This window comes from Nicotiana tabacum, chromosome 19, assembly GCF_000715075.1.
Source record: "Nicotiana tabacum cultivar K326 chromosome 19, ASM71507v2, whole genome shotgun sequence".
In the NCBI taxonomy this organism is placed as follows: domain Eukaryota; kingdom Viridiplantae; phylum Streptophyta; class Magnoliopsida; order Solanales; family Solanaceae; genus Nicotiana; species Nicotiana tabacum.
This window is the reverse complement of record NC_134098.1, coordinates 81854448-81923303: the sequence shown is the minus strand read 5'-3', so window position 1 is coordinate 81923303 and position 68856 is coordinate 81854448. Positions and strand designations below refer to the sequence as shown.

Sequence of the window (68856 nt, the reverse complement as noted above, 5' to 3'; positions counted from 1 at the left end):
GGGAACTGGAGCAAGTCGTACTGATTGAACACTTGCCCGATCGAAAGGTATACCTGGGCACGAGGTTGAATCCCGAGCTCAGGAAGAAACTCATTCTATTTCTTATAGCTAATGAAGATTGTTTTGTTTGGTCCCACCTTGATATGACAGGGATCCCATCGAAAATAACCACTCACAGGCTAATCTTGGACCCAAAGTTCCACCCATTCAAGCAAAAGAAGAAACCCCATTCCGAGGTCAAACACGCTTTCATCAAGGACGAGGTATCTAAACTCCTTAAAATAAGGTCCATCCGAGAGGTAAAATACCCGGAATGGTTAGCAAACGTAGTAGTAGTCCCCAAAAAGAGGAACAAATTAAGAATGTGTGTGGATTATAAAGATTTGAATAAAGTGTGTCCTAAGGATTCTTTCCCTTTGCCTAACATCGATCGCATGATCGATGCGACGTCCGGCCACGAGATCCTCAATTTTCTCGACGCTTATTCCGGGTACAATCAAATTCGGATGGACCCGGGTGATCAGGAAAAAAAATTCCTTCATCACCAAGTACGACACCTACTGCTATAACGTGATGTTGTTCGGACTAAAAAATGTCGGCGCCACTGAGCAACGCCTAGTAAATCGGATGTTCGAAGAACAAATAGGAAAATCAATGGAGGTTTACATTGACGATATATTGGTTAAGTCCCTGCGAGCAGAGGACCATTTGAAATATTTGTAGGAAACCTTTAGCATATTGAGGAAATACAATATAAAGCTGAACCCGGAGAAATGTGCATTTGGAGTCGGGTCCGATAAATTCCTCGGATTCGTGGTATCCAACCGAGGGATCGAGATCAACCCCGATAAAGGCCATTGAAGATATCACTGTTGTGGACAATGTGAAGGCCGTACAAAGGTTAACCGGACACATAACAGCCTTAGGTCGATTTATTTCGAGGTCATCCGACAAGAGTCACCATTTCTTCTCATTGTTGAAGAAATCGAATAACTTCCCGTGGACCCCGGAGTGCCAACGGGCCTTGGAGGAGCTCAAGCGATATCTATCGATCCCACCGTTGCTTCACACGCCGAAGGAAGACGAACAACTATACTTATACTTGGCAGTATCGAAAATAGAGGTAAGTGGAGTCCTGGTCCGAGAAGAGAAAGGTACGCAATTTCTAATTTACTATGTTAGCAGGACTCTTGGCGAGGCCGAAACTAGGTACCCTCACCTAGAAAAGCTGGCGGTCACCTAGCTGAGCGCCTCTAGGAAGCTAAAACCGTACTTCCAGTGTCACCCCATATGTGTCGTAACCACTTACCCATTAAGGAATATAATGCATAAACCCGAGCTCTCGGAATGGTTGGCCAAATAGGCCATAGAGATTAGTGGGTACGATATCGAATATCGACCTCAGACCGCCATTAAGTCTCAAATTTTGGCAGACTTTGTGGCCGACTTTACACCGGCCCTAATACCCGAGGCACAAAGAAAGTTGTAATTGAACTCGGGACCTCTTCAGGAATCTGGACGCTCTTTACGGACAACGTTTCGAACGCGAAGGGGTCCGGACTTGGAATTGTATTGAAACCACCCGCAGGTAATAGTTAGACAATCTATTAAGACTTTAAATTAACTAACAATGAATCCGAGTATAAGGCCATGATTGCAGGTCTTGAACTGGCCAAAAGCTTGGGGGCAGAGGTGATCGAAGCTAAGTACGATTCCCTCCTTGTGGTGAACTAAGTTAATGGGACCTTTGAAGTCAAAAAGGAACGAATGCAAAGGTACCTGGATAAACTGCATATAACGTTACATCGGTTCAAAGAGTGGACTCTACAACACGTGCCTCAGGATCAAAACAGTGAGGCTGATGCCCTTGCTAACTTGGGATCGTCGATCGATGACGACGAGTTCAACTCGGGGGCGATCGTGCAAATCATGAGATTGGTAGTAGAAGAAGGCCACACCGAGATAAACTCAACAATCATGACTTGGGACTAGAGAAACAAATATATAGAATATCTGAAGACCGAAAAACTGCCTTCGGACCCTAAGGAATCGAGGACTCAACATACGAATACGGCCCGGTTCAGCCTGTCCGAATACGGTACATTGTTCCAGAGAACATTCGATGGCCCACTCGCAATATGTCTAGGACCCAGAGACACCGTATGTTCTAAGGGAGATCTACGAAGGCACCTGTAGAAATCATTCGGGTGTCGAATCATTAGTTCGGAAAATAATCAGAGCAGGATACTATTGGATCAACACGAAAAAGAACGCGAAGGAGTTCGTACGAAAATACGACGGATGTCAAAGGCATACTCCGATGATTCATCATCCCAGGGAGCTACTGAATTCGGTCTTGTCCCCCTGGCCATTCATGAAATGGGGAATGGACATCGTCGCCCCCTCCCATGGGCACCCGGTAAGGCTCAATTTATATTGTTTATGACTGACTATTTCTAAATGGGTGGAAGCCGAGGCGTTTGAGAAAGTCAGGGAGAAGGAAGTCATTGATTTTATCTGGGACCACATAATATGTTGGTTTGGAATGCCGGCCGAGATCGTATGTGACAATGGGAAGCAATTCATCAGCAACAAAGTAAGCAGGTTTCTCGAAAATCAAAGATAAAAAAAATCCTGGAAACACCCTATCACCCTAGTGGGAACGGGCAAGCGGAGTCCACGACAAAACCATACTCAAAAACCTCAGAAAGAGATTGACCGACGCCAAAGGAAAATGAAAAGAAATCTTGCCCGAGGTCCTATGGGCTTACCGTACGACTTCGAAGTCCAGTACCAGGGCCACCCCATTCTCTTTGGTTTACGGTGCCGAAGCTCTAATACCGATCGAAGTCGGAGAACCGAGTCTCAGTATCCGATAAGCAACCAAAGAATCAAATAACGAGACCATCAATACGAGCCTGGAACTGTTAGATGAAAGGCGCGAAGCCGCCTTCGTCTGGATGGCCGCCCAAAAATAACGGATCGAGAGGTATTACAATCAAAGAGCCACATTTCGACACTTCAATATCGAGGACTTAGTATTGAGGAAGGTCACATTAAACACCCGGAATCCGAATGAAGGAAAACTGGGACCAAACTGGGAAGGTTTGTATTAAATTATCGAGATCACTGGAAAAGGGTCATACAAACTCGGAACAATGAACGGTGAACGACTACCGAACAACTGAACGTAACTCACTTAAAACAATATTACTGCTAAAGTACGACCACGTTTACTTATTTTATTCATCTACATTTTGAACTAACGTTTGCAGGTAGCCGTCAAAGAACGATACAATTTTTTAGGCCTGAAAGCACGCGTTACACTCTTTTTCCCTTGAACCGGTTTTGTCCCAAATGGGTTGTCCAATAAGGTTTTTAACGAGGCAACAGTGGATCGTGCTAACTTAGAATCGAAGATCGGAAATTAACAGTATTCGAGGCTTCTCTATGATCGACCTCAAACACTAGGGGGCATCACCCTTGAAAAATGATTTCGGCAAGGAAAGAAACTTTGTGCTCGATTAGTCTAGGCTCGATTGATAGGATTTACTGTAAGGGCCAAACGGTCGAATGAAAATTTTTCTTTCTTACATTTGATCCCACAAAGACATCGAGCCCAAGGGCCACCTCACTCGGGGACTGTCGCCGAAGGCAAGTCCGGACAGCCCGGGATAATAAAGCCCGGGGACACAAAGCTTATTTGGCAGTGCCCGAACATTAAAGGGTACGACCACCCACATTCAGAAACGGTTACCTCGGTCAAGCCCGGATGACTCGAGGTAATAAGCCCACTGGGAAACACTCAAACTAGAAAGGCAACGGCCGTATTAAAATGGCTCGGAGACGTCCGAGACCCGTAACAGAAAATAAGGCCTTCAAAATTTCTAAACCGGTTCAAAAGGCTACCCTCGAAAAATTATAATCTAAAAGGTTCTAAGTATTTTAGGGAAAGCTTCCGGTCATAGTGAGCCCCCACGAATCGTAAACAAAATAATATCAAAAGAAAGGCCTGCTCGAACCTCTGGGCAAGACCTAAATATTATATGCTAAGGCATTTCGTTATCTTTGCAATCATAAAGAACAAAGCGAAAGGAAACAAGCTTAAAAACTGTCGAAGGTTAAAAAGATATATATATATATATATATATATATATATATATATATATATATATATATATATATATATATATATATATATGAAAAGATCTTTACAAAGGCCAAACGGCCTTGACAAAAAAAAAGGTACACAAGTACAAAAATACAAAAACAAAGAAAAATATACAAGGCACTTAAACGATCTGGTCTCCACCAGAGCCCGCCTCGTCACCAGCACCATTTGAGTCTTCTCTGCCCTCGGATCCGTCCGAACCCTCAAAGTTTTCTTCATCCTCGGGATTCGCCAGTTTCTTCGCCTCGGCTTCGAACCCCTTAGCACTTTCAACCTCGGCCAATAAATCAAAACCCCGAGCATGAATTTCTTCGAGGCCCTCCCTTCGGGACTGCCACTTCATGTATTTGGTGATATCTTTCAGCCGGGCCTGGGCTTCCTCAGCATCGGCCTTATACTAGTCCACCATCTCATTGGCATCAGCTTTGGTTACTTCAACCACCGACTTGGCTGCTTTAAGCTTCTTGGCAAGAGTCTCTCGATCGGAAATGGCCGAGCTTAGCTGAGACTAAAGCTCCTCAACTTTTTGGGACCGAGCTTCAGCCTTCTCCTTCGCTGCCCGAAGTTGGGCCTCCACAGAGGCCAACTATGCTCGGGCAGTCTCCTTTTTCGAGGTTAGGCGGTCCATCCTGCCTCTCCACTCTTCGGACTCGACCTTGACTGTATCTATCTCGGCTCGGAGTTGGTCGATCCAATCAATCTTCTGCTAGACCTACGGGTTTCGACCATTAGTCACCGTATCTAGCTCATCATCACTAACTTCATAGATTTTTACCTATTCAACCAGTTCAGCATGTTCTTTCCGAGCTACTTCCAATTCAGCTCAAAGGCTCTTAGCCTCTCCTTCACGCTGCTTGTTGAGAAGTTTGTATGTATCTCTCTTCTCAGTAAGCCCTCTGACTTCGGCTTTGAGCTGGTTCAACTCATCCTGATATCGGAGCAAAGTTTTATGGTAAAGCACCGAGGCCTACAAATACGAAGAAGAATATTAGGATTATCAATGAATTTGTTCAAGTATAAGAGGGGGAATTGAAATCATCGAGAATTGTCTAAAGTTAGCAGGTTCAGTACTTATTGTGCTTCGTTGAACAAGCAGGGCACATCTACCTCGTTCATTTTGGCTTGGCCTTCCTCGGTCACCAGGCACCGAAGGTAGCTGGCTACCCCTACGAGGGCGGAAAGAACCCGGGCATCCTCCGAAATGGAGATGATGATGGATCGCATCCGGTCAGGATCCACTCTGGGGGCAGGGAACCGGTTGATCAGTTTTGTGCTCGAGGTAGGCCCACTTGCTCCCGAAGATGGACTCTTCTTCGGTACCTCTAAGTCACCCAATCCGGTGACGTCCTCCATGGCAGTGGAATCCATGCCATAAAAAAAATTGCAGAAAGGGTCGCCCGCCCCATAGGCCCCCTCGTTGGGGCGTTCTTTTGCCGTTTGGGCCTCGTTGTACATAGACTCATTGAACGAGGGTGACTCGGTGATGTATATCACACCAAGTGCCTTTTTCGGAGAATTGCCCTCATACCCGGAAGCCTCGGCCCCGGCCTCCTCATCGACCTCTTTAGCTTGAGGCAGATCGGCCTCGCGATTTTCTGGTTCTGAGACCCCATGCCCTTCAATATGCGACGGCACGCGGGCCACAAGAAAAAATGGTTCTTCTTCTTGTTAGGATTCATCTCTTAACCGATAGAGCGAATCCGAAGTTGGTGCTCGGGCACTGGTGCTTTCTTTTGACATGCGCACCAGCCTTCTTCTTGTTTTCCTTTTCTCCGAGCTCGAGGAACTCGGAGCCCTTTTTCTTTTTTTCTCTTCGGACTGTCTTGGAGCAGGGGAATCGGTAGGTAAGTCCTCACCACCAGCTGGAGGCCATAGCTCGACGTCCTTAGATAAGCCTGCGAAAAGAAATAAAGGGAGTAAGGGCTTAATATTAGAAGAGGAATCCTAATACTACCTACTCGGGAAAGAAGTCTCACCATGGGAATGGGCCTCCCAATGCCCCTTCGAGAGCTTGCGCCACAAGGGCTCAGAATATGGAATCTGTGATACGATACCCTCGACCCACTCCGTGAGTCGAGGGACAATGTTCGGGACCCGAGCAACGACTGCACTCTATAAGAAAAAGAGAAGTGTAAAATTGACATTCGAAAGTAAGTCATACTTACGTGAGGTATTCCATTTCTTGGGGAATGGCCTGCACTCGGCTTGGATTAAGTTCGAAGTCCTCACTCAGACAAAATGGCCTTGCCAGCCCCGATCCCGGTCCTCATAAGTACTTGAGAACGGGGATTTACTGGCCCGCCGCACAAGCTTTATCAGTCCCCCCATCGAAAGATTCGGGGATTGTATAAGCGTAGAAGATGGTCGATGGTGAACGAGCACCCATCAATTTTGTTCACAAAGAACCGGAGGAGGATCACGATCCTCCAGAGCGATGGGTGAATCTGGTCTAGGAAAACGTTGTACCTTCTGTAGAAATCCAAAATGACCGGATCTATCGGACCCAATGTAAAGGGATAAGTGTAAACACTCACGTATCCCTCGACATGGGTGGTTATGTCTTCATCGGGGTCGGGGATCACTATGTCCTTATCGGCCCAGTTACAGTCTTTTCGGACCGTAGGGAGGACTTCTTCAGTGATCGAGCAGATGTATCTCGAGACCTCCTCACGCCGGCCTTGTACGGAGGAAGGTTTTTCAACCTTGAAGTCGACGTTGACCGAGCATCCCTTGGGGATGAACATTTTCAAAAGGGGTTCAGGTACCGGTTCATCGACGGTAGCGTGCGAAACGGTCTCCTCAGCCTCAGTAGTCGGCCGCAAAGTAGAAGGGGTTTCTTTCTGGGGAACGATTTTTGAAGTCTTTGTCATTTCTTCAAAAAAATGGAGCAAAAAAGAAAGGAAGTTGAAAGATTGGACTTGATGGATTAAGATGAAGACGGGTAAAAATTCTTGCGAAGGATCTAGAAAAACCGGAGTAAAAGTGCTAGAAAGTATTGAAATCTTAAAGGTACGAGGGTAGAAGGTTTGGATGTAAAGTTAAAATGAGCAAAGAAGGGGGTATTTATAGTATTTCAGCGGCGTTTCGCATCCAGGGACAACCGACCGACAGCTGACATGCATTTAATGCCATTAAGACTTGACTAACGAGACGTTGCGGTTGTTTTGTCGTTTCTATCACGGTGCATCGAAGCAAGAATCGAGAGTTCATGTCGTTTCTCGTCGTTTACTCTCCGAAAAACGAGGGCACTATATGTATACGAGTAAAACCGAGCTCATGATGCATCCTAACCTCCGACAAGATAGGCCAAGCTCGAGACATGGCAATAAGGGACTAGAACCCGGGGGCATGACGCATGCCTTCGAGAATATCGAGGCCATGATTCTGGAATCGGTCCTAGCCTCGAGCGACTTCGAAGAACATTATCTGATAATCCAGCATAACTAACAGAAGGCCAAAATATCCGGGACCGGCCGAATATTACGGCATGGATCTCGGCGCGTATCGATAAGGAGCTAGCAATCAGTGAATCAGAAGATTTTTTTTAACTTTTATAGGGTTATACCTAAAATAGGATTCCCCTACTATATAAAGAGGGTCTAATAATTCTTTTTGATACATGATTACACGCACTCAGAAGCAATATATTACTATTTTCTATGTCTTTACGCTCTTTTTTTTTTTGACTGACACCGATCGTGGTGAGCCAGGCTCGAGAGCGATTATTCCATCAAAGCTGAAACTATCCAACTCGTGTGGTTTGAATTTATTTTATCTTTATTTATTCAATAATAACTTAATTTATCGCTTTGTATTAAGCTAATCTGCGTATTCTTAATACTAATTACAAATTGAATAGCTATCCGATTTTGAGGGTAAACAAGGTAGCTAATAAATAGTAAGTGAGACAATAATAAAAAGAATACTAAAAATTTACGAGGTTCGACAAAATTTGATTTTTGCCTAGTCCTCGGACACAATCAACTCAAACTTTATTTCACTCCAAAAATACAAGTGAAATACTACAAGAGAGAAAGAAGATTCAAATGCCTTAGGAGTAAGAAGGCAAGTGAGAGATATTTACAAATAAATAAAACCCTTGCTATTTATAAAAGGAAAATGGTCTTAATAATGCCATGCATGACATCACATTAAGTGTGATCATACAATGTAAATGCATGAAAAAATGCATCTACCAATTTTCTCCTAAAAGGAGACTTCCAAATGTTCACATTAATCTTGTCAAATTCAACAGTTTTTACATACCGAATAGAATTCTTAAGAGAAACACAGAGTTTAAATTAAAGCAACAGGGTTCGATGAACCCATAAATAGTACACTACCTCTGCCTCTGATCACCCACACATCATCAATCCGTCGCATTTCCTCTATTAGTTTCTCGTGGGGATTCGGTCTATAAACCTTTGAGAGGGGCACTCATATGCCTGTAAGTAGGGGTGTACATGGACCGGGTTGGTTCGGTTTTTATTAAAACCAAACCAAACCAACTATATCGGTTTGGATTGGTTCGGTTTTGTCAAATTTTTTGAATTTTCCGGGATTAATTTTTTGTCACATGAATAATATGTCAATCTTACTTTATTAAATTTTTGATAAGTAAAAATATTTTTAATAAAAATTAAAAAAATTGACGAACATATGATCTATTAAAATATTCTTTTGGAAGAATTTTCTTAGTAGCACATGATCTAAATTTTAGTTGTTTGACAATAACTTTTCGTTGACGTACAATTTCAAGGTTAATCGGATTTAATAATTAAATATAAAAATCAATATGATGCCTAAATAATGATATGTTCTATTTTAAAGAAAACTCTATATAAAGTCTTAAAAGTATATATAAAAATTATATATTTATATGTCGGTTTGGTTCAGATTTTTTTACTCATTACCAAACCAAATCAAACCAAATATATCGGGTTTTTTAATCGATTTGGTACGATTTTCCCGTTCGGTTTATACACCCCTGCCTGCAAGCATGATTATTTTTTTTTGACAGAATAAGAAATATTTATATTCATGCTTAAAGATGTCAGAGATATTACAAAAACATAGAAATGTCTTCCAAGGCATTTTGGTACATATACTATCCGATATTGTTTTCACAGTATTTGTAGAACGAAATATAGATCCTACTAATGGAGGAGAACCGTAAAGGGAGTTGTTTTGTTGATGTTGGACTGACTAGAAGCTTCTTCTTTGCCAAAATGTGAGCTACTTTATTGCCCGCAAGCATGATTTCGACATACATTGACTCCTTCACCACCAATTGCTTTGGCGACCCCAAAAATTTCGCTGTTTAAGATTTCCTACGAAAGAGAAAAGTAAACGTTTCATACACACTGGAGTGTTAGAAAAGTTAAACTTACCCTTCACCACGAGTGAGTTGGTGGCAGGATAAAAGGAGTGAATGCATTTACCAAAATTTATGTCAATGTGATTGTCAATTCTATTAAAACTTTACGTCATGTCCACTAGCTAACTTTCAAACGTAGAATTTATCAGCTTTACAAAGTCTATACATGGGATACTTTCTATGTTAATTTCCTCTTCTGTGAACAAAGGAATATGGATTAATATGTAAGCCAAAGGATCTTGAAATATTACTCACTTTATATATATTATTTCATCTAAAACTAAAGCATGGTAAAAGTGCACATCTTAATTTATTATTACTAGTCTATAGTACGCGAGTTGCGCGTGTACCCGTATCAATGAGTATAAAGTTTAAAAAATTACACGACTAATATTATTAAACAATATGTTTAGGTTACAAAATAAAAATTAAAGAAAAATGTAAGTTTCTTGAAAATAATAATATTGATCCTATCGATTAGCTAATTCAATCAAGAAATAAATCATGTCCCGCTAAAGTCATTAGTTTTCTTAATAATTATTTTAATGTATAATTATATTTGTTTTAGAAGTTTAGAGAAAGTGGTACAATGTTTATTTGTACTCATTCCGTTTGTAATAACATTTTACTTGTCTATAATATTTACAGTTCTCTGCGAGGAAATAACTTTAAAAGAATATTGTAAGTCTACATTTCTATGGAGATGAATAACATCTTTAATGTGAGGATCACCAATATTGATAACACATATAGAACAAAACAAAATGATTTTTTTTTCATAATTGACTCTGTAGCACTAACTCTCCTTATGGTTTGCGATTACGCTTCCCTCCAGCTTGTTTTATTAATTACAGTCTGACCAATTCGACCTCTCTTCTTCTTAGTTAATATTAGCAATTTCGTTTTTAAGAAAATCATCACCAAAAAGTTATTCCTATACTTAGGTTAATGTAGTTCACGCCAAATAAATCCTTAATTGATATTTATATACAAAAATTGACTTTGCAGCTGGAGCAAATTAAGAGGCATAATGAACAATTTATTACTACCTTTTCAAACAATTCAAGATAAATAGAACATTTTTGTTAGTTTGATATTATTTTAATGTATATGTTTCAATATTGTCTTAACATAGATCTAATTATGTTCCATTCAAAATACGTTCGTGTTTTAATTAAGTAATATTTTGATTCCCTTAGGATAAATAGTATTAAGGTTCAATTTTCAAAGAAAAAAACAAATAAGGAAAAGTAACGTGAAAAACTCCTAAATATTAGGATTGAGCAAAAGTACCATGAAATATATTATGGTTACCCTAGATAGATCAAATAAGGAATGAATCTAAATAAATAAATTTTTTTGTTGATTTTATGTCTTAAATACTTTTTACTTAGTTCAAGTAATTTTATAACCTAAATTTTCGTTGATTCAAAATACTAAATATTAGGAATATACTTTAAATTACAATTTTGTCCAATGTAAAATATGTTTTTAAAAGGTAAAAAAGACGAACGACATTTCGCTAAGAGCATTCGTGCTTTTAATATAGTATATAATAATTATTATTATTAGTATTAGTATTAGTATATTCTGTAATTACTTTCAATGTTTTCACCGACCTTATCTTCCAATAATTCCAACATTGCGATTCCCTATGATTGAAAGAAAAATAAATAAAATAATAAGAAGGTGAAAAAAGCAAACAAAATTTGTCATTTGCCATTTTGCCATCCGAACCCAAAGCATTGGAAAATGACGAATATAGTCTATTGTCTTTAGGATTGATATAAACTAGTCCCTTAAAGTTACATTTTAGTAGTTTTAGTTCTTTATGTTTATTAGAACTAACGCCTATGTTATATTGGGACGGACATCTCTAGATTGAAAATAATCTTATTCAACCCAATTGAACGCACCAAACAGTTTTTTTTTCTTCTAAATTCCATTATTTGAAATAGCGAAGGAATCAATGTTTATGTCTAAATCAAATCATTATTTGTTGTTGAAGCACTAAGGTCGAGTTATTTCTTTAGGTATGTATTCGGGTAAATGAATCGAAAAAGTCCATTCAATTTTTGTATTTTTTTTTTTAATCTTAAACAGATTACCTACTCCTCGCAAGTCAATTCCATCATATTAGAGTAAATTTTATGGGTGGTCATTCAACTTTGTATTTATTACCAAAAAGTTATTTTTCTTTCTTTTGTAACGTAAAAGTCATTCAACTTTATGTTTATTACCCAAAAGTCATTTTTCTTTCTTTTGTTACACAAAAATTATTTTACTATGCTCTAGTTATCACAATAATCACTTTGACCAGATTTACAAATCTTTCATCTGAAAAGTCTATTATACCCTTGGCATTATAAATCATCTCATTTATGTAATACATTCTATATTATATACTTTTACCAAGGTATTTTACTTAAAATTAAAATAACTTGATATTATTTTATTTATTATTTTTATAATATATTCGGACATTTAATTTTTTCTTAACATTAATTTTCAAGATATATAAGTAGCATTATTAAATTGTCAGTAATATTACCGTGAATAAATCTCAAGCCCATGTTCTTAACCATGCCTAATAAAATATTTTTAATGAAAATTATAAAATTAAAGCTCACTGATTTATCAGCCAAGCCATACTCATTAATCCAGTAAATAAAATACCCACATTTAGCACAATGACACATCAAATTAATACTTTTAAATAAATAGTACTAATAGATAAAGTTTTTAAAAATTTAATATTAAACACAAATATCTCTGAAACTTTTTTAAAAATTTTATTGACTATAAAAAACTATCATTTGTTAAACAAATTTGTTTATTATTACTTCAAATAAATAAAAATTTGTTTAAATATGATTAAACAAATTGAGTGCCATGAAAAAATTAAATGTGTGAATATATTATAAAAATAATTAATAAATAATTTTAATTGTTTTAATTATACATAAAATACCTAGGTAAAAATATATTATATAGTATAAAACATATATGGTGTATCACATAAATGAGAGGATTTATAATGTCAAGGGCATAATAAACTTTTCAAGTGAGTATTATAAAATCTGGCCAAGGTGAATTTTGTGATAAATAGAGCAAAGTAAAATGATTTTTGTGTAACAAAAGGAAAAAAAATGACTTTTAGGTATTGAACATCATGTTGAATAATTTTTACGTAACAAAAAGAAAAAAAGTGACTTTCGCGTAATGAATACAAAGTTGAATGACTATCCATAAAATTACTTACTAAATTACTGTAGTGTTCTTTTAGATATAATATAGGCAAAAAATTGCCAATATGTGATAAATTGAAGGACTATTTTTTAAATCAACTCCCAAAAATTAGGGACTATTTTATGCTTTTCTACCAAAGCATACTCGTTACTATTATAATAAAATAAACTAAAGTACGCAAAACGAAGCTGTTTGGGGAAGCAACCGTATAATGTAAAAAAGACGTTAAATTCATATATTCTTCCGCCATAAACAATCAACAAAAACAACTAATTTCTTAACCAACAGAAGGCACCATTCTTAGCTTGAATCTCGCTTTTCTCTCATTTTTCCTCATCAGTCCACAGCCACCATTTTCAAAACTCCTCTTAATTAATTCATCCCTCTCTTTTTCTTTACTGTAGAGAAGATTAAGATCAATACTTTGTTTTTTGTTTTTTTGCTCGCAAAAAGCAGGTTTCTGATAGGGAAATTTTGCGATTAAGTGATGCGAGCAAAATTTTGAAGAAATTAATTGATGGCTGCTGCTGTTAAGCGAGTGATTCCATTAGGTGTTAATTATGGAATTAACTTATCCAAATTACGAGGAAATTATAATGTGTCCAATTTTCCTGCAGCTTCCTTACTTGTAAATAGATCCCAATATTGCACCGATGGCTATAATGTCAAATTTTACGGTTCGCGATCTTCGAAATCTTTTGCTCATAACAAGTTTGATTATAGGAAGATGTCGCAGCTGGTTAAAGCTAATGGCAAGCGTGCATTTCTCGTTGATACCTTAGCTCTGGTAATTTTCGCATTTTGTTTCTCCATTGTCTATTTTTGTTTTTATTTTATTGTCATCTTCATTTTTTACATTGCATTTTTACCTACGGAAGGGAAATCCATAAAGATTTGTTCGATTATAGTGCATTCTACAATCTATTTTTATTTTTATTTTTATTTTGTCTAGTATTAATATTGTTGGTTTGACATTGCTAGCGAGGATTCATTTAGCTGACCGCAATTCTTATTTGGATTGAAGCGTAGCAGTAGTAGTAGTAGTTGTTGTTGTTGTATTTTTATTTTTATTTTGTGTAGTATTAATATTATTGATTTAAGATGAGCTTAAATAGAGCGACATTGTTTGTGAGAATTCATATAGCTGATCACCGCAATTCTTATTTGGATTGAGGCATAGTAGTAGTAGTTGTTGTTGTTGTTTACCCTCAAAATCGGATAACAATTGAATTTGTAAGTGGTTTTAAGGATACGTAGATTAACTTGACACAAAACGATAAATTAGATTACAATTGAAATAAAATGGTAAAGTAAATGCAAACCACACGAATTGGGTAATTTCAGCCTTAGAAGGTTAGCCACCCTCGAGCCGAATGTACTTCGATCCATATCAAGACACAGAAGAATAAGAGCTTAAAGAGAATAATGATGTATTGCTTTGGAATGCGTGTTACCATATGTTTTACAAGTAATTAGACCCCACTTTATATAGTAGGGGAGTCCTACATTAGGTACAACTCTATAAAAGTCCTCTAATTAACTGATTGCCGATCTCTTATTGATACGTGCCGAGATCTCCGCCGTGATATTCGGTCGGTCACGAATATCACGGCCTTCTGTTGGCCGAGCTTGACTACCTGACAACGTTCTTCGAAGTTAATCGAGGCTAGGGACCGATCCCGAATCACGGCCCCGACATCCTCGAGGGCGGGCGTTATGGTACGGACTCCAAATTGATGAGATTTCTACCTTGATCTAAGCTCCCCTGTTACCATATCTCGAGCTTGACTTATCATGTCGAAGACCGGAATGTACTATGAGACCGGTTCTACCCGTATACAGTTGTTATATTTAGGAAGTTGGTATGTTTGACAGGTTAAGAGTTTAGAAGCACAAGGTGTACCTTCAAAGCAAGCAGAGGCAATAACATCTGCTATCACCGAGGTTCTAAACGACAGCTTGGAAAATATCGCTTCTTCTTTCGTTTCACTAGCTGAAATGCAGAAAGTAAGAGATGTTCCACAGATGATATCTTTTTGTTTTTTATAACAATGTGCCATTATTAAACCAATATGAAAATGTTATTTTGTGTGTTTGTCTCTGTAGTCTGACTTGGTACAAGAAGCCAATCTTTCCAAGTTCAAATCCCAAATACAAAGTTCTCAGGTAAATATATTCTAGTATTGAATTTTCAGAAGGTTTCATCCCTTGATGATTAGAGAACTATTTTTGCTGTTTCTATAGTAAGATAGCTGCTCATTAACCAAAGGATCCGAAAAGAAAGAAAAAGTTTAGCTCCTAAGCACAGGTTCTGCAAAGTGCCACGGCGGTTCATTTCTTAGTCCAGATATTGATTCATAAAACCTCTTCACTTTTACTGTAGAAATTTTTAAGCTGAGTGAACTATCTACACTTACAGCACGGAATTTTTGAAATGTTCTTTCTGTTGGAGCGGATCTAATTCTAGAACTTATCATTTGGCATGATTGCAAATATCCATTTAAAATGCAGTTAACTTGGGCTACTCATCACCTTAGTCATTTACTTGTGTTTTGATCAAAATCCTATCAGAAAGAGCTACCGCAAGAAGTTCACTGAACTCGTCTTTAGAGGTCTAAACACAATCGTGCAAATATTTTCTCAAAATTCTTGTAGTGGGCTCCTACATAGTTCCTACGTAATTTTTTTCATAAATAATACTCCACTGGTTGAAGATTGTAGTTTGATACCCGTTCTTCAAGCCTTTTCTGACATTTTCTGGATGAATTTAATTTAAACTGTATTTTCAAAAGACTGTCAATGTAGTTTCAGATACCCTTTCCTTGATTTTCTTGGAAAAGCTTATCCCTCTTATTCAAGAGTTCGTTTAAAGTCAAGAATTTGAGACACTTATTTTGATCTGAAAGTTCATAAGTATCCGAAAGTATCATTCCTTTGGTATTCCTCGGGTAGGTTCTAATAATATATCCAAATTCAGAAAAGTTATTTCTCTCGGAAGCTATTGCTTGGCTCAGATTGCATATCCTTTAATCAAGTGGAGCCTCATCCACAATGTTATGAATGGTTCAAAGGAAGAGCCAAAAATCTAGTTAAGCTTGCCAATAGGAAGAATGCTGGACTATGTGACATTCGCATCTAAGGATTGCTAGTTAAATTTAGAACATCAGTGCAACCAAATCTTTATCTCTAGGATACAGCAACAGTCTCTGCTTAACTGGAAAAAATCTTAAAGGAGCAACCCATATATGTACTTCAGGCTGTTTATTAAATCTTCTACTACAGAGCTATTCTAAAGTAATGTTATCTTACCGATGGTATATATGGAAGTGTGTTGGCTTGAAATGAAGTTTGGCCTTGTCCATATGGCTGAATTGTTCAGTAGATTTCTGTAGCTAGTTAGTGATGTCTTAGCTTCTGATCATTTGCATAAAAGTGACAAAAGCGATTTTGGAACTTTATATGTTGGACTGATGATTATTGCATTACTTTCATGTGCTTAATTTAATGTTTGTAAACTTGCAATTAGTTTGATACCTGAAGTTCTCTCATTGCAGGAAAATCATTTTTCTCTACTGCAACATGAAACTGAAAAGCTTCGGAATGACATTGAAAAAGTGCGTAGCGAATTGAGGTACATCTGAATCGTGGGAAATTTGATTTTTACCTTCATTTGCCAGCTTTGTGAACCACTTATTAGCTGATATAGGTATGAGATTGATAAACTTACTGCTGGTCAACGTTTGGATTTAAATCTCGAAAGAGGGTAAGACTTTGAGAGTTCCTGTCCAATGATGATGCTTTTTAACATTTTTCAACTCCATAATAAATCAATGATTAGCTATGGCTCATCTTAAGTTGCAATTGGTTGCAGAAGCATTCGTGATGAGCTCGCCAAGCAGAATGCAGAAACCACCAACCTTACTAACAAGCTAGATCGAGTAAGTGTTTGTTCTTGCTTACAGTAATAAAATGTAGTACTAATATGCACGGACAGTGTAAAAGAGATTGTGTACGGTCAGAACCGATTGAGTCAGTCGTATGGACTGATCGAGACGGCAATGCTTCGATCGAAAGGTATCTACGTAAGGTCAGGTCGAGGTTCGAAGAAAGGGGCTTCAGGATTCGAGCTCCAAGTACGATCAAGGACCAGTTCGGTATCATTATCGGGCCCATGACTAAATCTAACCACGAGACAAAAGGTTGTCGGAGATGCACAGACCGACCAACACCCACCCCGAATATCAAGACTCCGAGTCAGGATCGAGCTCGAGTCAAGGCCAATGGCTCGACCTGATATCGAGTTCGAATCAGTATCGAAGCTCATAGACAAGGCCGCTACAGCCGCACTAAGGGAGAGAATCCTAGCTGGAAGTAGGGAAAAGACAATATATCATGGGCTCTCCACTACGTATTTTTTATTGTTGTATATAAAGTAGGATCCCTCTACTATAAAGGATGGATGGATTGTAAGTAGAGGAAGATTGGAACAAAAGATTTCTTGCATATTGAAAGATATCCCGTTATGTTTATTTCCCTTTATCTTATTCATTCTTCTTCTCACTATTCTCATTCTCATAGTCAAGAATACATGTATTTATATTTCTCTATACGATTCGTATCAAATTATATCACATATCCGTAGAACCATACACAAATTTAACTCTATTCAATTTTTCGGGTAAACAGTTTGGCGCCCACCGTGGGGCTAAGGGTAACAGTGGTTGTTTGATATAAATCTGCAATATACACCAGTTTACAACTTCAAATCAACAATGGCAAACCCTCGATTGATGGCTTTACCTATTGACCACGAAGCCGGCCTTCAAGATGAAACCAACAACTTGACACCCAGGGTAGAAAGGCGAATTAACGATGTCACCGAAGCTCGAGTCGAAGTACCGCTAGATGTCAATTCACAAGTGGCTCTTGAGGCGAACCAACGTTCCGAACCGAAAAAAAGCATTCAGGGCGGTACTCGATCCGTAGCTCGAGACACCCATAACGTGGAGGAGATCAGAGTCAGCTTACGGATGATCTTCGAGATGTTACAAGCCCAGCAAATAGCGATAGCTCAGTTGCAGAGCCAAACTCAGGTACAAAGCAGGCCGGAGCTCAATCCGCTTCGAGAAATCACCCACAGAACGGAACCAACCATAGTGAAGTCAAATGAGCAAGAATCGGGAACTACTCCCGAAATTACTAAATTGCTCGAGGAACTCACAAAACGAGTCGAAACCAACGATAAAAAAAGTATAAATATATAATTCCAGGGTTGATCAGATCCCGGGAGCTCCGCTAATGATAAAAGGGCTAGATTCGAAGAAATTCATTCAAAAGCCTTTTCCCTCGAGTGCAGCCCCAAAACCAATCCCCAAAAAATTCCGTATGCCCGAAATACCCAAATATAACGGAACGACTAACCCCAACGACCATATCACTTCTTACACGTGTGCCATCAAGGGCAATGATTTGGAAGATGATGAGATCGAATCTGTATTATTGAAAAAATTCTTTTGCTATGCTTGCAGATTGCTTCGTAAAAGCACATGCCGGAGCCATAAAGGTCGAAACCAGAAAGTCGGACTTGTTCAAGGTAATACAAAAGGATAACGAGATGCTAAGGGAGTTCGTATCTCGTTTTCAAATGGAACGAATGGATCTGCCACCAGTCAGAGACAATTGGGTTGTTCAAGCTTTCACTCAAGGTCTAAACGAGCGGAGCTCGATGGCTTCACAGCGGCTGAAGCAAAATCTGATCGAGTACCCAGCTATTACTTGGACCGATGTGCACAATCGATATCAATCCAAAATAAGAGTCGAAGATGACCAGTTGATTTCTAGGTCTGTTACGAAAAGAACTACCAAGCAAAAGTCGGCCAGAGATCGATACCAACCTTATAGCGGAAACGATACTACTGCTGAGTGTCCGAGGCCTCTTTAAAATCAACCCCGTATACTGGGGGGGGGCTTTATCATGGAACGCTCTGTGATGATTATCAAGTTCTGTGCAAAGGAAGTTACTTCGTTATTTCATGACAAACAATGTCTCAACAGGAAACGTTGTAAGAGCCAAATGGTCAAAACGAACCATGCTTATGTAGTTGGCCCGAGCCCTGACGCAAAACATGAACACATGTATAATGACTTGCAAAGAAAGTCCTCTTCTTTACCGATATTCTATGTTCAAGATTTATTATACAAACAGGATCGAGTTCGAGCAAGCACTCACTCGATCATTACGCCTACGGGCTACATTATTTCGAGTTTGAATCATTCACTCGACTACTAAGCCTACAAGCTACTTTTTATTTCGAGTTCGAGCAAGCACTCACTTGACTATTACGCCTACAGGCTACATTGCATCGATTTTGAATCATTCACTCGACTGCTAAGCCTACGGCTAAGCCTACAGACTACTTTGACCATTACGCCTACGGGCTACATTATTTCGAGTTCAAATCATTCACTCGACTACTAAGCCTACGGGCTACTTTTATTTCGAGTTTGAGCAATCACTCACTTGACTATTACGCCTACGAGCTATATTATATCGAGTTCGAATCATTCACTCAACTACTAAGCCTATGGGCTACTTTTATTTCGAGTTCGAATCATTCACTCGACTACTAAGCCTACGAGCTACTTTTATTTCGAGTTCGAGCAAGCACTCACTCGACTATTACGCCTAGGGGCTACATTGCATCGAGTTCGAATCATTCACTCGACTGCTAAGCCTACATGTTACTTTTATTTCGAGTTCTAGCAAGCACTCACTCGACCATTAAGCCTATGAGCTACATTATTTCGAGTTCGAATCATTCACTCGACTACTAAGCCTACGGGCTACTTTTATTTTGAGTTCGAGCAAGTACTCACTCGACCATTACGCCTACGGGCTACATTATTTCGAGTAAAACTACTCATTTCTTCGAATTCAAACGAACACTTGACTATTCAAGCTGAAGGATGTTCGAGCCCGATAAAGCAAAGGGGACTACCCACAAGGCCCGAAGTCAACGGAGATTAAAATTCAAACTATCTATTTAGTTTGAAAGGCTATTTTACTTCAAAAGGAAGAAAGATTTATATTTACAATTTTTTTTGTACAGAGGCGGCTACTCTGCCAAAAGGAAGTTCTTTATACAAAAACCGAAAGTGGTATCAGAAGAACGCAACAAAAGACCTAAGGCCCTAAATGACTCAATCTTCATCGGAGACCGTATTCTCGGCATCATCCTCATCTTCAGACTCCCTCGAGTCATCGGAGTCCTCCTCAGGAAAGGCCAACCTCCGAGCTTTGTTCTCCTTCGCCCTGGCGACTTCAATTTCGGCCCCAGTATCGAAGCCCTGAGCTCTGACCTCCTCGAGAGCCTCTCTCCGAGCTTTCCATTTTGCATGTTCGACCATGCTCTCAACTTTGGCTTGGTTAACCTCGACATCGATTCTAAACTGAGCCACTTTGGCATCAGCTCTTTTATTGGTCTCGATCATCTCAGATCTTGTCACTTCAAGTTCTTTGGCCAAATCTGCTTTATCTTAAGTGGCCAAATCCAACCGATATTGAAGCTCTTTCATCTTTTCGATCAGCCCCAAAGCATTTTCTTTCGCAGATCGAAGTTGGGCATCAGACAGCTCCAACTGAGCTTCGACAGCTTCCTTTTTCGAGGCAAAGATATCCATACACTTTTTAAATTCTTCTGCCTTGGCAAGTAGCGCATCTACCTGTGAGTTAAGCCGTCCAATCTGCTCGATCCTCTGCCGAACCTGCAGAATCGGATCATTAATGGTTATCTCTTTTTCATCTTCACTATCAGGGAACATTCGAAATACCTGCTCATCCATCTCCTCATGCTCTTCCCGAGTCGCTGTCAAATCTGCTCGAAGTTTTTCACTAAGGAGCTTGTATGAGTCACTCTTCTCTGTGAGGCTCCGAACCTCGGCATCATGCTCCTCCCGGATTCGAACAAAGGTCTCGTGATGCAACACCGAAGCCTGCAAACAAAATAAGAAACATTAGAATTACCTATAACTCTATGTATAAAAGAAGCAGCGAAAACGCCAACAGAGTTACCCGATTCAAAGCATGTTGGGCCTCGTTGAAGAGACAGGCGGGCCCCACCGCATTCATCACTGATTGATCTTCTTCGATCACCAAGGACCGTAGGTAGCTTGCAATCCCCACAGGGGAACAATTCGGGTATCCGCACGTATGGAGAGCACTATCTTCCGCCTTCGGTCGGGATCGATGCTCGAGGCCGGAAATTGGTCCACCAGTTTATGAATCGATGAAGGCTCGGTAGAACCTGACCACAACGCTTTTTTGGGTATCGGCATTCCACCAAAACCGGTAACCTCCTCCGAGGCACCTGACTCGAGCCCCTCCAGAAAACCATAGATATGGGCCGACTCCTGAATACCCTCATAGGATCGATCCTCCAACATGACGGCCTCTCGAATCATGGCATCCGAAATCTGAGGGGATCCGCCAATGTCAACTATCCCAAACTCATCCCTTGAAATATCTTCTACTGCCCGATAAGATCCACCCCTGGTGTCCCTTTCAATCATCTTAGTTCGAGAAAGGATAATCTCAGCTTCTTATTGTTCTGGGATTATGGCCAAGGTTCCCTGATTTGCTTCCACCAAATTGGAAGACTGTTGAATCACGACATTAGCCCGTACGCAGGCCAAATTCTCCTCTCCTTCGGGCTCGTCCCTTAAATGGCGGGCCACTTTCGAAGTCATAACACCAGAGCCCCCCTTCGGCTTTCGAGATCTCTTAGTCGGTTTCTTCTTCTCCGAGCTCGGGGAGCCTGATACGTCTTTTCTCTTCCTTTCTTTTACCTGCTTCAGGACAGGAACTTCTTCGCCACCAGATGAGGGCCTCATGACTACATCTTTCCCGAGTCCTACAAAAGGGAAGAGGGAGATTTACCATACAACCCGATGAAGAGACAAATCGACAAAATAATTTACCATGACTGTGGGCCTTCCATCAACCCTTTGATAATTCGACCCAAGTACGCTCGGAGTACGGTCTCTGCAACACCAAACTTTCGACCCATTATCTAAGATCCGGGATCGGTTCCAGCGTTCGAGCTACGGCTGTGATAAGGAAAGAAAAATAGATCAACAAAATAAAAGGCAATCACAAAATCAAAACGGGCAAAGAGAAACGTTCACTCACGGCTCATATTCCATTTCTCGGGAAATGACAAGTCATCGGTAGGGATCAGGTTCGAGGTTTTGATTCGAACAAAACGGTCCATCCAACCCCTATCCTGGGTCTCGTCTATGCTCGAGAATGGCGCTTTGGTTGCTCGGCGAGCAAGCTTGATCAACCCTCCTCGATAAAGTCGGGGACTGTAAAGGCGCATAAGATGATCGAGGGTGAAGATACGCCCCTCGACATTACTCGAGAAAAATTGAAGAAAAATTACTATCCTCCAAAAGGAAGGGTGAATTTGGCCGAGGGTCACATCGTACCTCTTACAAAAGGCAACGATGGCAGGGTCTAAAGGTCCCAACGTGAAAGGATAAGTGTAAACACTTAAGAACCCTTCGACGTGGGTAGTAATTGATTCATCGGGCGATGGGATTACTACGAGTTTATTATCCTAGTTCCATTCTTGTATGACTTTATCGAGAACTTTTTCGGTAATTGAATATTGATACCTCGACATCGGCTCACACCGACCCGGTATCGGAGAAGGCTTTTCAATTTTAAAATCGCCTATAGTCGAAAACCCTATCGGAACGAATTCCTCAGGGCGGGGCTCTTCCACATCCTCGCCACCAGCAAGGTCGAGATGAAGAAGCAGTCTCTTTTTGCGGAACAGTTTTAGAGGTTTTTGTCATTTAAAATTTCGTGAACAAAGAACGGAAGTATTTGGTGTTTTAAAAAGAGTCTGCAGTAAAACTCACAGATTTACAGGCAGAAAACTCAGAAGAGACGAAAAGGAACTTAGAAAAATTGGAAGATTGAAGACGTAAAGTATGAATGATGGAAGGAAATGCTATTTATAGATTGAAGCAATGGCGGTTCAATATCAGAGGTGGCAGACTACCGTCTGACACATTAAATGCCTTGGTAAAACCGAACCGATGGGACAGCTATCACATACGTCATGGTCGAGATCGATGTAAACGTCAGTATATATCTGATCAAGCTGTTGGGAAATCATATCGTTTCTCGCCACATCCTTTTCCGAGAAACGAGGGGACTATCTGTGCACGGTCAGAACCGATTGAGTCAGTCGTATGGACTGATCGAGACGATAATATTTCGATCGGAAGATATCTACGTAAGGTCAGGTCGAGGTCCGAAGAAAGGGGCTTCAGGATTCGAGCTCCAAGTCCGATCAAGGATCAGTTCGGTATCATTATCAGGCCCATAACCAAATCGAACCACGAGGCAAAAGGTTGTCGGAGATGCACAGACCGACCAACACCCACCCCGAATATCACGACTCCGAGTCAGGATCGAGCTCGAGTCAAGGCCAATGGCTCGACCCGATATCGAGTTCGAGTCAGTATCGAAGCTCACAGACAAGGCCGTTACAGCCGTACTAAGGGAGAGAATCCTGGCGGGAAGTAGGGAAAAGACAATACATCGTGGGCTCTCCACTACGTATTTTTTATTGTTGTATATAAAGTAGTATCCCTCTACTATAAAGGGGGGTGGATTGTAAGCAGAGGGAGATTGGAACAGAAGATTTCTTCTCATATTGAAAGATATCCTCTTGTGTTTATTTCCCTTTATCTTATTCGTTCTTCTTCTCACTATTCTCATTCTCATAGTCAAGAATACACGTATTTCTATTTCTACATACGATTCGTATCAAATTATAACACATATCCTTAAAACCATACACAAATTTAACTTTATCCAATTTTTCGGGTAAACAGAGATAAATATAGGTAAACGCATATCATAAGTAAACTAGTTACCCGGAAACTATGACAGATGACTTGTTTTAACATGTTAAATTGCACTGGAAGTGTAAAAACTTTTAGACTGTCGGTGTATATATAAGTTAAATTGAATAAAATTTAGCGTAGTAACGGGTAACTTTATCGAACTCACCATGTTTTGTGAATACCTTCTTCTGTGTGATCCATGAATAGGAAATCCATGCGCTGAGGGCGCAACTTGAAGCTGGAAAATATGAAGTCATCAAATATTGTATAGGTACACTTGTGTCCATCTCAGCTGTTGGCCTTGCTGTGCTTCGTTTATATGCTTAAAAAAGATGGTCCAGAAGATATTTATTGCCGTAGAAAAAAGGAAGAAGAGCTTCAGTAGATGTTATCACAAATATTGTTGAATCAATTGTAATATTCGAATTGGTAGAAAGGTTAACAACTTTGTACAGATGTGTATTGTTATTGAATACCATGCATCTTAATAGGAAGGTTTTTCTTTTTTATTTTTTATTTTTATTTTTATGAAGAGACATTATATTGGGGGAAAAAAGATTTATCCGTGACAGAGAATTATCTCCAACCTTTATAGTGGACAACACACATGACACAACCATAAATGTATGAAGTTTAGACTTACCTATAAGTATACTACTATGATGTAGTTAAACTGTAAAGTTAAAGCGTCTTCTTTTGTTATTTATTTATATGTTGAAATAAACGATCGAATATGTCTGCTTTCGAGTCTCACCTTCGTCCATAATTAAAAAAGAATTTTCAAGTGATTTCCCCATTTCTCCACGTGATGGTCACACACTTGATAATATTGTTTAATAAAGTTTACGAATCAAAAAGCATTAGGAACTCATTCAAATGGACCATTTTCCTTGTCACGGGATGAAAGCAATGCTCTTTTACTTTATCAATGCATTTTGCATGTTGTAGTTGAAAATTCCCACTAATTATGAACAGTAATAACATAAAAGTCAAGGTCTTTCGATTCTTATCTGGCAATGCTTATTGAGCTCAGTTGGGTTCTAAATTTGATATTTGTATATATTTAATAATTATTTTTTAATACAAACACATTATTTGAACAAAAGTTATTGGATTAAGCCGAATCCACACATGGGCTTCTAGCTCTGCCCTGATTACACTGATTTCTTATGATAAAACACAAATTCAACATTGTGTAGGTTCAGTTTCTCAGATAAAGTCCTTAACTCCAGCTTCTTGTTCCTTGTAATGGTTAATACTCCTATAAGTTAATCGACGTTATTATTTGCTTTACAAGTGATAATAGCAGTTGAAATTGCGCGAAAGATATGCAACATTTGTTGCCAACATAAAATTAGAGCCCCCCCAAAAAAAGGAAGGAAGAAAGACGTAAAAATTATTGTAAAATTAGTGATATCTCAAAAGGTAATGTCCATTTTGGTTTTAAAAAAAATTCTCTTTGAAATATTATTTACATTCACTTATTAGTTAGTAAATTATTTTACATTTAATAGAGTTAAACTAGCCGTTACTAGTTGTTATCTAGCCGTTAGAGTAACATCTATATAAACATGGTCTTTGAAGAGCTAAAGAGATACTTTCTAACATAACTTTATGAATCATCTTCTTCCTTCTATATGCTGTGTTTCTTTCTTGAATTTTCTGCTAGTTATGTTCCCAGTTTTATAACTAAAAGAGCTTGTTGAATCCTGGGGATACGCCTAATTTTATTCATTATTGTGTGGGCGAAATATCCTTAAGGATAGTGTCCTTGACATGCTTGACATGCCTCAAGTTAACTCCTATTCTCTATAACAATTTTTCCAACAATTTTAAGGGGCATTTTCATATTTTTTTTATATAACATACAGAATGTATATATATACAAAAAAATATACAAATTTGATACATTTTTTGGCTATTAGTTTTACAGCGGCTATACAAATTTGATACAACTCCTTAAGGATAATGTCCTTGACACGCCTCAAGTTAAGTCCTATTCTCCATAAAAAAATTCCAACAATCTTAAGGATATTTTCACATTTTTTTTATTATGGAGAATCAAATTTGACATTGTCCAAGTTATTATTCTAATTTTGAAAATGAGACCAACACTCAGGTTTGCACAATGGTCTTATGGAGAATATTACTTATGAAATTCTAATGAACTTTAAAGACATACGGTAATATCTTCCACTTGATATGTTTTTACGTAACATTATATTTAAGTGTCATAATTGAACTAATATTTATCTCTTCAATATTTATTTTTTCATGCTTAATCTCGTGAGAATATAATAGGCTGATAAAATTTGATAGTATATCTCCTTTCAATTTTAGATATGTTTATAGTTGTACATTATTTGCTTATGTGAATTTGTATTTGTAATTTTGTATGTGCATTTTGCATAGTGAAAGATACTGCACTGATTTTGTAGTTTCTTGATCTAGAGTGTATTAAATATTCTCTTTTAACATCTTGAAGAGGCAATATGATATTAGTTAATTCCGTAGTTGTAGAATTTCCTAACATGTCGAAAGGACATTTTGTTTATGTTGCTTGAGATCACGAGAATAAATGGTATTTACATTTATATACTATTTAAAAGTTGGTGACCTTTTGTCATGAATTTGATAGCTCTGAACATACATATTTTTTAATTTGGAGATAAAATATTTTGGGTGAAGTTATATTATTAGCTTGTTATTTATAAAATGGAACTCCTTATGAGTTGTGAAAAGATTATCTCATTAATGGTCTAAAAATTTTAAAAGTGCGGGGGTCGAAAATGTATTGCCACAGTTATGTAGCCTGATCATAAGGAGAATAATGAGGAAAAATATTTATTAAAATTATTATAATGAGGCCTTACAAAATTGAGATTTGTTGTGACGAAAATTTGTATTGAAAGATAAAAAATAAGTTATATTTCTGGTTGTAAAAAATTATCTTGTTTTGGGTTTCTTAGTAATTTGGGTGAAGAAATCATTGAATTATGACCCCTTTCTTGCTAATTTGAAATATTTTGTAGAAGTTAAATTTGCTTTTATGTTTAGAAAATTTTACCTTGGTATTTGAATATGGAAGATACCAAAAGAAAATAAATTTTTATGTGTGTTGAAAGATGTTTCAAAAGGCACTTGTATAGAAGTCAAGTTTCATTTCAATTAAAATTATTTTATGCCTTACTCGAGAAATACTATGAGTTAATATTTTGTGTGTGAATTTTCCATTGTATTAGAAGGATACAATGATAATAGTGAATCTCTAATTCGGATGTGAAAAATTCATTAGTAATTGTATGATCACCTTTTGGTTGGGTGTTATGGTATTGAAATTGTGTGGCAATGAGGTTGATTAAGCAACCTCTTGGTGAGTTAAACCGACAATAATTATGTCGATGAATTGTGATTGTCAAGGCGCAATAGCCATTGTAAGAAAATAAATCTTTTAATAGGAAGAGTAGATACATTCTCTAGAGACATAACGTGATATAGCAATTGCTTAAAGATGAGAATTTTTTATGCATACTATGTGTAGTCAAAAGAGGATTTGGCTGATCCTTTGACTTATAAGTGAAACATCGAGGGGTTGAGACTTTTGCCAATTTGAGATGTATCAACAATGATGGTAATCAAACCTACGTGATTGGAGATCCCATGAAATAGGTTCATATGGGTAATAACAAGTCATTAGTTGATCAAATGTGCGCTATTAAATTATGTCCCTTCCTATGGTTTGTGTATATAGTACAAGATTGCAAGGAACATGAAGTTGAGTTATTAAACTCTTAATCCGATAATCCATAGCCTATTGTAGATGGTGTATTGTGCTGCAAAATACACTTGATAGATGGACCTATATGAGTGTGGAGCAGGGCCGCTCCTATGAAATTTGTAGCAAAATTTCAAGAGCACTCATGAAAACGAGGCACGCACATGGCCTATTAGCGCAAAACTGCGATAACAACAGAAATTGTGAGGGTATAATATGATGAATAAGGTCCCTAACATACCACAAGGATTTTTGGTTTATTAGTTGTTATCAACTTCCCCAATTATTCTGTAAGTTAAATCTTATTTTATCTATATTTGCTTCATAGTCTATAAGACACCAGATGAATTTCATTATACCTGAAATCCAGCAAATTATACTCTCTTTCTTTTTTTGTTTACGATTTATTTTTTTATATCCCTTTTGAGATATGTGGGAGATTGTTGTAAAATTAGTGATATCTCAAAAGGTAATGTCCATCTTGGTTTTAAATATCTTTTCTCTTTAAAATATTATTTACATCCACTTATTAGTTAGTAAATTATTTTACACTTAATAGAGTTAAACTCGGCGTTACTAGCCGTTATCTAGCCGTTAGAGCAACACCTATATAAACATGATCTTTGAAGAGCTAAATAGACACTTTCTAGCATAACTTTCTGAATCATCTTCTTCCTTCTATATGCTCGGTTTCTTTTTTGAATTTTCTGCTAGTTCTGTTCTCAGTTTTATAGTTGAAAGAACTTATTGAATCCTAGGGTATACGCCTAATTTTATTCATTATTATATGGATGAAATATCCTTGAGGACAATATTCTTGACACGCCTCAAGTTAAATCCTATCCTCCATAACAATTTTTCCAACAAAAATGATATGACATTAGATAGTATTTGTGTCGTTTAAGAACCAAATTCTTTGCGTATGAAAACCAATCAATAACCATAAAAATCGAATTACCTCAGCTTTTAAGACTGTCACCTTAGTCTTCAAAAACCAAATATCACAGCTAGCAATCCACCGTATATTAATTTCTTTCTTAACCCCAAAAATAATGATTGAATAAAAATACGTAGGAAAACGACAGTTATGGGCAGAAGAAGCCCATGTTCTTTCATTACAGTTAGCACGTCCTTAATGATTCCTAACCACTCCACCATTTCACATGCCCGACATGCCACCTATGCTTCTTTGAGCTGTATTTTCTTCACCCCATGTCAAATCAAATAATCTAATTTTAAGATAAAAATTCAGTCAAAATATATATAAATTAACTATGATTAATTGCTATAATTTATATGGACGACACGTATTTTGTATTAATTGGTTTGACGTGAACATCTCGTGCATGTAATATTTTACATGTTTCTTTCTTTTTCCTCTCAAATCACAACACCTACACGTATATGGCTAAACCGTAAAAACTTATTTTTTGCGGTGTTTAAATCAATTCAATAAATATATAATATATATTTGTTCCTTAATTTATCCCCTAAGTATAGTAAATTAATGAGATTTGATAACATCCAAGGCGAGTAAGTTTTTATAGGTAAATATTATCTGCAAATTATGTTTATACCAAAGTACAAAATTTAACCTTACCAATTAAAAATCAAAGCGAGAAAATATATCACTAACCATGATTAAATGATACATGTGTGTTTGCGAGATCTCTATCTTGCGTTTATTGGTTGGATGTAAACTGAGAATACCCATAAGTTTTTAGAGTTTTTAGCCAAAATTATCCCTTATCTTTGAGAGTAGGTCTAACTTTATCCTTTAACTATTCCCTTAAGTATCTTTAATCCCTTAAGATTGCTAAAGTAGAGCGCCTTTAGTCCTACTAACAGAATTTGGTTAACTCTCGTAAAAACTAATGGTGATTCCATGAACATCTCACGTGACCAGTAAAAAAAAATAAAGACAGGCAGTAAACATAAACTCGTTTCCTTATTCCTCACCCCAATTCAACCAGTCAAAACCCTATTCCGAAGAAGAACAGCTTCATCGAGCAGAGAATCAAAAAGAAAATTGAAGTATCCAAGGAACCCTACGGATTCGATTCGGTCGAAGCGACAACGTGGATTAAATTGAGATGGCAGTCGAAGTTTGATGATACCATGGCATGCCAATTGACAATGTCATTGAAGACGTTGTGATACTGCCACTGATGAATATTTATTGTTCGCATTTTGTATGTGTTTTCTCTGTGTTTATTGATGTGTTTATTTGGATGAGATTGTGGCACTGATTTTGTGTGCAATCTGGCTTTTCTTTTTTAAAATTTTCTTTGATTTAAAATTTTCACACACATATATATAGATTTTAGTACCACCACCTAATCCAGATTCTATGACAATAGGTTGTTTGTGTAGAAATAAGTTGAAATAGAGTCTTTGTATGATTATAGATGGACAGCATAAATTGTACTTAAAATTTTCTTGCCTTTTCCTTTAATCCACGCTTTTCTTCAGAAGTATAGGGTGAATGGGGACTATGAAATTGGAAAAATCGGGAATGGGTTTAGTTGTTTTACTGTTTGGCTTTTAATAAGAGTTACGTGATTGGCATGTGGTATGGTGATAGTCACCGTCAGTTTTTTTACCAAATTCTGTTAGTAGGACTAAAGGTGCTCCACTATAGCAAATTTAAGGGATTAAAGATGCTCGAGGGAATAGTTAAAGGACAAAGTTAGAACTACTCTTAAAGATAAGGGACAATTTTGACTAAAAACTCTAAATTTTTACCCCATAAGGGCATCATGATGGATAGACCATCTATTTTTATCTCTGTCTGACCCAACCCAATTAGCCCATCCATCCAAAACCCATGACAGGGCCCAAGAAAATGAAGTCCAAAAATAAAGAGCAAGTTACACATCATTTAGCCGCCGGGCAAAAAATAATTATATCTGCTAGTTAAATATACAAAAACATACGTATATATTATTATATAAAAATAATATATTTTATCGGCTATTATTTTGTGGAGCGATTATACTGAGTAATTTTAATTGAGTCGTTTTAATTGGAGAGAAGAAGAATAGTGGTGAGTCAGCAACCATTAAAAGTGGTCACAAGTCATTACTGATGGAGTGTTATAATTATAGAGATATTTCAAAACACACCAAAAGTGGCATATATACCACGCACAACACCACCATTAGTGGGCTCCAACCCACCTAATGACGTAAATACGAAATGGGCCCCCATTTACCCACGTACCACACTTTGCCTTAACGTTACGAATTTGGCAGAGGATAAGTAAACACACACTGACCAAAAGCATTGAATTTTCCTCTGTTTTTTTCTTTCTTTTTCGTACTTCTCAATTTACAATCTTTGATCACTAAATTAACAGATCAACAAGAGATGTTGACTGTTCTAAATCAGTGTTCTAAAAGACGAAGAATAAATGAAATCTTTACACAATTTTAATTATTGAGTTCAAACTTGAAACAATGGTAAAGTTATTTTTTTGTGACCTATATAAATTACAAATTCGAGTTATGGAGTCAATCATTGATACTTGTATTATGGTAGGTCACGGGTTTGTACATCATATCTCCTTGGAATATGGTTCTTCTCTGAACTCTGCATAAAAGCGGGATACTTCGTACAACAATTTTTTTTTTTTTTTTTTTTGAGTTCTATGTCAATATTTTCGACAATTTCAATAAATTTTACACTAAAAATTCGATTCTAAGCTCAAAGTTATTGTTCCAAATAAACCCACGTTTATAATAGCTCATACTAAGGTTCCGTTTGGCTAAAAAAATTGGCTTCATTTTTTTAAAAAATAAAAAATAAAAAATTATTTGTTTATTAAATATGATCATATTTTGGGGAAAAAAAGTTTCAAAAATTCCCAAGTTCCCAAAAAGGTTTTGGGTTAAAAATTTTCTTCCACTCACAAAATTTCAATTTTTCTTCAAATAAAATATTGTCCAAACATAACTTTAAATTTTAAAAATTATTTTTTAACACAACTTGAAAAAATACTTTTTCATGTTTCAATCAAATTTATGTCCAAAAACTAGCTAAACTAATGTTAGGCCATAGATTCCCAAATTTGTTTTGAAAAATCTTATTTGTTGAAGGTTGGTTTGGAGATGAAAATGTGTTTGGACATCAGTTTTCAAAACATATTTCACTTTTTTTTTTTAAAAACATGAAACATGACTTATACCCACAAGTTCTAAAAACTATTACAAATACCCAATAGTACCTTCATCAATAATATTCATTATCACAATACCATAGTCCTGAACATAAATAAATTTGTTACAAAATTATTATTTTTATAATGAACTATAATACACTATCAGATAACCGAGAAGACGAAACAACATTGTTACAAAATAATAAATAGTGGGCTCTTTTATAAAATATAAAAGTTTGGAGTAATTTTTAAAAAATATAATAGTAATATTTTGGGCCAAAACCAGCTCTTGATTTGATTTTGAATTTTGAAAATTTGCCAAAATTTGGATAAAATTTATGAATAAACATGTATTTATCAAAATAATTTTGCAAAATCTATGACCATTCGGTCCTAGGATTATTGTACTTGGTGCCGCAATAAATATACCATACTTTTGGCGTATGGAGAATTATTCTTTTGTGATGTACATTGATATTCATTTTAAATTCTTAATTGAAGGCTCGGTAAAATATGTCTGCAAGTCGATTTTCACCGAGTGTCAAAAACCGTTCAACCGTTTTGAATTATTCCAACTTAATCAAAACAAAAATTTAAAAACAAATGAATAGTTCCTATAAGATTGACCACTAAACTGCAAATGAATTAGATTTTTATACTACAAAAGAGAATAGAAAAAAGATACTAAAAGTAAAATTACAATAACCTCCCTAAAATACGCTACATTTCTATGTCTACCCTCCTACAACCCACAATTTACCAAAATTTTCACATTTGAACCGCAGCCGCACTAAGACCATTTTAGACCGGTTCAGAATGAACCGGGTTCTCATTCATTTCAAAACTCAACAAGTTGAAAGCTAGACCGGAGTCAATAACCTCACCGCTCTCCTTCTTCCGCCGCATCTCTAAAACTTTCCGGTGACTATTCGAGTGAACTTCCTGAGAAAAAGTCGGACTACAAGCCGGTCTATATTCCGGAAAAAGCCGACCGGATTTGTATCTAACACCACAAGCGTTGCACAAAGTTTTTGGACCCAATGGACCGGCTCGCCACTGTGGTGTTTTCTGGACCTGGCAATGAGTACACCGACGACCCGAACCGGTCTCTGCTGTTGAAATTTTTTTCGGCTTTTTCAACGGCGGCTTTTCTACGCTACAAAACAAGTCGCCGTCTAGAACCGGGTTCGCGTATAAAACCGGAGGAAACGGTGACGAACCGTATGATGAAGAGGTGGGTGAACACGAGTCTGCTGAAACTGTTGGTGACGAAAAGGACCATTTTCTTCCAGCCGGTCTGGACCGCTTAGTTCTAGGTTTCTGAACAACCGGTAAAGGAAAACATGGAACTCTCAGTTTCTGAACAACCGGTCTTACATCCGGTTCGGACCGGGAAACTTGAAAGCCACCGGTTTTGTCCTTGAAACTGCCGGCAGGACACAACAAGGAGAATTCCGACGTGGAATCATCCACAAATTGTGATAACCACTCAAGATTCTCCAATTCATCAACCTGTTGAAATGGGTTTCTCATAAAAAACCAAACTTTACAAAAATAAACCAAAAAAATTGCAAATTTTGGCCATAAATTGTTACCGGGACAGGAAGTTCGCCGGAAAAACTACCCATGCATGAAAAGTTTGAAACTTGAGAATTTTTGTGCTGTGAAGAGCCAGAAAAAGAGTCTTTTTCATCATCTTCATGCAATTCTTGTAAAGACTGGCCATCTTTGAAATCTTTGTCAGAAAAGTCCAAAAGGTCATCAACTGAAAAATCATCACTTGGTACGTTATTAATACCCGTTACACACCATATATCGTCAAGAAAAACCTGTTGGCTAGTTTTCATGGCCATGTCCGAAAGAAAACTGGATTTTAATGCTCTTGCCTCAATCAACTCCATTAAAAAAATAAGTACAAAAACAAGAAGGGCAAAAAAGTTTTGTGTTTTTTAAGGTACAGAGAAGTTTACGTTGGTTTTATGGTAAGGAAAAATTGTAAGGTAGAAGATGAAGAAGAAGTTGGAGAATTGCTAGTAAAGGAAAAAATAAAGTTGTGAATAAGAGTTTTTGGGTTAAAGCACTGAAAAAGGGGCGAAACTAGTGGGGGTGGGGGGGTTATTGTTTTTTTTTTTCTCCTCTTTTATTTCTTTTTTATCTACTTTCTCTCTCCTTCTTATGAAATAACTGTAGAATGAATTAATTTTTTTCTTTCTGTTGTTGTATTATAATTGAGTATGACTAGTAGTAGTGTATTATTACGGTGGGCCGTTACGCATGAAATTGTTACACACAAATGTTGAAAAACTATTGGATGAGTGACTAATCTTTTCTTTTGTAATTGGTCCAGAAATCCAAGTAGATTTTTTGTTATATTCTGTTTTTTATGATAATATTTTGAATAAGTAGGATATTTATTAGACTTATGGTTTACGTTTCAACGGCGGGGGAAAATGAAAGGTTTGATTAAATTCCAAATTTTCTTAGGACAAAAGGAAAATGGTCAAAAGGGGAGAGCTGTTATTACCGCGTTAAATCCCAATTGTCTTGAGGTTTCATATTAAATTACTAATAAGTCTTAGCTGCGTTTCACTAGGTATATATACGCGGAAATATAGAACGTTAAGTTAAGGAATAGGAGATCATGATTCAAATTCTAGCATAAGCAAAAAAATATTAGATAATTTTTTTTCTAATTAAATGGTTTAATGTGTACAAACTGGTCAAAATTGCAAAAATCTCACTTTTTAACTAGTGAATTAGTTTTTGAACAAAATTGTTGCTCCATTTCAAAGCATTGTTAGCACTTAGCTCTAACCATTGATCCAGTGTTAAATTTTGTAATTTAACACTTAATTAATACAAATACAAAATTTTAAAAATATTACTCCGTTTTCCCGAATTTGTATTGTTAATAGTGTTAGGATCGGGAACCCGGATAGTGCAGAATTTAGCCAAACAACGGTATAATGACAATAATAAAGACAATAGAAGTTGATAATAACGGCAATTAAAGAATATAAAAAAGACACAAATTTAACGTAGTTCGGTCAAGGTGACCTACGTCCACAAGCGGAGAAAAATAATTTCACTATACCACCAAGAATACAAAAGAGAGTACAAAACTAGAGTAATACTCTAATTACCAAATACCCCAAGAGAATAACCTCACAAGATCACTCCAAAGAAAGGGTTCACACAAGTGTTTTCCAACACTCACTCTCTTACAAAATTACTCTATAATGAAATAAAGGAGGAGAAAGAAAGAGAAGAGTGAAAAGCTCTTGAATTGGTATGTTTTCAAATGAGGAGAAACTCCTCTATTTATAGCAAGAAATCCTTGTCCTAATAATGGATATTATGTCATGGCAAATGTCATGATCCACAAATTTATTATAATGGATATTATGTCATGGCAAATGTGATGAACCACAAATTTGTTATAATGGATATTATGTCATGGCAAATGTCATGAAAATTTGACCATATTACAAATCTCCACCTTGGCCTAATTTCGGCTTATATATAGTAAATTTGCACCACCTTCTCCGTAAAAATCCCAATGGGCAAAATCATTCTTCATAAATGCCAATCAAGTTGAAGCAAAGCTTGAACTTGTACATTAGAAGAGGTTTTGTGAACATGTCAGCAGGATTGTCTCTAGTGTTGATCTTCTGAACAGAGACTTTTCTTTCAACAATGGTTTCTCGGATGAAATGATATTTTATATCAATGTGCTTCGTCCTCTCATGATACATTTGATCTTTAGCCAAGTGAATGGCACTTTGACTATCACAGAAAATGGTAATACCACTTTGGTGTAAACTGAGTTCCGCAAATAGACCCTTCAACCATAAAGCTTCTTTGATCGCCTCGGTCACTGCCATATATTCTGCTTCGGTAGTAGATAAAGCTACTACATGTTGTAATGTAGCTTTCCAACTAATAGCGCAACCACCGATGCAAAATACATAGCCTGTCAGTGATCTTCTTTTATCAGGATTACCTGCATATTCTGAGTCTACAAAACCAACCAAAGTGTTAGTATTTCTCCCAAACTCCAAACATGTGTTTGAAGTACCTCGCAAGTATCTGAGAATCCATTTCACAGCATGCCAATGTGCTTTACTAGGGCAAGCCATATACCAGCTTAACACGCCCACTGCTTGTGAAATGTCTAGACGTGTACAAACCATTGCATACATAATACTGCCGACTGCACTAGAATAAGGAACTTGTGCCATGTACCTCTCTTCTTCCTCTGACTGCGGGGACCGAGCAGCTAATAACTTAAAATGAGCAGTAAGAAGGGTACTAACTGGTTTAGCATCTTTAATGCAAACCTCTCCAAGACTTTCTCCAAGTACTTCTTCTGGGTCAGAAATAGCCTGTTGGCTTTTCGATCTCTTTTGATCTCCATAGCCAAGGATTTTCTTAGCTGCTCCCAAATCTTTCATCTCAAATTCACTTTTCAGCTGACTTTTCAAATTGTGAATTTCTGTTAAATCCTTAACAACAATGAGCATGTCATCAACATATAATAATAGGTACACAAATGAACCATCATTTAACTTCCGAAAGTAAACACAACTATCATATATGCTCCTCGAATAACCATGACCCAACATAAAGAAATCAAACCTTTTATACCATTGTCTTGGAGACGGCTTTAATCCGTACAAGGATTTCTTCAACAAGCAAACATGATCTTCTTTTCCTTTAATTTCAAATCCTTCGGTTTGATGCATGTATATTTGTTCCTCAAGTTCGCCATGTAAGAAAGCTGTCTTAATATCAAGTTGTTCTAATTCCAAATCATACATGGCAACGAAGGCAAGCAAGATACGAATAGAGCTATGTTTAACAACAGGTGAGAAAATATCATTAAAATCAACTCATTGTACCTGACTATAGCCCTTTGCAACTAATCGTGCCTTATATCTCGCATCTTCAACCCCTGAAATGCCGTCCTTTTTCTTGAAGACCCATTTGCAACCAACAATTCTTTTTCCTGATGGCGGTTTCACAAGAGACCAAGTACCATTCTTGTGGAGAGACTCAATTTCTTTATTCATTGCAATTAGCGACTTGGCTGAGTCAGCACCAGAAACTGCTTCTGAATATTTTGATGGTTCTCCAATTTCTTCAGTTTTCTGTGCAACTGAAAAAGCAAATGCAACATAATCTCCAAACCTTAATGGTTGTTTACCTTCTCTTCTTGGTTTATGTTTGGCTATAGAATACTCCTCTTCTTCTGGTTCAACTTCAGGAGTCTCAACTTCAGGAATTTCAGCTTCTGTCTCAACTTCAGGAGTTTCAATTGTATTTTACTCCAAAGTTGGTGAGCTTGGCTCAGAAGGAATGCCAATCTCAATCTCCACCTGGTTCTGTGTACACTTTCCTTTATATGTATCACAAGAACTAGAAGACTCTTTTCTAGAATGTAACATAGAGGATTCATCAAAGTTTACATCTCTGCTAATTATAAATTTTTGTTCCATGGGATCAGGATACCATAGTTGGTATCCTTTCACCCCAGATGCATACCCAAGGAAAATGTACTTTTTAGCCCTTGACTCTAATTTTCCATCATTTACATGCATGTATGCAGGACAACCAAATATCTTTAAATCAGAATAATTAGCAGGAGTACCTGACCACACTTCCTCTAGAGTTTTAAAGTTCAAAGGTGAAGAAGGAGCTCGGTTGACAATATAACAAACTGTAGAGATAGCTTCTGCACAAAAGGCATTTGTTAACCCAGCATTTGAAATCATGCAACGAGCCCTTTCCAAAAGAGTTCTATTCATCCTTTCTGCCACACCATTTTGATGAGGTGTCATTCTCACAATACGATGTCGAGCAATTCCTTCATTCTTGCAAAATTCGTTGAATTCATCATTACAAAATTCCAAGCCATTATCTATTCTAAGCCGCTTAACCTGTTTTCCTGCTTGCTTCTCAATCAAAATTTTTCATTGTTTGAAATTTAAGAAAACATCACTTTTATTTTTCAGGAAATAAACCCAAACTTTCCTTGAATAATCATCAATGAAAGTTAAAATATACCTGGCACCACCTTTTGATGGGGTACGTGAAGGACCCCAAAGATCTGAATGAATGTAATCCAAAGTACCTTTTGTTCTATGAATCGCTGGAGATTTGAAGCTGACTCTTTTCTGCTTCCCGAACACACAATGTTCACATAACTCCATATTTCTGATACTTTGGCCACATAAGAGACCTCTTTTGCTGAGGATGAAAAGACTTTTTTTACTCATTTGCCCCAATCGCATATGCCACAATTTGGTGATATCAGAATCTGATTTATCTGATATTGAAACTGCAGCAGCACCTGTAACAGTAGATCCCAAAAGAGTATACAACGTACCAGATCTGCGTGCTTTCATGATCACAAGAGCACCATGAGAAATTTTCAGAACTCTACCTTCACCTGTGTACTTGCACCCAAGAGATTCTAGAGTGCCCAAAGAGATGAGATTTTTCTTCAAGTCAGGAACATATTTAACATCGGTGAGAGTTCTCACCACACCATCGTGTATTTTTTATTCGGACTGTACCTTTTCCAATAACTTTGCAGACATTATTGTTGCCCATCAAGACAACTCCACCTCCAATAGATTCATATGTGGTAAATAAATCCCGTCTGGGATATATGATAAGAACAACCATAATTTAAAATCCACTCATTGTTAGATTTGAAACTATTATTAGTTGCTAAAAAAATAGTTCCCTCAGTCTCATCAGCAACTACACTTGCTTCGGCAGTGTCAGTATTTTTGTGCTCATTTTTTTTTTTTTTTTTGGTATGTTTTTCTTTATTTTTCAATTTAAAGCATTGAGAAATAATGTGACCTTTCTTATGACAATATTTGCACATGACATTTCTGTATCTGGATTTTGACCTTGATTTAGGTTTCTCACTACCTGAATCTTTCTTATTGGATCTACCTCTTATGAATAAGCCTTCCTGTTAGTTTTCACTAGTTTTCCCAATAATATCTCTATCTATTTGTTCTTTTGATTTCAAAATAGATTTGATATCTTTATAAGAGATATTATCCTTTCCATAAAGCATAGTATCTCTTATATGTTTAAACGACTAGGGTAAGGAAACAAGCAATAACACAGCTTGATCCTCATCTTTGATTTCAGCATCTATGTTACTTAAATCCATAAGAAGAGAATCAAAAGTATCAAGATGAGTAAGTATAGAGGTACCTTCAGCCATACAAAAAGTGTAGAGCTTTTGCTTTAGGTAAGGCCTGTTTTCTAGTGTTCTTTTCATATATAGGGTTTTAAGTTTTTCTCATATGCCTTTGGCTGATCTTTCTGCTGCAACTTCACGCAAAACCTCATTTGAAAGATTTAAAATAATACATGCTTTTGCCTTTTTGTCTATGACGGCAAACTTCTCGTCCGTCATTTTATCCGGCATCTTCTCTTTTCCTTGCAGTGCCAAATCTAAGCCATCCTGAATTAGGATAGCTTCCATCTTTAATTGCCACATTCCGAAGTTTGCACTTCGGTCAAATTTCTCAACATAAGACTTTGTTAGAGTCATTTTGGCTATTTAAACTAACCCGGTTAGATCGGGCTCTGATACCAATTTGTAGGATCGGGAACCCGGGTAGTGCGAAATTTAGCCAAACAACGGTATAATGACAATAACAAAGACAATGGAAGTTGATAATAAAGGCAATTAAAGAATATAAAGAAGAAACAAATTTAACGTGGTTCGGTCAAGGTGACCTACGTCCACAAGTGGAGAGAAGCAATTTCACTATACCAACAAGAGTACAAAAGAGAGTACAAAACTAGAGTAAATACAAGAGAATAACCTCACAAGATCATTCCAAAGAAAGGGTTCACACAAGTGTTTCCCAACACTCACTCTCTTACAAAATACTCTATAATGAAATAAAGGAGGAGAAAGAAAGACAAGAGTGAAAAGCTCTTGAATTTGTGTATTTGCAAATGAGGAGAAACTCCTCTATTTATAGCAAGAAATCCTTGGCCTAATAATGGATATTATGTCATGGCAAATGTCATGATCCACAAATTTGTTATAATGGATATTATGTCATGGCAAATGTCATGAACCACAAATTTGTTATAATGAATATTATGTCATTGCAAATATCATGAAAATATGTCCATATTACAAATAGAGTGAATTTTTTTAAGTGAGTGTTAAACTATATTAGTTTTGTTTTAAGAAAATATTATACGAAAGAATATTTCATAAAGATATCATATTAGTATATCTTTTATTTGTTCCAAAACCAAACAACCACAAGAGTAAGAGGTGAGATTATTCTATATCTAGTGACAAGTGGTCCTATTTGCAAGCAAATACTAGTAATAGATAATAGTATTAACACGCATTCAACAGAATGAGAGAGATCTTGTCAACAAATTCATACATTGAGAGGGAGTGATTACTGGTTTGGTGGGGTAATAAAGGTCAATAATCAAACCTTTAGTTGGGCAACACAATGATTATTGCTTTCATTGAGGTATATCGAGAAGCATTTGCCTTTTTTCGTAATTTGTAGGCAACAATATTATCCAAGCTAATAGAAAAATGTTTATTTTTTAAAATAATAGAAAAATGTTTTTTTCATATATTCCTGTGAAGCTGAGTGAATTGAAGCTGTGTTTTTTGATGTACGTAAACAATGGAGTATTAAAGAGTGCGACGGATGTTAGGTTTCGTGAATGGGTGTGAACGTAAAATGGAAGAGACATCTTTTGAATCGCACATCTTCATCTCATCCATTTATTGTCTATAAATTCATAGATTTAGCCTCATTTTTCATACATGGAAAATCTGAAAATTCCTTCCTTATTTTCTACATTGTTGCATTATTTTTTTAAAATAACATAAGTATTAAGTGTGATTTGCTCTGTTTGTTCAATTCGTTGAAGTTATGTGATTTGTAGTGCCGCTATCACATAATAATAATTTCGTTCTATCCTGAGAGGAATTAATCCAAAACCTTGGGCAACAGTGAGGAAATTAAATTTCTTAAGTACACACAAACAACTTGTGGGCTCGGAATTAATTTATATTTTATTTATTGAACCAACATTTCTTTACTTGTCTGATTTTTTGGTTTTGATCACATATTACTTACAACGGAGTAATTGAGATTCTTTTATTGCTAATTAGATGTCTTAAATTAGTTGTCCCTTGACATACCAATTTTTGCATAAACAGATTTCAAATTTGAAGCCGAAATATGTCACCATTGTCATTATATTTTCTTGCTGGCAAAATGTTCAACCTAGAACCATACAACTAAAAAACAATTGAAATTATCAACAAATCATAAAATGCGAATGAGGAACAACGGCATTTTCACTGGAATTAATTTTTTAATCAGAAGCCACACACTGTTAAAATGTGTACGTTTAACAATGTAATATATTAATATTTTCATTAATTTGGATGCATTTAAAATTTAAACAGTTTCATGATTTGAATTTCAAATTTTTAAAAATGGAGGGATGTGATATATCGTTTGATGATCCTGATGGTCAATGCATTTCCAATGCAGCAAAATAAATACTCCTATCAAAAAAAGACAAAGAGGAATGTGAGTGAACAGTTGGAAAATATGGCGCTTCGGAAAATTCAAAAAATCAAAAATCAAACAACACCTTCTTCTGATTTTTCTTACACAACCCTCGGTTTTTGACAAACCAGAGAAAGTAGCCAAAATTGGCCGCGTTGATTGCGCCGCTGTTATTCTTTTTTTTTGGAACTTTCGCTTATTAGCATCTAAAATCATCCTCCCGCCTTCTCCTTTCCTATTTTGAATGTTATTCATGCGCCAAACATTTGAATGCACATCACAAATAATGAGTTTGTATATATTTATTCGTGCTCGGTATTTATATACGTTAAATTAAATGTGAACGTCGTGTAAGTAATGAAATATTTATCCAAAACATAACTCCTAATGGTGTCTATTTTATCTTTGATTTTACCAAACTATATATCTCTAAATACGCATAGTCCAAAGCTATTCTTCACTTGTGAGAGCCATGTCTATCGTGCACTGGGGCGGATTTAGGGGCGGAAATGGTTCAATCCCTTTTGTCGAAAAATTACACTGTATATATAAAGCAAAATTTGTTTTGAACCTCTATATATTATATTTTAAATTTCTTTAACATTGTCGAAAAGTATAGCTCAGTGGTCACCATTAGTCATAGTTTCTTTTAATTCTTCTAGCTTTTCCCTTTTTTTAATCCTCTTAACGGAAATCCTATCTCCGCCACTCAAGGGCGTATCTAGGTGGGTTCCATGGGGCACGTGAACCCATGCTCCCCTCCCTAAATCATGTATAGTAATGTTATATTTTTTCAATTTTTTTCAATATATGTGTGTGCATACATGCTCAAAATTTTATATAATGTGATGGTTATTTGATGTATCTCTCTAGATGAGGTTGTAAGTTCAAATCTTATGTCAATCTTGTTATTTTCTTCTCTCTTTTTTTCTAGAACTAGACGCCCTGGGAAGATGGGCGTGTGTGGTGTTATTTTTTTCGTATTAATTAAGTACTTTTTTTTATTTCTTTTTTGTTTGGTTTATTCTTCAAAATTTTCATACATTGAAATTCGTATTCTTCTTCTGTCGTTGTGAAATCTTATATGATTAAACAAAAGATGTATATTAAAACTAGTAGTAGTGTATGATGTAACATATAGTCAATGGGTTCAATCGGTCCCAATATTTTCAATATGAAAAATAGATATAGATATAAGAAAATTACTATTTAAAAAAATTTGAACTTATAATTCCAAAAGTATAATGGGTGCGTAATCGTAAGAACTAAATGTTAACCCATAAAATTTATATTCTAAATCCATTTTTTTTTTAACAGTGCATTCATTCTCTCAAAATAGGCCTCTGCCGCCACCACCGATCGTGCGTGCAAGGCCGTCAAAGAAACTTTTCCAAATGGGCGAAAAGCTACCGGACCACCCCACCACTTCCTCAAATTTTAAGCAAAAAAAAAAACATTTTCTTTTCTCATTTGGACAACGAAAGTGACTGGAGAATGAGTCAGAGTGTATTATGTACAAGTTGTATAAAAAGTCAAAAGCTTTGGCTGCAGCACAAAAGCTCCACATGTGAGGCCTGTCTCTCAATTTTCATTATTTTTGTTTCTTACCTAATGTTCGGTTATTATTTTAACTTTGCCCACCAAAAAACGTTTTTTATCAAAAAAAAATTATTTTTAAAGATTAAATCCGAAATCTCTGGGTAAGGATTTTATCGGTGATTTTCTGTCAATTTTCATTATTTATTTTTTTGATTTTTTGTTTTTATTTTTGTTTTTTATTCTTTAATTTGTTGGTCCGTTTCTTACCTTAACTTGATTAGCAATAATACTCCAGTAACATGGAGTTTTACTAGTTCCCTGCGAAGATGGCTCATTAGTCAACATGTTGGACAACTTTAAGTGTTAATATTATGAGTTTGACTCTTCGTGATTATGTTTCTCTTCTTGTTAACTGTATCGAAATAAAACTAACTGTATTTTGATCTTCAATTAGTTGGAATCTGCTGTATAACTAGTCTTTGTTAACCGTGTCATTTTATTCAAGTCCACTTAATTCATACTAGTTACTCCGTAGTTTATAAATTAAAGCAAAATTTGAGTTTGTAAAACTGAAACTTTTTAAATCCTCGCAAGTGTTTAATCAGAAAAACTATCCTGTTACACATTGTAATAAATTGTAAGTTTGTAACAAAAACAACTAAGCATTAATGCATTATCCCAATTAGGTTTTCGGCATATGACATTAGCTTTATACCTAGCAGAGACTCCATTTATTATTGTAAATTGTCTTTTGAAACACCTTGTAGCTATACATATTATCGTATTATAACAATTTTCAATGTACATGAAAACAGAGACAGATTCAGGATTATACTTAATGTTAATGGGTTTAACTTAGCATTGAACTCATTATATATTTAAAGTTTTGGGTTCATATATACTATTTTACAATTTTAATGAATTTTTACTATGTATCGAAAGTTAGGGGTTTAATGGAACCAAATACTAACATACTACATCCGTAGCATGAAAATGCTACAAAATATACAACGGCAAAGATCCAAATATACTCTTGTACTTTCAAAAATGGTCTAAGAATACCTCTCGTTATACTATTGGGTTATTTATACCCCTGTAGTCATACTTTGGGTTCAAATATACCCCTCATTTAAACGGAGGAACACGTGTCATTGTCCTGTTGGTCAATTCTAAATATCTCTTAATGAATTAAAAAGACCCATTATTTGGGACCCGAAAAGCAATTTTCTAAAGTAATTTTTTTTTTGTAAAAACTGGAAAAAAAAACTGAAATTATTTTTACTAAAAACTGAAAAAATGAAAATATTTTTTTTTTCCAGTTTTTACAAAAAAACTACTTTAAAAAAATGAAAAATAATTTTCTAAAGCAATTTAAAACTGAAAAAAACTGAATATTTTTTTACTAAAAATTAAAAAAATTGAAAATATTTTTTTCCAGTTTTTAGAAAAATACTACTTTAAAAAAAATGAAAAATAATTTCTAAAGCAATTTTTTTTGTAAAAATTAAAAACAAAAACTGAAAAGCAATTCTCTAAAGCAATATTTTTGTAAAAACTGAAAAATAATTTTTTTTTTATTTCAGTTTTTAGTTAAATATATATATATTTTCAGTTTTTAGTTAAAAATATTTCAGTTTTTTCTAGTTTTTAATTGCTTTAGAAAATTACTTTTCAGTTTTTACAAAAATATTATTTTAGAAAATATTTTTCAGTTTTTTTAAAGCAGTTGTTTTGTAAAAACTGGAAAAAAAATATTTTTGTTTTTTTCAGTTTTTAGTAAAAAAAATTAAGTTTTTTTCAATTTTTACAAAAAAGAATTGCTTTAGAAAATTGCTTTTCGGGTATGGGTAATGAGTCTTTTTAATTAATTATGAGATATTTAGAATTGGCCAACAGGACGATGACACGTGTCCCTCCGTTTAAATAAGGGGTATATTTGAACCCAAAGTATGATTGCAGGAGTATAGATAACCCAATAGTATAACAAGTGTATTATGAGACTATTTTCGAAAGTACAGTGATATATTTGGACATTTTCCGAATAAACAATCAAGCCATAATAATTTCTGATTTTCTCCTTCTTATATATTGTTACTACATTAAGAAAAGCATGATAAGTGTCGTTAGTCAAACGATAGTAAACAACAAGGACCGCATTAGACTACCAATTTGTGAGGACAATATCCACGCTCGTTTCTTCTCGTTTTAAATGAGTCTATTCTTGAAATTTCAGCGTATTTCAAAATTTTTGTAGTTAACGAAAATTTTTATTACTATCACAAAAAAATTAAAAAATTCTCCAGCTCAATTATCATCGCCCATATTCTTCTTTTCTTTTTCCGTTTTGCATTTAATAAAATTGAAATTTAATTATTTTTAAATATTATATGGAGTAATTATAATTGCTAGTCAAAAGTCTACCTCAAACTAGGAAACGACAAAGTCGAGCCTGCATGTTACGTCTTTTCCCCGCCAATTAAATGTCAGCCATGTAATATTTGTTATCTTTTCCTTCTTTTTCTTTGTAAAAATACTTTTCACCTATCAAACTTTGTAAAATACTTTTAAATTTTGAAACTTTTATTAAATACTTGTATTTGGCATAATCCTATACTCCAACACTTTATGAAAATTGCTAGTTCAGGTTGCAGCATTTTTACCATCAATTATATAGAGTTACTTTAACACTTTGCAAAATCGAACGAACTTCAGTTTATAGAAATTATTTTAATTTATTATCCTTCAAGACCAAGATAAAATTTGAAATCAACTTGTTTTTTTATTTTCTATTTTTGCAATAAATTTTAACTCACATGGTAAAATTAACCACATTTTATTTTTAATTTAGAAATTAATTGTTAAAATATATTAAAAAATAAAAACTACAAATGAAGATCGCATTAGTCAGAGTATATGATTGATCACAGTCCACAGATACTTATCGAGCCACAAATCACGTGAGCTGATAGTGTTCTTTTACGTACTGACTTTTTTTTATAAAAAAATCATTTTCTGCATAAAGAGTGATATCTATTTATATTTCTGATTATTTCTTATCATAGCACCAGCCTGCTGTAGACCAACTATGTTGATTTGTTCATCGTAAATCTACCATTTTTGACATCAATTGTACCAAATTATCACCAAACATTGTTTGACTAGTCACTTCTCCACAATTAGATGAATAACAACTGGCCAAGTTTCCAATATACTATTCTCAGTAGATACGCATATAAAAAATATATTGAGTGGTGGGGTGAGGATCTATCCTTATCTGAATATGTAACAGAAAAATCAATAATATACAATTGCGCGCTATAGAAGATCCTAACGGACCGAGAGTTTTCATTTAAAATAAGATATAAAGAAATAGTTAAAAACACAAAAAACACTTTTGTTATATTTTAACCTTATATATATATATGATGTAATTTTCTAGATATCCCTTGTGCTCCATAGCTCCGCCCCAAAATATAATTAAGATTCACAAGTGGGTACTCCCGTCTCATCAGTTCTCATTGATTTTGTTAAATTTGTAACTTTAATGAATTTGTTTTTTTTGAAAATTTTCAAAAGAGTCAGGTACTTGTGTGCGAAATTCGAAACAATGAAATTCCAAATGATAGTTGAACTTCGAAATATTCTGTATTGGGAGAAAGAAAAATGATTTTAGGCTGATGTTAACATCGTACTCATCTAAGTTAGGGATAATCAGGAATCAAATGACAAGAAACGGAAAATATGTACAAGAGTTTTTCTTCCCTTTTTTTTTTAAATCTTTTTATTGTTTGGCTGGCCTTCCACTTCCACTATGCAGTCGTTCTCGAAATAGTACTAGAAGGTCTAGCTAGTGTAATATGGCTGTGCATCTATATGAGGAAAATGTTGACTTCAACTAGCATAAAGAGTCTCGAAAGAAAAAAAAATGATTTTTTAAACAAATAGCTAGTCGAATTTATTATTTTTTTTAAATTATTATACATAAATTATATATTAATTACACATAATATGACATTAGATTATATATATATATATATATATATATATATTTATATATATATATATATACAAGTTCTTTTTAGTTTAAGCGGTTGAGTAAGCAATTATTCAGATTATTCAAACAGTAAAGAGTCTTAAAAAGTAATCACTCGCAAAGTCAACTTATGCAAAAAAATAAGACTCAAAAGAGCGACGGTGGAACCATAGCGAAGCCATTTGATAAGAATATTCAACATTTGGTTAGCGTTTGGACATAGATTTGGTTGAAATTTGAGCGAATTATTTTTTGAAGTTGTGTTTGAAAATAATTTTTTGAAGTTTTATGAGTGAAATAAAAGTTTTTCATCCAAAAACTAGATCAAATTAGTTTTTGAAACTTGAATTTTTTTCTTCATATTTTTAAATTGATCAAATTCCATTAACAAATAATATTTTTAACTTTTTTTAAAACAAATTTAAAAAGATTTATGTCCAAATGGGGGTTTCGAGCTCGTTTGGCCATAAAAAAAGATTCCTTTTTTTTGAATTTTCTTTTTTACTTGTTTTCCATTCGTGGGTATATTTTTAGATATTTCCCCCCTTTAAAGACTTGGAGGTTATTGTTGTATGTTGCAATTTGTTGTGATTAATTTTGTAGAAATGGCTATCCTAGTACATTTTTATAACTTGTTTTCCCTTTTTGGGTCTCAGAGAATGTGAGCAAATAATATATTTTGCCTTTAGCAGATACGGGATAGTAACATTTTGAAAAAAATTGTAGAATTCTGTATCAAAACATTTCTAACTAAAAAGAGTGGCTGCTAGGAGGCTTTCTGCGCTCAAATAAAGCGAATACCACAATTAAAAAGAACATATGAAAAGGCTTTGGTCCTCTTGAATGTAGCCAGGTTGGTATACACCAAAATATGTGCGACGGCTTTAATTTATAAGTCTACTGGAAACCATAATCAACAACTCTTACTTAGAAAAAGACTGTAAAAAGGAATGATGGGCAGGAAAAGACTGTAAAGAACAGCGAGAACCTTCTGACGAATTTGAAAATTGCTGCGGAACCTACCATATTCAATTCACTTCCGAGTAGTACGTGAAAATTGTCATGGGCAGATGATAACTAGCGGCAGAGCCAGAATTCTAATAAGGGAGTCAAAAAAGATGCTGTACTAAAAATATTATTTGTACAAGGGAAATTCAACAAGTTATATATACACAAATATTTTTTCTTCCCTATATTTTTTTTTAGGTTTTTACCTATATACGAGGTACAAGTTTCCAGCAAAGGGAATTCAATTGGACCCCTTTCATTCAATTTTACCTACATACATAGCCCCTCCACTGAATTGATAATATGAATGTTCCAGGAGCGGTCCTGATGTAATAAAAATCTGAAATGTTCTCTTCATATTTATGTTACGCCACAAGTAAAAATATTTTTATTCGCGTGTATTATGAACAAAACGATAAAATATGTAAAGCTTATGCGCTCTCAAGTAATATTGTACTCACTTAGAGAAAGCGAGTGAAAATTCATTTCCGAGGTTGTCTTTGCTTTACATTTAGAGACTAGCCACCCTTCAAATAGATGAGCAAGGCATTTCACTTTCTGAAATATGGAATTTTAATACAATGGCTGTTATTTAAATACGTCAGTTTACCACAAAAATGAACAAAATATTATAAAAGACATGTTTATTACATCACGGTGACTCTACAACACTTGGAATTTGCTTTCGTAGCTTGCAAACAAGTACATACCCAACAAGCCACCAAAAATAGGTTTTCGTAATTACCTTGTCAGGTTAAAAGGTGCAACTATCACTTAATGAACATAGAATTACAAACATCAAAATCTGCACTAATCACATAATTGGCCAAGAGCTTGTGCTGTCTTCCTTGACCAGACTTCTTTTTTGTAACCCAAACTGCAAAGCAAGACAGAGCAGAAACTGGGTTAATGATTTCCATGAAGAAGCTGAAAAGGCTACAATTTCCATGTATCTTTGCAGATTCTCAACACAGTTATCCTAAGATTACAAAGTGATGCCATCGTTTGAACACAGAATGCACTATCTTTAAATCTAGGAAACGAAACTATTAAATCATCATTAATGACACTGTTGAAGTAAGTACGAGTTTAATTTAATATGATCTTCCAACTTTATTGTTTCGACATATTGACAGTGCAACTCCTCCTTCGTGAACCTGTTCATATTGTCAATTCCAAGCTCGAAAAGAGGATAGTTGCGGTAAGTTGACAGCTAGCGTGAAACTAATCAATAAGGAATTTCGTTGGGAATGTAATGGGTCCAAACGGAGTTAAATGGACAGTGAGGATTCATACAACTTGGAACTGAGCATTTTTGTTGTCATTGTTGTTCTTGACATAGTATTAAACAGTGGGGAAATATGACCTTACAATTCTATCGAAGTCCAAAATGATTTGTTAAGGGAAACTTTTCACTTAGAATTGGAAATATGTGATGACACAGGAATGACAATCTAAAGACAATCACTTGTAAATCACATTCAAGATGAGGAGGAAAAATTTGTGTTTTTTGGGAAGTGAGGAGGATGTGTTCATATTCATTCAAAAAATAATAATTACAATACAGTCTGACATGGCGGGAAACAGAGAGAGAGAGAGAGAGAGAGAGAGGGAGAGGGGGCGAAAGAGAGAGAGGGAGAGAGAAATATCATAATTTGAAAAATTACACTGCTTATTGTTTGAAGGCTAGGAAAAAAATACTTCCTACAAGATCCACGTGCTTATCAATAGAAAGTCGAAAGTTTAGGTGCATAGAGGGTATATTTTTGAACCATGCGACATGCATCTACATAAATGGCATGCTACTCAAGTATATTGTCATTATGATACTTACATATCGTCTAAGATCGGTTTCCAGATAGCTGTGCAAGAATAATAGCCAGTATGATGAAAATGACGACAATCTGCAATAAATTTCAGAGATGAGAAAATATTCAATGTAGAAAGGCAAATTGTATGTGAAGCGTGAAACAGTCAGCTGTATACACTTACCAGAACTGGACTGTAATTAGGCTCGCTCCTGATTATGTATGATTTCCTGGTGATATGTACATGCATTAGTTGATACTCACAGCAATGTGAAGATGAGAACAACTAGGATATGTACAAACCTTTTGTTCAAGGTTCCCGAATCTCTGCAAGTTTTCAGGATCACGTCAAGCCTCTTCAGAGTTTTTGTTGCATTTGGATCATTATTATTAACCTAAAACAATAAAAGAGTAGCTTTGGTGGCATGTCTTTTCAATTTTCATCAAGAAAGGAAATTTAGACATAAAAAAGGAACAAAAAGAAACAGATAGCAGATAGAGTGAATAACCCATATTAGTAGCCATTAAGCAAAAGCTTCGCCAAATTATGTATCACCGGTTCAAATAATCGTTAGATGTATCAATTCAAAGGCTAAGAGGTATCAATATTGTAATAGGAACATGTTACGCGTAGAGGTGTACTACTTTGTTCTATTTTTGTACTACACCTTTGTACATATGTGTGAGACAGAGACTCCTGGAATAACTATTTTGCAAACAATTATTCAGTATTTCGAAGAAAAACTCTTAACTCTACAGAGCGACAGGCATCTGTAGTAGGAGCATGATTCAGAAACTCCATCACAATTTGTATGCACAAGGTTTCTCGTACCGTAATGCAAGGTCCATATTGACCTAATGAGCCACAATAGTGTGCATATACTTATTCCAAGACAACACATGCCTTGTTAACGTTAAACAAAAGGACGGGGTAATCCTCAATTTGACCCAGCAACTTCAACACGAGCACATTATAACTGGGCAATTAGGCATGATTGGGAATAAATAAGTTCCATACCTTGGATTTCAGCATACAAGAAAAGTCAAAAAAAGCACCATATACATCTGCCATAGTCCTGGTCCGGTCAATGACCTTAGCAGTCAGACCTAGATCGAAGAAACCAAAAGATAATAATAGTGATAGGTAAGATAGAAAAATTAAGAAGACAAGGATATAATGTGATGCTTAAAAACTGCTAGAATAATACTCAAAGAACACAATATCTACTTTAAATAAGTTCCATCAGCAAATGAAGTAGAAAATACAGATGCATGAATAATACATGCTGTGGAGAGAGTTCTCAAAGAAATGACACAGACAAGAAAGGTAGAATACATAATAAGACAGCGTTAACGATAAAAACCACTCCATTACATGATAATAATAAGTCCTTTTTTTATAAGATAATAAGATTTTATTAATGAAGGGCAAAAAACACCCGTATACAAGAAGTATGCCAAAAAATGGAAAACCTTACAAAACGATGTGGTTTTCTACAAACAACATCCGACCTTCTATATACATAAAAACTTCATGGGTGCACCAAAAATAAACAAGGGATGAGAGGCTATTTCGCAAGTACACAAAATCTTTCTCTACCCCATCATAATAACAAGTCCTATTGACAAAAGATGTGATTCATAAAAAAAATGGCTGAATTTTACGGGGTCAGATTGCAATTGGATATGAAAGTCACAGGAAATGCATGTTGAGAATCATAGTTCTTACCACGTCTCATTTTTACCACTCCTCTGAAGACTTCAATGTTGTCGTAGCACATAGCTAATGTCCCAATTGCCATGACCTGGTACCATTAGATAATACAACAAGGCAAAAGCATGGTAAAGAAGTATGCTTAGCAAGTTACTGGTGCAACAATGCTTCTGGATGCTGTAAAAGGTAAATAACTGAAACAAATACTGTAATGCAAATTTCTTCCTTCCACGCTTAACTCTATGGTACTGTTATTCATTCACCACGCTTAACTCTATGGTCAATTAAACAAGCATGAATAGAAATCATGGCAATAAGACAATATGAAGGTCCTTGATCTATAACTAAATTGAAATTAAATGATTTGACATAGAGTTTGCTTCAGCAAATTCGATACATTTTCTATTTCGATCTTTATCGACACTTTCCCAAACAGAGAACATAAAATTCCATCATAAGAAACACTTTGTGAAAAATTGAATAAATGGAAGTGTGACAGAAGAAATGTCTTCATGTAGGAAGCGTTTAGCCTGATAGGTAAATTGAAGGCTAGAGAGCTTAGAAAATAACCTAGAGGATATACCTGTGGAATAGCACAGAATCGAAAGATGGAAGGATCACGCAAAGCAGACATGTAAGTCAAACAATCTTCTACATGTGATAAAGCATTAGTGACCATGTCATTGAGACATTGCACTGCCTTCGCCGAGTTATCCTCGTACTTTAATTCCTGCGGGAAATAAACAGAGATGTCAATTAAACTATGAATGAAACCCATCTCTGAGCTTTGACTAAACAACAGCACTTGCTACAGTCCACTCAAGTTAATACAATAACTATGATGGCAGGGAAAAAACGAGTTGAGAAACTCATACAAGACCAAGGAGATGAAGAATTCAAACCTCAAGCTTATTAACATATTTACTCCATATCTCACGGGGCCAGAACATACGGCACTTGGGTACTTCATTTATGTCTTCCAAATAATCTCTAATGATGTTTGTTTTCTGCAATATATAGCAAATATGTTAGTATTACTGCCCTCAACAAAGAAGAATCTCAAAGATGGACAGTTGTGCCTGCCACACATGTAAAGGTTTAAACCTGAAGAAATAAACCCATGGAGTTAGAGATAGAATCTGAAGCCAGATCTTCTTTCCCAGAGGTATGGAACAGTTTTGACAATCCTAGCCCAACAAGCCCAGCTACATAGTGACAATATTCATCATAATCATCGGTTGTCTCCACCTGCAGAGGTGGATTTGTTGAAATTGAAATACATGGAGGTTTCAGGAGTGTTCTAGAAATGAAGCTTGCAGCAAAAAACTATTAAATCGTAAAGTAGCTACACATCGGGCGCACTCAAAAGGTTAAAGTTACCTTTCAAAAACCTAACAAGATTTTAACGCTCATTAATCAAATTCCATGTACTTGTCTTCTATAGTGTTAATAGCCTTGTTTTACTTAACAAACAAAGACAGAGATGATAATTCGACAAAGACGACAATATCCGTACGGGCTAACAACACTGGTGCAAAACATGTTCAACAAAATAAAGGTGAAAAAGATACCAACGATCAAATAGCAGAAATAGTAGTAATGACCCACATCAATCACGATGTAGTGAAGCAGAGACCATGGTTTATACTTTTGAGTAGGTGGAATAATCCAATGGCTTGAAGATGAGGAATTGCATAAAAAGGGAAAACTTGAGAGATCAAGCCAATTCATACAAACAAAAAATTCAAACAAGTATAAACTGCTTTTTGCGAGTATCAGATAATTTCATCCTGTTCTTTATGGTTCATCTTGCATACCTCCTTGCAAATGAATTTTGCCATTCCTGCACCCATCCTCATGGTAATATCCTCAATTGCCTGCTGATAACTGCAAAATATAAGAACATAATCTTCAGTATTGCCTACTCATACAATGGGACCCGGAGTTTATACGTTTTGAAATTCAGACTACAACCCGAGTTCACATTTTTTGTCGTATAAGTAGCATTTCTTTTTTTCTGATTTTTTAGGGTTGAAGAAGGCAGAGAAAGCTGCACCGCTCATAAGTAAACATTTCTGAATTCACATTAGGGATATATATCACGTGGATCTACAGTTGAATTTGGATTTCTCCAAACCTTGCAACAGAATTTAAATTCTGGAGGACCTACTGCTACATCATATTCAACAAATATGCTGATTGTAACCTCTCATTTGAGCAAAATCTTGGTATCAGAAAAGCACACAAGCTGGGTAAGAACTCACTGTTTCCCAAGCTCCAGAAAAGCAGTTGAAACATGATGCAACTGGTCCATGAGAACCCTGTACTCCTTTGTACCACCTAACATGTTAAAATTCGGATTAGGAAATCAGTCTATAATAAAACAGCAATAACTACGCCTCAGTCCCAAACAAGTTTGGACCGGCCATATGAATCCTCACTTCTCCATTAAGTTCAACTCATGTCATCGTCATACCGAATAAAAAACAAGTTAAATATATATAAATGACAGTAATAATAATATTAGTAGTTCTATAACAAGTCTATTCCTATTGTCCGTTAGCAGATATACAGAATGTATTTGTAGGGAGGGCAACCCGCATGGCACCGAGCCACCGTGGGAGCAAGACACAAAGAAGAAAAAGAAAAGCCTTATTTAGGGTAAGAAACTGCAGTAAAAAGAAGTATGACGAATTTCAGAAGATTTCTAAGTTCTGACTTGCTCCCTTCCCCTTAGCATCCAATCATTGAGTCAGGTTGACCTCTTTGGCCAACATGTCATGACATTTTGAGTAGCAAATTAACAAAAGAGTCCATTGCAACCAATAGTAATGCAGAAATCATTCCAGGGTTAGAACATAGTTTTCGAAGCTCAATTCTCCTATCTGTCGTCCAACTATTTATACATTGAAAGAAATAAAATCAAGATAAGTTATTTACCCAGAGCAAGTGAAAAGTTGGACTACAGGACCCACCGAAATGCCTAGAACTAGTATACATTGTCTTATTCAGGTCAATATTTTAGTGTTGCCCAGCCCTTCGAGTGGGAAGGATCCTCCTTCATGTTCATACATGAGCAGGCAGGAGTATAGCTAGCAATGTAATCACTAGAATGCTACCACCGGCATACAGATGAGCTAGTAATGATAGGGTCTCAAGTTCTTTTTTTTTTTTAACCTAAAGTATGGATTTTTCTCTATGAGGTAACAGGGTTTCAAGTATTAAGACTTGTTTGGTATTGAATGTCTAATGCCAGCAGTGCCTCTGCGTGGTACTAATTAGGAAATTCAAGAGGAAACTATGGCCTTCTACACAAAGTGTGGCGTGGGGCCCAATTTAGCCAACCTGAGAAGAAGGAAGTACATTATGGTCAGCTGCTGCAGTATGTGCAATAAGACAGGGGAGGGCATCAAACACATGCCACTTCATTGCCAATATGCATCACAGGAGTGGGCATTGGTTTATGTGGTCTTCAAGATACAGTGGAATGTATTGTCAGTAGATGATTGAAGGTGTTTTTGAGAAATGGGATAGGTGCAGGAAGAGGTTAAACACCATGGCTGGAGGTAATATAGATGTGTATTCGCTATGAGCTTAACAATTAGCTAACCTCTCTCACACTGATTACAATAACAGTAAAAGACGAGGTTATAATGGGCTCTTGATTTTTTCCGTTAGGCAACTATCAGTGGCGGAGTATTCAGCAAGTAATCAAACAAAAGCAAGGATGCCAAAGTTAATTTCCCTTCTTGTCCCGTTTCCTATATGACCTCAGTCAGCACTATTCTGATGCATTATGTGCTTTCAACTATCAAATATGGTCCGTATCTTGGATCATGGGCAACTTTCTGCATATGTGCAGCCTCTAGTAGTAGTTTGACTGCAGAGCCAAAAGAGAAACATTTTTGGGTAGACAGTGAAACATTTCGCATCAGTTTTTATCCAACTTATGAAAAAAAAGTTTCATAGTAACCTTCCAAAAGTAGTTGAAGTCTTTCCAATTTGGGATTCTTCAATTGCAAAAGCACAATCATTATAAGAGAGAAGGGATATTGAGAATTTAGGGATATCGACAAGTTGAACTCAGAGACTTACATGAAAAATGCCATTCGCGATCATAAACATGCTGATGAAAAGAGATCAGAATAGGTACTTTAACATCGGTGGGAATGCTGGTATCATCCTCTGTCCAGAATAAGAACATCCAAATATGAAAACGAGCAAAATAAGTGTCACTCAAAAATATGACTGCAGCAACCCGTGAATCAACTAATATTACAAGGTAAAAACTACCTTATGAATGTCTAGAAAGAAATAGAAAACGACATATGATAACTCATACTAGTATTTCAGCAATAAAAGTTAGTCAAAGCTCGTTTATAACCAAGAAGAGTTCCACAGAAAGCTGGTAGGCAGCTCAGAATTATCTAAACTAAATATCAACTAGCAACATAATTAGCATGGGTAGAAATGTAGAATAACTTGCTCTTATTTATTTATTTTTTTAATTAATGAGCCGTTGATGTTTTCACTAAATAATTTTACCCTCTATCCTCTTCTTTCTTCCATAGCAAGAAGCAATAGAAGATGAGCATGACGAATCGAGTCCACGATTCAACCTACTTTTTTAAATAACAAAAGACTAAAGTGCTATATTACTCACACCAAATTTTGCACGCACAAGATCCAACTTTTAATATTCTATGACTATACTTAAATGCTAGTTTATCATGTTAACTAATGCTACGAACAATCATCTGTTTTCTAAGGTTCATATCTCCTTATAATTACTAAACAAAATTTAGATAGACAGTAAACTGAGCTTACCAACAGTGTCAAGTGCTCGAAGAACCAAATAGAAAATGCACACCTGCAAAGTTCCATTAAAGTTAAAAGTAAGAATAATAACCTTCAAAAATCAAAATATCAGTTATAGTAATATGCGAATCCAGAAAATTAAAACAAATTAACGGAATATATATGGTATATTAACAATTCCAATTAATTCACAGAAGCAGTAAATCAAAAAAAAAAAAAAAACTAAACAAAAATCCAATTTTCATGTATATAAACACACGCACACACAGAGGTTAGCCACACACTTTAAATGCATCCAAATAGCAAGCGATAGCGATTAAATGCCACAGAAAAAGAAGGGGAAAAAGGGGAAAAAAGAGAGAGAAACATACGGCGTCACGAAGCTCGACGGGAAGTTGTTGAATGACGAGGGCAAAGCTACGAGAAACCTTATGAAGCATTGAGTAACAGAAGCCCCAATGTGGAGACGGCGGGATCTGCTTCTCCGCGTGTCGAGCCGCTAGCTTCAGCTTTACCAATGGATACAAATCATCTGGATTCTTCAAAATCGCCCTCAAACTCCCCATTCTTATTCAGCCTTCTGTTCACAACAAAATTCAAATACTGTTTTTGATCAATCGCTGATCCACAATGCAATCACACACAAATACTTAAATAAATATATATATAAGAGAAAATCGAGAAAAGGAAAAGGAGAGAGGCGGAGCAGATTCGAATTTATGTACGCACTTATTGGTTTGAGGGGAGTGTTTGTTTGATAAGAGGAGAAGACGTTAGCAAAATGGCTGTATTTGAAGAAGGCGTTGAATGATGAATTGCGTGGAAACGATGATACCTATGTCTGTTTCCAGTGGAATAATAATAAACATTAAAAAATAAATGGAAAAATTAGTGTTTGGAATTCGGCAAATACGGACGTATCGGAAATATTGGTAAAATATAATACTGCAGCTTGAGAAATATTTTATGTGAAATATGAGACTCGTTTTTGACAACTTTAATCAAATAAGTCTAAGTGAGTGAATAAATTTGAATAAACTTTATTCGCGAGTTAAATGCTTAGGTGTGATTTTTTATTTGGTATTGTTTGTGAAAATGAACTCAGGTCACAATAATTACGATGAGTTGTACTTTTATAACATTATTAGACTATTTCCTGAAAAGATACCTATAATTATTTACCCATTTAGAGGTCGTTTGCTACGATGAATGATATCGGGATATTCTATGGGATTAATTAGATAACTAATTACATTATTTTAGAGGATGTTTGGTAGTAGAAATAAGTTATCTCATGATTAATTATTTCGTAATTAGTTATTTTACCTTTTCACGAAGATAGAAAAATATTACAATTCCGGAATAACTAATCTCAGAATTAGTTATACCACGATTTTTATCTAAAATTTAATTTTGAGATTAATTATTCATTGTCCCTCGTAGGGGTCATTTGGTACAATGGTGGGATATCTCATGGAGTAAAATATTCCACTGAGATTAATTATCTTATTTTTATGTGGGATAACTAATCCCACCATTTTAGGGATAGTTTGGTTGGAAACAAGTTATTTCTGAATTAATTATCTCAGAATTAGTTATTTCACCCTCACATAAGATTAAAAAAATACTATTATTCTGGGATAACTAATCTCGGGATTAGTTATACCGTAATTTTATGCCAACCAAACATGGGATAAAGCTAATCCCAAATTTCATCCTGAGATTATTATCTTTATCCCATATATCAAACGACCCTTAATGTAAAAATTATCCCGAAATTAGCTAATACCACAAACTAAATATAAGATAATATTAATACCAAATTTTATCTCAAAATTATTATTTTTATCTCATATACCAAAATACCCTTTAATAGCCCGCGTTGTTTGACGAAAGAAGCCGAGTTTCCCGTTATAACGGAATGTGAAAGTTTGTCTAGTTATAACGTGAAGTTTGGCAGTAAAGGACTTAACGCCGCGATTGGCACGATCTTATTGTCTTTCATCCATTTTTCTATGGTGCTACTTGAACTGATTGAGTGGACTGCCTGTTTTTCTTCCTTTTTATTGTAGGTATTTAACTAAACTTGTGATGGATTAGGATTTTTTCCACTGCTTATTGAATTCTAAGTGATTGCAACTCAAGACCACTTAGAAGTCAATTGAATATGTTGTGTGTATATATATATATGGGGAAATTTTTTCTAGAAAAAGTCATTATTTGGTATTTAATTACCTTAAACTGTGAAAGAACTAGCCGAAGGGGACCATCGAGGAATTTTTTCATCAAAAGAGAAAAATAGCTTTATTCTGGAAGTCATTTTTTTCCTATAAGATTCTTTATTTTAATTTTATAATTACGCATTTAATATGTAGATATTATTATTAAAATCTAGTGATGAAAATCCTTATCAAAACGCAATTTCAAAAATATTATTCACTCACTACTCTAACAATGGACATCATCATTTTATAAAAATAATTTTCAGTCATATCAAATTTACTAGTATTTACAATAATGATATACAGCAAAATAATTTTACAAAAGGCACTTTAATTCCTTATAGAATAACTTGACGATTTGCAGAATAAATTAAAGTTAAAAAAAATTCAAGTGCTTGCTTTCCGGGTGTCAATAATTTTAGTCTCATTGATTTGTCCTTTCTCTGGTCAATTACTCTTCTTTGAAGGCTAGAAGCATCCTCAAGTCATTGAGGATGGTCAAAGCAATGGAGTTTTTCCGAAGGGAGCAGAGAATTCCACTCATTGATTAGGAGGTTACAACCTTGATTATGAATGAGCCGTAAATATGAATAGTCAAGAGCTCTATCATTTTCGTTCGGAGTCATATACTACGAATATGCTCTGAAGAACCTTCGTCCTCTTTGTTCCTTCGACATTTTCTACCCAGAAGCATTGAAATAGCACAGTAAGCGGACCACATATAAGAAAATCCTTATACCACTGTCAAGTCATACCGGACAAGCCATACCGGTCTTCTTTACTTTAAATTTTCTACCAAATTTTCGAAATTAATTATGTCATGTATGACTATTTCCTCTACGGCAATTCTGGTAAACGGAGCCAAACAAACTTCTCCTATCCAAGTAAGGGTATTAGGCAAGGAGACCCTATGTCTCCGTACATTTTCATGTTATATATGGAGATGCTATCTAGGTACATAAACTATCAAGTGACATTAAGAAATGGGACCCCATTAGTTTAAATTATAAATGTCCTCCCTTGTCACACTTATTTTTCACATACGACCTAGTTTTAATGGGGAAAGCGAATAGTAAAACATGCTCCACAATTCGCTATGGACTTGACTATTTATGTGAAATCTCTAGACAAACAATCAATTACAAAAAATCTAGAATCATCTGCTCAAAGAACTGTAACACCTCCACTACTACTGATATCTCCTCTTACCTAGGCATCAAAAGTAATAAATCCATTAGAAGATATCTTGAGTTCCCAATAATCAATGGTAATCCTACTTACAAAGATTATCAACACATCATTGATAGCATGCGAGTAAAACTCTCAGGATGGAAAACAAAGTGCTTGAACTTAGCTGGTAAAGCAACACTAATATCATCGACCCTATTAAGTCAACTAACCTACTATATGCAATATACACTACTACCCTTCAAAACCCTGAAAACCATCAAATTCAAAGAAAGTTCTTATGGGGTACTAATGAGACTTAAAAAAATAATTACATCTTATTAATTGGGATGTTGTCACAAAGAAAAAGGATCAAGGTAGGCTGGGTATAAAGAAATCTAGATCCAAAAATGAAGCTCTACTAGCCATCTTAGCATGAAGATTAACCAACAACCCGCTGAATCTTTGGGCAAATATAATAGTCAATAAATACGCAATTCATTCGAAATATAACACCTCTTTCATCTAGAAAAACATTATTAAAGGGTGGTCAATATGCCAACATGGTATAGCATGGTTTATACACCAAAATTCTCACTAAATATTTGGGAGAATAAGTGGATCCCTAATTCTAATAACATGTGACAGGCCCCCTAAACAAGGAAGAGTCTACACTCATAATTAGAAATATTAGATCCAACAATAAGTGGAACTTGAGGAAAATCTCTTTCAACATTCCAGCTGAAATACGCCAAAAATTACTTCTATCTTTTTTTTTCGCACACACTACTAAGGATACTCTTATATGAGACATTAATAATACGAGATTCTTCTCTACTAAATTTTGCTATGATCTGGTCAACAAGGAACCTTCCACTACAATGAACTTTAATTGGATATGGAAACTACATTGCCCTAATAAAATTAAATATTCTATCTAGATTTGCTACCACAACAGACTACCATGTAAAAGCTACCTAGCTTGCATAGGTATTAATCTTATGAACTATGCACAATTTGCCGTAATGAGATGGAAGATATTGTTCATATTTTTCTTAAGTGTTCCCTCGCACAAAAACTATGGGAACAACTAGGCATAGACATTAATAACCACCACCCAAATAAGGATAACTGGCTTCTATACCTTCGCGAGCTGAACCCAAGCATATCCAACAAACATATCTCATGGCAAAACCTATTTCCATTCATTATATGGAATATATGTGTAACGTCCCGGCCGGTCATTTTGAGTATTACAGTCTCATTCCCCCATTTACTGCTCAATTTATGCTTTACAGTTATTGTATGACTTGCCGGGGTAATTGGTTCGGGTCCGGTGAGGTTTTGAAATGAATTGAGACACTTAGTCTCCAAGATGAAAACTTAAGTTGAAAAGATTGACCGGATGTTGACTTATGTGTAAACGACCCCGGAATAGAGTTTTAATGAATTCAATAGCTCCGTATGGTAATTTTGACTTAGGAGCGTGTCCGAAAAATTATTTGAAAGTCCGTAGTTAAATTAGGGTTGAAATGGCTAAAATATAAATTTAAGCTTGGAAATTTGACCATGGAGTTGACTTTTTGATATCGGAGTCGAAATCTGATTATAGAAATTTGAATAGGTCCGTTATGTCGTTTATGACTTGTGTGTAAAATTTGAGGTCAATCGGACTTGATTTGATAGGTTTCGGCATCGAATGTAGAAGTTGAAAATTCTTAGTTTTATTAAGCTTGAATTGGGGTATGATTCGTGGTTTTAGCGTTGTTTGATGTGATGTGAGGTTTCGACTAAGTTCGTATGACATCTTAGGACTTGTTGATTTATTTGGTTGAGGCCCTGGGGGCCTCGGGTGAGTTTCGGATGGCTAACGGATCGAAACCGGACTTAGAACTAAGCCGAAAGCTTTCTGCCATCTGATGCAATCGCACCTGCGGAACTTGGCTCGCAGGTGCGAGCCTAGGAGTGCAGAAGTGAAAAAGGGAGAGTGGACAGTGGTCGCAGGTGCGAGGAAATATTCCTCACCTGCATGATCGCAGACGCGGACAAGGAATCGCAGGTGCGCTGGTAACCATAGAAGCAGACTGTTTCTCGTAGAAGCGAGTTTGCAAAAGCGAAAGCATAATCGTAGAAGCGGGAGGCAGTGGAGCCTTGGCTAACCGTAGAAGCAGCAAATTCTCAGCAAAAGCAGACTCGCAAATGCGGTTAAATGATCCGCAGAAGCGGGAACACTGGACAGGCTACAAAAACAGAAAGGGTCCAATATTTTTGTCATTTTGGAGTTCAAACACACAGTTTGGGGCGATTTTTCAGAGGGATTTTACGGGAGAACTTGAGGTAAGTCACTTGTGATCATTGTTAGTAAATAATATTGAATTACCATTGAGTATTCCGACTAGATTACGTGTCTTTGAGGTATAATTCGAGAAATTGGGCCTAGGGATTTGAAAATAAGATTTGAGATTTGGAGGTCGAGTTGATGTCGGAATTTCATAAATTTAGTATGGTTGGACTCGTAATTGGATGGGCATTCATATTTTGTAACTTTTGCTGGATTCTGAGACGTGGGCCTCACTAGAAATTCAGATTGTAAGTTCAGATTTTTGTGGAAAAATTAGTATTTTGATATAGAATTAATTCCTATAATTTGTGTTGACTGAATCAAATTAATTGTGACTAGATTCGAGCCGTTCGGATGTTTATACTTGCATAATAGAATTTCTGGAGCATTGTTTAGCTTGCTCGATATTGGACTCGGCTTGTTCGAGGTAAGTAACTCTTCTAATCTTGGAGCTGAGGGTATGAACCCTGATTATACGTGTTATGTTTTTGGTGTTGAGGTGAAGCACATGCTAGGTGATGGGCGTGCACCGTGTGAGCTGTTACTCCGTTATTTCTGTGGTACTGTGTAGTTACCTGAACTTATCTGTAATCATAAAATCTCTGCGTACTAGAGTTATCGAGCTGTGATTCATATTAGAAACCATGTCTAGACTATATGCTTATCATGTTGGGACCTATTGAGGTTGTTATTGTTGTTGAGTTATTTGCTTACATTGCAATTTCATACTCATTCATCTTCATTCATTTCATATCATATCTCAGTCTTTGTTGCTACATATTGACACATTATATCATTATTTTTGGGCTAGTTTCATGACATTGTGAGCCCGAGAGACTGGAGAGATTGATGATTGAGTGAGTTCGAGGGCCTGATTGTGAGGATATTGATACTATGGCATGTGAGTTATCCGTGCAGTACGTGAGTTGTCCGTGCGGATCCAGATATTGATACTATAGCACGTGAGTTGTCCGTATGGTTTGTAGCGTTTGGGCTGAAGGAGCCCCTCCGGAGTCTGCACACACCCCCAGTGAGCGCGGTTGATTTATATTGAGGGATGGATCTTTCCTGGACATAAATCTTGTCCGAAGCATTTATACATGGGGATGGATCTTCCCCATGGGCTGGATTGGCCCTACTCGGTACTGAGTGACTGATGGTCAGTTGATGTATATATTCCGGGATGGATCTTCCCTGGGCCGGATTGGCCATATACAGTAGCGAGTGATTGAGCATAATGAGCGGAAAGTGTGAGACATTGAGATTAAGTATTCTAAGAGTGTGAGTACATGAGTTCATCTCTGAGATACATTGCATTGACATGCACACATGACATACATGCATATAGATGTATTTTTTCTCATGCTGTAAAGTATCACGTCATTTATGACTTCTCACACATATCGACATATGGGCATAGTGATACATTTTACACTGGCTATCTGAAAAGAAAATGAAACATCTTATTTATTGTTGGAAGGAGTTTATGGAAAAATTATTGTTTTCAAACTTACTCATATTTTTGGCAACTTCGGTAAACGACTTGGGTTTTCACTGATACACTTGAAAAGCAGAATTATTTTCAGAAATTATGATTAAGCTGAGCATTTTATCTCTGAAGTACTTCTTTTATTACTTGCTTTACGTTGTTATGGATCGTTGTTGGCTATTGGTGTTGGACCCGACCTTTGTTCCAGCTCATCACTATTTTCAAACTAAGGTTAGGTTTGTTGCTTATTGAGTGCATGGGGTCGATTGTACTTATACTATACTTCTGCACCTTGTGTGCATATGTTGGTTGTTGATGTTGATGTGATCGTCGGGAGCTGGATTTATAAAAATCTATTTGTATAATCTTAGTATGTTACTATAGTGTTGCCTCTTGTTCATGGTAGCCTTAGATTTATAAAACTCTATTTATGTATATTTTGAACAGATGATGTATTTATTTCATACTAGTTTTGTAAATTCTAATCTTAGAAACTCATGATTTATATTACCAGTTCTTGGGGAGATGTATCGGTTTAAGATATTTTTTTTTAATTAATTGCCTTATTAATTTCATTGGAATTGGTTAGTTATTAATTGACTTACCTAGCGGGTTAGGTTAGGTGTCATCACGACTAGTTGGATTTTGGGGTCGTGACAAGGTGATATCAGAGCTCTAGGTTCATGGGTTCTATAAGTCATGAGCAAGCGTCTAGTAGAGTCTTACGGATCGGTATGATGACGCCCATACCTATCTTCGAGAAGCTACAGGGCATTTAGGATAAACTTACCATCTTTCTTTCCTTATCGTGCGATATTGATTCAACTTGAAGCGTAACTCTTTGAAATTCCTTCCACACATTTGTATGAGCACATGAAGTGCGAGATGTGATTTCTGTGTGCTGATGATGAGTCAGTCTGGAGGACTTGAGGTCGGGTTATGACTGTGGCTTGAGCATGGGGATTTCGGTTGTCTGAGCTTCTACTTTTGGACTTATAAGTCCGGTAATATCCCTACGAGTGGAATTTGTGGCTCGATGAGTGGTGGGATGGCTTTGTGATGAGTATGATGTGACTGCGGGGTGTGTTAAGACGATTTGAATGTGACGAGAAATGTTTCCTTGAAATGTAAAGAAGGGGTCACTGGGTGCTTGATTTTCATTTTGATGTGACGTACAGTCTCGAATATGAATGTTTTGAAGAATCTTGTACGCTGTTAGATTTTGGGACAAATTAAATTCTCATGTCTTGTTAATGAGTTTGGACTCAGAAAGATTAAGTGATTGCATAGTAATTGTGACTTCGAAAGGGTATAACAAGATACCAATTTGAGGCTAAGCAGGTGGGTTATCCCCTGCAGAGTAATCTACGTAGGTGTGTTCCTTATAATGTGAGTTGAGAGTTTTTTTTATGCCAGCGGGGCGTATGTGTTGAGATTTGAATTTGAATCTGGTTGAAAAAGTTGACTTGAGTGTCAAGAGAATGAATGCGAGCTTAGCGGATGATTGAGGTATTTTTATGGTTGTTGTTGTATGAGCTTGAGAAGAATTTTCGTTGAACAAAATGTTGTATTATGACTGTAATAGAGTATGGGTATTGTGAGTTATCGAGTGTTTTAATCTATGGCTTTGAGCCAAGTGGGGAAGCCTGCTATTGACAATTCAATTCATGGTTATATGTTAAATTTTAGTTTTGTTCTGAGGCATACTTGTGGATTAGTTATGACTTGCAGAGGTTGAGATCAAAAATGACTCAAGCAAGGAAATTCCTGAATACGGGTAACATTACACTTTATAAAAATATGAAAACCATGGAATGATTAAGCTGTTATTTGAAGGATGTAATGCGCACGGAGTATGAATTTGATTGGTGGTGCTAAGGCAGGGTTATTTCTTTAGGTGTTGTTATGCTAATATGGCATGTGTCTTTCGGCCCATTTGGGTGGTACAATTTAAACTTGAGTAAAATGGGTGGCTCTCTAGAAGGTGCTAATGGATTCAAAAAAATGTATAAGTGGAAATTGAAATTTTTTTGACTTTGTATATCGCTAGAATCGGTCATTTACATTGGATGGTGTCGGGACATACGGTAATTCTGTATGAGTATGGATTCTACATTTCAATATAAGAAAGGGAAGAGGAATAATTTTAAATTCACATAAGGTCTTTCAGAGTGGGTGTCTCAGTTGTGGTATTTATGGGGTGCTTAAGAAGAATACAACGACTTATGGCCTTAGGGCAGTATGGTTTTTATGTTAGGATATCTTGTAGTGAGCTTTGGGTAATGATCGCAGTGTTGTGACAGGGAGAAGTGTCAACTTGAGGGTAATTCAAAAAAAACATGGAGAAAATAGGACAACTGGTAGTAGGCTAGACCAGTATGGTAATGGTATGCTCGGTTCTTTTAGGTAATTATGATGTGGTGAGGCTCTACAGATGTTTGGTGACCTGCGTGGCTTGGTAGAGATAGGGAGATTCTGCTCTAATAGCTCGGTTATGTACAAATGGGTTTTGAAGAGTTCTTGATGGTTTCTATCATGGTTCGAACAAGATATTTTTCTACTGGTGTGGGGGATATATTGTGTATTGTGATTTCCTCATGGAAGGAAGCAAGAGAAAGGTTTCTAACTAACCGGGTATATAATTTGTTGGTGACTCAGAGTTGATAATGAGATTCTCGTGCTTTTCACATGATGGCATGATAAATGTGGTGTGTTGTGCGGGGTTAAGATTTATATGTACAAGATGGTAGTTTAGTCTTGAAGGGAAGGTCGCGAAGTTTGGGCAGAATGGCCAATTTCTGTTATTTAGGCGAATGTTATAATTGCTCGGTAATTCTAGAGAAGGGTGCGCATTTCAGAAGGGGCATTGTGTTTTGACCTACGGATGTTCATCGATATTGCATTACTCACATGGTTGATAGACTATTGATATTCAAATTATTGCTATGTAGTACAGAAGAATTATGGAAGTATTCCTCGTAGGATGATCGTGCATGAAAGATGTGTTAGTCATTCGAATGCTAGGATTGGGATCAGTTATGTTGATCCTTGTGTCCTATAAATTTGGAAATTGGGAGTTCTGAGAAGCATGTTTCAGGGGTGCGACCTGTTTGAGGTGAGTATTTTATTTAAACTCAGTGAAGGCATTAGTTGCGTAATTATATTGTGATAGCTACGCGCTATAAGTGTGCATATAGGTGGGGTTTGAGCCCATGTGCGGGCATCAGGGCGAGTATTCGTACTCGAAAGAATGCTTAGGCTATGATATGCCTAGAGTTGACTGTTAAACATAAAGTTATAATGTTTCTTGTATTCATACCTTTGTGGAGAACTATCTGGGTTATACTTGAGGTTATAAAGAGGCTAATTCCGTGAGAAAAACTTGGTAGTTACTATTTATGCGTTAACTTGCCGATTTGTGTTGTGATAGAAGACTTTGCACATGCCTACACTATGGCGTTTTATTTATACTAGTCCAGAAGCATGAGAATCTTATTTCATTATCATATATGTGTGTACTTTTTAATTGCTCTTATATGATATGTTAGGACTGGAGGCCTGTGACCATGCCATGCGGTTGATGTTAATGTGAGCTCTGGAAAGGCTGGTTACCGTTGTTAGATTTGTGTGTCTTGGTTCTACTATATATGATAAGCTTATAGCATTGTAGTTGTGGCGGTTCTTGTTGAACTTCCAATACGGTTCTCTTTTTTGAGATACTTTCCATTTTTGGGTACCCGGATTGCGCATTGGTGGCTTGAGCTATATTGGTGTGTCGTGTCTATGGGATAGTTATATTTAATAATATATGGTCATTAGACCTATAATGGGTACTATCAGGTTTGAAACGGTATATTTGGGAGGATGGCATTGAAAGTCGGCTTAGAAAGTGATTATGGTTCTGGTGGGGGTGAGAGAGCTCCATGACTTGTTGATCTAATAAGGGGTTATGAGATTCCGCGTGTTTCTTTAATTATCAGCAGTGTACGAAGGTTTTGGAATGAGGTTTGGCTTGATATGAGGTTTAATACCAGTACCAGGTTAGTTTGGAGTAGTTGCTGTGATCGGGAATGGTGCTGCGAGTATGCGAGTTGTGTAGTATGTTATGTGATTATATCTGGGGTTATGGTTATGGCTTGATACTCCTTGTTCAGACTCATACAGTATGTAGAGGTAAGATTCGTGTCTTGAAAAGAAATTCTGAATGTTGAAAATTGAATTCCAAGGTTTATGGGCTAAGGTTAAATTAATGACTTTCAATTATGTTGTATTGTCAGGCCTCTATGAAATAGGGTAGAGTGGGATCACCCCCGGGTACGTGCGTGGTAAGATGAAATAGTGATTTGATGGCTTGGAAACAACTCTTGGCACGTTCGAGGACGAACATATGTTTAAGTGAGGGAGAATATAACGACCCGACCGGTCATTTTGAGTATTACAGCCACGTTCCCCCCATTTACTTCTCAACTTACGCTTTACAGTTGTTGTATGACTTGCTGGGATAATTGGTTCGGGTCCGGTGAGGTTTGAAATGAATTGAGACACTTAGTCTCCAAGATGAAAACTTAAGTTGAAATGATTGACTGTATATTGACTTATGTGTAAACGACCCCGAAATAGAGTTTTGATGATTCCAATAGCTCCGTATGGTGATTTTGGACTTAGGAGCGTGTCCGAAAAATTATTTGGAAGTCCATAGTTAAATTAGGCTTGAAACGGCTAAAATATAAATTTAAGCTTGGAAGTTTGACCATAGAGTTGACTTTTTGATATCGGGGTCGGAATCTGATTATGGAAATTTGAATAGGCCTGTTATGTTGTTTATGACTTGTGTGCAAAATTTGAGGTTAATCGGACTTGATTTGATAGGTTTCAGCATCGAATGTAGAAGTTGAAATATTTTAGTCTCATTAAGCTTGAATTGGAGTATGATTCGTGATTTTAGCATTGTTTGATGTGATGTGAGGTTTTGACTAAGTTCGTATAATGTCTTAGGACTTGTTGGTATATTTGGTTGAGGCCCCGGGGGCCTCGGGTGAGTTTCGGATGGCTAACGGATCGAATTCGGACTTAGAACAAAGTTGGAAACTTTCTGCCATCTGATGCAATCGCACCTGTGGAACTTGGCTCGCAAGTGCGAGCTCGTAGAAGGGAGACTGGGAGCGCAGAAGAGAAAAAGGGAGAGTGGGAAGTGGCCGCAGGTGCGAGGAAAAATTCCGCACTTGCATGATCGCAGATGCGGACGAGGAATCGCATGTGAGCTTGTGACTGCAGAAGCGGATTGCTTCTCGCATAAGCGGAAGCATAATCGCAGAAGAGGGAGGCAGTGGAGCCTTGGCTAACCGCAAAAGTGGCAGATTCTCCGCAATAGCGGAACCGTAGATGCGGTTAAATGATCCGCAGAAGCGAGAACACTGGGCAGACTACAAAAACAGAAGGGTCCGATATTTTTGTCATTTTGGAGTTC

General features: G+C 36.1%; 3 protein-coding genes across 6 annotated transcripts; 1 reads left to right on the top strand and 2 right to left on the bottom strand.

Annotated features, from left to right (window-relative positions):
• The first annotated feature begins 13022 nt into the window (after positions 1–13022).
• On the top strand, positions 13023–24226 carry LOC107791558 (protein FMP32, mitochondrial-like). Of its 4 annotated transcripts, none has more exons than XM_016613642.2 (7): positions 13026–13584; positions 14673–14804; positions 14904–14963; positions 16352–16428; positions 16504–16560; positions 16669–16735; positions 16817–17345. In XM_016613642.2, the coding sequence occupies exons 1-7, from the start codon at positions 13315–13317 to the stop codon at positions 16970–16972; spliced, it is 819 nt and encodes a 272-aa protein (XP_016469128.1). In that variant the 5' UTR covers positions 13026–13314; the 3' UTR covers positions 16973–17345. The 4 variants fall into 4 exon arrangements, with proteins under 4 accessions (XP_016469130.1, XP_016469131.1, XP_016469128.1 ...); XM_016613643.2 differs by lacking the exon at positions 16817–17345 and adding an exon at positions 23925–24226 and having other exon boundaries at positions 13028–13584; XM_016613644.2 differs by lacking the exon at positions 16504–16560 and having other exon boundaries at positions 13023–13584.
• An 8017-nt stretch (positions 24227–32243) lies between these two features.
• Positions 32244–33844, bottom strand: LOC107791557 (GATA transcription factor 7-like). Its single transcript, XM_016613641.2, has 2 exons — positions 33247–33844; positions 32244–33163 (listed from the first exon to the last, which is right to left on the bottom strand). Exons 1-2 carry the CDS (start codon positions 33550–33552, stop codon positions 32453–32455), a joined length of 1017 nt encoding a protein of 338 aa, XP_016469127.1. The 5' UTR covers positions 33553–33844; the 3' UTR covers positions 32244–32452.
• Positions 33845–48435: 14591 nt separating this feature from the next.
• LOC107791556 (squalene synthase) lies at positions 48436–57037 on the bottom strand. Its single transcript, XM_016613640.2, has 15 exons — positions 56900–57037; positions 56542–56750; positions 56180–56222; positions 55448–55537; positions 53617–53692; positions 53170–53239; positions 52457–52600; positions 52255–52359; positions 51936–52082; positions 51368–51443; positions 50657–50745; positions 49942–50033; positions 49823–49868; positions 49665–49734; positions 48436–48707 (listed from the first exon to the last, which is right to left on the bottom strand). Exons 2-14 carry the CDS (start codon positions 56734–56736, stop codon positions 49672–49674), a joined length of 1236 nt encoding a protein of 411 aa, XP_016469126.1. The 5' UTR covers positions 56737–56750; positions 56900–57037; the 3' UTR covers positions 48436–48707; positions 49665–49671.
• Between the last annotated feature and the right edge of the window lie 11819 nt (positions 57038–68856).

Excerpts from the sequence above, each read along its gene's own strand:
- LOC107791558 (XM_016613642.2), top strand. The coding sequence starts at position 13,315 with ATGGCTGCTGCTGTTAAGCGAGTGATTCCATTAGGTGTTAATTATGGA. Across the intron at positions 14,805-14,903 it reads CACTAGCTGAAATGCAGAAA|TCTGACTTGGTACAAGAAGC; the intron begins GTAAGAGATGTT and ends TTGTCTCTGTAG. Across the intron at positions 16,736-16,816 it reads TTACTAACAAGCTAGATCGA|AACCGATTGAGTCAGTCGTA; the intron begins GTAAGTGTTTGT and ends GTGTACGGTCAG.
- LOC107791557 (XM_016613641.2), bottom strand. The coding sequence starts at position 33,552 with ATGGAGTTGATTGAGGCAAGAGCATTAAAATCCAGTTTTCTTTCGGAC. Across the intron at positions 33,164-33,246 it reads CCGGCGAACTTCCTGTCCCG|GTTGATGAATTGGAGAATCT; the intron begins GTAACAATTTAT and ends CCATTTCAACAG.
- LOC107791556 (XM_016613640.2), bottom strand. The coding sequence starts at position 56,736 with ATGGGGAGTTTGAGGGCGATTTTGAAGAATCCAGATGATTTGTATCCA. Across the intron at positions 50,746-51,367 it reads AGTGGTAAAAATGAGACGTG|GTCTGACTGCTAAGGTCATT; the intron begins GTAAGAACTATG and ends TCTTCGATCTAG. Across the intron at positions 49,735-49,822 it reads CTAATTACAGTCCAGTTCTG|ATTGTCGTCATTTTCATCAT; the intron begins GTAAGTGTATAC and ends AATTTATTGCAG.